Raw genomic sequence first — 72,089 nt, 5'->3', positions numbered from 1 at the left:
GTCTCCTGACACATGGGTTAGGACCTGGGTTTAGAGTTTATATCCTCAGGGGTTCCTCAGAGAGCACAGTGCTGTGAAAGCGATCGGAGCTGGCCGCTAACAACACCCAGAATGCTACAAGTTTATATGAAAATGAAGTAATCTTAGATTCAGCATGAATATCAAAATCCCCCCTTTGTGCCTTGAGTCTGAGTCACTTCAGCTAGGCTACAGCTACCATTGACATACAGGCTATGGACGCAATCCAGGAAAACAAGATATTTTGAGACTGGTGAAGGGCACCTCAAGTTTGTGTTGTACACTGGTAAAATTACCCATTTTTATTGAAACCTGCAATTCCTGGGTGAACCACGCTGTGATAAATAGGGGTAAAATGTGGCTTGCTCGAGTATTAATAGTAAGCTGCGTATGGCTTCGTGTGAATGAGAGTTCAGTGCTGCTTGTGGGGGTGTTGAGTCTAATCCCAGCCATAGACAAAATTGACAGCACATCTATATGATAGTCATGACAGATGAACTGCACAAATGCTTTATATTAGTAAATTCAAAGTGTAAATTGATAGCTGCAATTCTGTTGTAGATGAGGCTGAAGTTTCAGGGTGCTGTTGGCTATAAGTCGCAGAAACTCAATAAAAGTCTCCTTTGCTTCTTTACTTTTAAAACCTGGGAAATGAACTAACTTGCAGTTTGTTATTTGAAAAGCCAATGTTAGGTGTCACCTGCCAATGCAAATACTTTATTTTTCTCTATTTCATTTTATTCCTTGACTGGGTCCTGGGCACAGCCTACAACAAAGCCTGGCACCCTGACAGCATTTCATACAGTTCACCAAAGCACCAAAGAGCGAAATCCTTGTGAATGGCACCAGAAGTAACCATTCCTTGTGCTAGTTTTCCTCAGGTTTACCGATACATCTTAGTTCCCCTCTTTAAGTCTACAGTAAAGCATTGAAGCTTTCTATTCACCCTCTCAACTACTTCAGTGACTTTTTATTTTTGTGTGATACACCAACTCTTGAGGCACCTTGAGACCTGGACCAAAGGCAGTTCAATGGCCATGGCTACTTATGCTGAGAATGCAGTGATCCCCATTATTTTACCTCTAGGAGAAAAAATTGCATCACCTCTTATTTAGAACCAGTTTGCTGACTTAAATGCCCCATTTTACATACTTCAGTGATTTTTTTTCTATTTTTTTTTCTGTTCTTTGAAAACAAAGATTTTATCAGCCAAAACCAACTATTTCACAAACATTAATTGTTGTGGAAAGCACCTAGGCAACTCAGTCAGGTACTGCCTAAGAAAGTGCCTAAAAGCTTTGAAAGTGCTACATAAAGGAGGAGCTCCACACCTGCCTCTTGCAGTTTATCTGCATTTATCTTGAAATTAAAAGACACATTTAAAATTAATTGGGAGGCTTGAACCATTCTTGGCAGAGCTGAAAAAGAATGATACCGACACAATAAAATAAAAATACTAAAATTAATGGGAACGATACAGAGCAAAAGCTTTGCAGAGGAACAGTGCCACACTTGTGGGGCCAGGAGAAACTGCTAGCTATGTTACTTTAAACTTATTTCAGGATCATCTGAAGTAAATGTAAAGATTTGTACAAATACTCCATGATTTTGATCAAGAATTGGCAAATACGAGATTTATCAGTGAACAGAAGTTAGAATTGTACTTGAACAAGAAAATGGGAAGAAAACTATCCTGTTATCATACTGTATTTTGAAACACAAAGAGAAAGGCCAAAAGAAGTCAGAGATAGTAGTCCAGAAATTTACCTTCAAGGTAAATTAGGTGTCCAAGACAGTTCATATGTGGAATAGTCATATATATAAATGAATCATCACAAAGTAGCCCTTTACAGCTGAGCAAGCAGGTGTATCCTATATTTCCAAAAGGGAACAGATCCATAAACTGAGAATCAGTGCAAATCTTACCAAACAAATGAGATTTTATTCCTTTTTTTTTTTAAAAAAAAAAAAGAAAGAAAAAAACCCCACAACTTAGGAGCTATTTTTCAAAAGTTTATACAGCTGATAGTTTAGTTGGCTAAAAGGAGGTTTTGGCTTAAAGGTGTAAGGTAAATATTTGCAAGGATCAAAGAGGTGGCAGATGAGGGTAGTTAAGAGGTAGGTACTCAGCAGGTTTTAAATCTGCGAGTGGGCTATTATCCAGGCAGGTATTGTGTCAATGTTTTTGTCTACCACACAACTAATGCCCCACCAATAAACGAAAATACGCGTTCACTCATGCTTTGGACAAAATGAATAAAACACACAGAGAGACCAAAACTTAGAAGTTCATGTTTTCCTGAGCTCCTTTCCCCTCTAGACTTCAAGAAGTTCTAGCCTTCCGTCTTGCCACGTCTTTCTCCAATGACAGAAATGCTTTGAGCTTTGTTTGGAGGCATTCAGGTTAGCCACAAAACTAAAGGTTAAGAAATTCTTTGCTTATGCAAAGATGAGCTCTCAGTCAGATCATTCTCATTCAACTAACTGCTGCACCTGGAGGTTTGTCTTAAGAGCGAGTAGAAGGAACTGTACTAGAGGGCTTTTCTTAGCCTTGTTTGCGAAGAGGACTTTCAGACCTGAGTTGCCTCCCTGCAGCCCTGACAGCACTTGTCTCCCCAAAAGGGATGGGATTCCATCCTGTCCCATCCTGTGTCACCCACACTGCTGTTTTGGCAAGCTGCCTATCTCTCAGGTTGCCGTGTTGCCTTTTTTAAAAATGTATTTGAACTGCCTTTCTCTGTGAGTTGTATCAGGATAGGTTCCACTGTGGAAACAGTAAACTAGCTCTTAGGTATTGTAGTACCTCTGTTTTTGACATCCAAGTGCTTCAGAGTTTCTGGCCGCAGATGTTCTGCAGCATTGTTTTCTTCTCCATGCCCTTTCAGGGAACAGCAACAGTGGGCTGCTCCCTAAGAGCAGGCAGATTGGGAGCTGCCAGTGAAGGAAGTCAAGGCAGTAAGGCAAGATCATGACCAGTGAGATGCACTATTAGGCACAAATGTGCAAGAAACACAGACACCTCTTGGGCAACAACCAAGAACAAGGGCCAAGATCGAATGCTTCTCAAGGCAAGGAGTTAAGGTCTTCCCGGAGGCCTCGCAACTCTTTCCCCACAGCCTACCCCAAAGTGACACCACTGCACCATATGATAGCTGACCTTGAGTACAGGTAGCCAAGCTCCTAGCAATTGGGCCTGGATTGAGTTTGTAGAAAACCTAGGTACCTTCAGGACCTGACAGACTTCAGCCATCCTCTCTCCTTCCCTGAATATAGGAAAAAAACAAACAAACTGCAAGTAAGATTTTTATGCTGTTCCTCCATGTTTTCTTTATATGCAGCAAAGAGGAAGAATTGCAACTTGTCACTGGCACAGAAGAGGAAGAAAACATGACACTCTTGGTATGCCTAGAAAAGCCTCAGAGGACCTTCAGCCTGAAATCTTGACAGTTCACTCCCAATGGTGTTGCAACGACTACCTCAGCTTCCAGCCTGAACTAAATCCTTCATCTGGATCCCCATGTTTTATTGAGTCAATGTGCTGCTTTTTGTCCTATCTTTCAGGGTCTTTTAAGAGTTCCTAGGTCTTTTGTCTGTCATTGTAGCAGCTTTCTTCTCTTCACATACATTTTGCATTTGTCATCCTCTGATATAAATGTCTCGGTGCTTCGTTCTGTGCTGCTTTGTGTTTGTGGAGAGCCTCCCCTGAAATGGAGAGCTACTCATGCTCTCCTCCTTCAGATCTTCTGCCTAAAGATTCTTCCTAAGGAGGGTAGATTTAGATAATCAGTCAATTGAACTAATGATGGCTAACCTGAGGGTTAGGTAGGAAGTTAGGAAGAGGTTTTTTTTTTTTTTTTAATTGTAATATTTAAAATATAGTTTTGTAGTAACATGTCTTTTAAAAATGGTATAAGCTTTATGTTCCCCTTTTTTTTTTGCCACCCACTTGCTCTGTTTCTGAATTTCTATTGATATTTTAGGTACAGTCTTCATTTGATTTGGCCTTAAAAACATTTTTCTTAACTAAATGAAAGCGGTGCTTAAGAACATCTTAATTATGACTCTGATTTAGAAAAGCTAGCAATCATTTTTGTGTTTTTAAGTATGTGAGTACTCTACTAACATGCTTAAAATTAAGCATGTCCTGAAGAGCTTTGCTGAACTGAACCTAAAATTTCTGATGCACTTTCAATATAATTTTTGCCAGTATGATTTTGTTACCTTTTTCTTAATGTTAAAAAAAAAGGGAAAAGAAAGGCAAGGCAAGGCAAGGCAAGGCAAGGCAAGGAGGAGAAAAGGATTCCTTCTCTGCCCTTCTCTGCCAGAGATTTTAAAAATAAGAGCATTTGATTAATCAGATTAGGCTATGGGTCAGTTTTTTACCACTTTCATGGAAATTTTATTTCTCATTTGCCCTTATTTAAGCATTATCACTAAATTGTCATGAGGAAGAAGAAAGGTCTAAATCACTAACAAAGATGGCAATATTCAGCAAGTTCTGTAAAATGTTATCAGGTCCATTCAATGTGCTTCTGTTACTTAAGAACCCCCAGCAGCCTGGTGTTTCTCGAACTAGGCATGCCAGAGGAGTTGTATTTGGAACTGGACCAACTCAAATACTCCTAATGCATGGAAGAGAAGTCACTGAGAGTGTCATCAGTTAGTGTGCAGAATTGTTTTAAGCAGAGTTTTGAAAGAGCAGCCTTGGAAAATATGCTGCTTTCTGAGAATGCAGTTTTGTAACATTAATAATTGCTCTGAGTGGTAAATGACAGAAAATGAATTGGACTCAAATCCTTCACGTCTTCACAGGCCGCATAACTGAGACAGAGATTACATTTGGGTTTTGCAGAGATGATTAATCAATCATATAGTTAGCTGTAGCTGGTGCTTGTCCCAGGTGTTCAAAGCAGTACATAGTTTTTTTGACTGCTCAGAATATTAAAAAAAAATAAAAATATCGGAGTTAAATGGTTGTTTCTGGATTATCTGAATAAATTGTTTGATAACAGCCCACAATTGTTTTGAAGCAATTTCAAATGTATTCCATAAAGCACATTAGAACTGCTGCTTATCTCCCAGGATCAAATGGATAACCAGAAGGCTTTTGTACACACATTTGGACAGGTACTGGAGAAAATGAAATAGAACCTTATTTGTAAATACAAACCCTGTATCTGAGTCTACCATCCTGTTAAGTTTAAGTGAAGTATTTCTGAGCATTATGATTTATTATAGATGTGATTTATTTTGCACAGGAACTGGATGAGCACTGTAGAGGAAATAGAATCTATAATAAACGCCTCCTAGACATTCTGCATCCATCAGTAGGATATGCATGAAATTACAAGGGATGAAACAGTTAGGACAAAGGCATTGTCAAGAAGGTATACTGCTGGGAGCATGGCATTGCTGCTTTCAAAAGAAGGGGTGTAATGAAGAAATATATTGACCAGCTGTTACCAGACAGAAAGGTTCAGGAAGAGAAAAGTGTGCTGAAATTAAAGCTGATGGCTTTGCAGTTACTGGGGAGGAAAATGATTATGCTTTTTATTGGCCTGAAGGGGGTGTAAATGAAAATGTTACAGTAGAATGTGAATCTTTTAATATAGATGAAGAGCTGAGAATGAGCAAATGCCAAATCCCCTCCTAACAAGCTACCTTCAGCCATGGGGCAAATACAAAAACCTTCAAAACTGATTTATAAATATTCAGGGGGAACCACATTAGGCATATGTGGTTTTATTTTTCATGAATCTATTACAATGAGCAGTGGTTAAGTATGTATGTGGATATTTATAAATGCATGTGTATATAAAAATAACTCCGGATTTAGAAAGACTTTTAAATATGTGCTTAAACAAAGCCTGTATTTTAGTTCTGTTAAACTTAGACCCATGTTCAATTCCTTTCCTGATCTGGGACCCTAGGCAGTTACTTTCATTTTCTGAGCATCTTGACATTACTTGGAACTGGCTCTCCCAAAGACAGTTGCCATTTTGCAACACAAAGTCAATATGATATATTACGGAAGAGTATATTCTCATGAAGACTTTCCTATTGTTACCATTTTCTTTCTTTTATCTGAAATAGAAATAACTCATGTTGAAAATGCAGCCTATGTATACTGGCAATTAAAAACAAATCAGGAAATCACTGTGCTATATTAAATCATACGTGCCTAGTTATGATTTAACATGTTGGAGAATGAAAACAAATTCCACCCTATTTTGTGATAGTGATAACAGTGATTTATTTAGTGATTTATTTATTTCTTTATTAAGATTGATTGGTATACATACTTAATGTCTTCAGAGCTCCAGATTTTACTTCCTGTAAAGGATTATTTTAGCTGAAGTGTCAAACACTGCTTTTGTAAACACTAGGCATCTTATTCAGAATAACATTTTTTTTTTCCATGCTTATACCATTCATGTATGCATCCAAAGATTCCGGTGGTGAGTGAAATTATTGGGATCCCTTCTAACTAAATATATAGTTCCTGTTTACAGCAATGTTCTAGGTAAGTTAAAATGAGAAGTCTTCGAAACCAGCCAGCTTTGCTTTTTTCAGATGCAAGCATGGTGTCTTGCAATTGGCTGTGCTTCTTCAGTAAAAAGGCAGCAAGAGGAGACATTGAAAACAGAGAGAATTTGAGAGAAAGGGCATGTGGTGACCTAACAGCACACTGGGTGCAAATTCTGCTTTTGGTTTACACTGAAGCAACCATGCTGAAGTCACTACTGCTGGAATTAAGCCTTGCTTATCCAGATGATCAATAAACAAAAAGTAATTGATGCTACAGAACCTCAAAGTGGAGGAAATAACCAAAAAATGCTGATGTGGGCTATTCAGACCAGTTTCTTGGCTGTTCACATCAAAGCAAGTTAATTCACTTGTTTTTTTACAGAACTGTTTCAGCTGTTGCTTCTCTCTCTAAGCAGTGAGATTATGTAAAATATTTTCTATGAATAAGCACAGAGTCATGAGGCTTGGATCCAAAGAACCATTATACATGTAGTCTTGTTGATGAAGTCTGTCAGGGGGAATTAATACTGGAAAGGATGGTGCTTATTATTAATACTAGCCTCTGAGGGGATATTGAAAAGGGCCTAAGTGTAGATGGCAAATTCATATGACTGCAATACAATATGGCAGCAGAAAAAGGACATTGTAACTTGATGCTGCTCACAGAGAAGCTGTATCAGAGAGGAAGGAGAGAGCTGCGGAAAAGCGCCAATGCAAACAGTACCTGGAATTCCATTTTTAGCTTGCTGGCCAGGATGTATTGCTGGGTAGGGGTCATGCATAGAGCAGCAAAGTATCTGGGAAATATTTAAGAGAAGGCTGAAGTCTTAGAATGTGTTGTTTTGCTGAGAATGGCTGAAGAGAAACATACTTCAAAAGTAAAGATTTAAATGCAAAAGAAATGCAGGGATAACAATTGAACAACATATGAAGGGTCTCAATACAAGGGCAGCAATAAGAGCCTAGCCTCAGGGGCACCTCAGTGACTTTGGTGACTTAATATCCATTTTTCTCAGCTTTTAACATGTAGACTAGCTGCCAGGAATGAGTTGACTGCAGAAACTATCTCAGGTCAGTTGTGGTACCTGAAATTAGCCTGGTCAAACTATTAGGAATACAGACTGCCGAGGTTATGGCTTCAGGCATAGGCTGATTGTAGCAGGAACCATTGGAGCCTGTCTCAGTGAAGCTGGCGAGGCAGCCTGAGAGCTCGCGCACCAGTGAAGCCCCTCGTTCTTTGGGTGGTATCACTCAAGATGGACAGGGCCAACTTGCTGTGCAGGCAGAGCAGGCGGTAGCCAGCAGTAGCAGAGCCAGCAGCGTTGCCTATGCCAAAGGGCACAAGGGTTGTTTGTAAGAGGAGTGCATGCTGCATAAACAGCAAATTCCTGCCTCCTCCTCCTCCGCTCTGCTGCCAAAGAAGAGGGTGAGAGTTTGCCAAATGAAAGCAGTACTAATCCCTTTTACACAGATACCTGAAGAAAGCTCCACTGATTCATCTTGTCTTGACCCTCATATACCAGGACCTCTCCAGATTTGCCCAGCCCCACCATCCTGCCCCACTGTCCATTAACCGGTGTTAAGACTTTCAGTTGGCTGGTGTGCTGAGTTGCTTTGGTCTTCTCTGATGACCAGCTTCCTTACAACAACTTCCCCAACACCTTTTACTTCTCCCTGTACATTAAGTCGCTTCGTGGGATTTTATTTTACCACCCGAAAGGGAGATTAGTCACATGAGATTAATTTTTACTGCTCTGAAGGGACATCCTAGTTTGTTATAGCTGAATTTGTGTAGTAACTTTCACCTGGTAAAATTGGGCCCAGGCTAGGTCTGTGCAAGCCAACAGAACAGCTCAGGGGAAGTGAGTCTGTAGACCAAAATGATACTGAGTGCCTCATAGACATGCTTCATGCATTTGCAGGCTTTTGTACTCAAATCTCTTCTGATACACTCTGGAAGTTAAATACCCAGTAGCAATTGAAGTGCGACAGGCCTGCACCTTCTGGTTTAGTTCTGTCTGGAAGGAAATCTGTTCGTGCATTTTGAAGTGGCTCCACAACAGAACCCAAAGCCGAGAAAGTGGGGGTGATTTGAATTAAAACTCTGATGTGGATGCACCCTCAGGCATCTATGTTTTCAAAATATTCTTAAGAGCCTCTTCTAGGAGATTTGGTTTTAAAAATTCTTGGGAAAGAACAAATTGTATCTGTCAGTTTGCTTTTATCTACCATTGTATTAATTCTTTCAAAGAATTTTAATAGGATAAAGAGATGCATTTACTATTACAGCAGCTGAATTGTTTATTTCTTATCATTTTATATTAATCTGTGGTGGTTTGCAGCACTCTATTCAATTATTGTTCTCAGTTGTTTTTCTTTGCACTGAAATAAGAAGACCATAAACAGAGCCCACAAACACACTTATAATAATATTTACTGTGTAAAGCATCTCATTTCAATCTATCAAATGAAGAGTTTGTTTTATGATTGGAATTTGAAAGATCACTGCCAGCTTTTTTTGCCATCTGAATGTTTGTACCAGTTCGAACAGAGAGCACCTTGCAGAATAGATGGTGAATAAAATCTTCCCATTCAAAGAGACCAGGAGATTGGGTACAAGATCAGATTCCACATCTGGAAGATGTCTGTTTATCTTAGCATCTTTTCTGAGTCTAAGTGTAATTGCCGTGGTTCAGCAGGACAACAGGGAGTGTAAGCACAGAAAAGAGTGGGTTTCCTATGAAAATGTGTGAGGTGGTGGTGGGCATTGATAAAACTCAATAGACTTAGCAAGGATCTGCTACTGAGAAAGACAAAGTTTGAATGTCTCTTCTATGGGCCAAAACTGCGGAGAATGGAGAAGGGGCTCAGGAGCTGAGCTGCAAGAAAAGAGCCTAGAACTCTGAAGCAAGGACTTCTCTTCAATTTTGGGTTCATGCAATGGGACCATCTTTGCATCTTGTTATTCTTTCACCCTTTCTTTGACCTCTAGTGATCATATTAAACTAAACAAAGCTGACTCTCAGAAAGTTGAGATTTCCCAGCATATCCCTTTTCAGCAGCTAGAAGCTGACAGTGCAAGGGCCTTCTCTGTGTGCAACAAGACTCATTACAATGAAAGTCTATGAACTCTCGCTCTCCTACTGTGTGTTACCCTCATTGTAGATCACCTCAATGGCAACTGCAGAAACAGTAGTTCCTAAATAAAGGAAGCTATAATTGTGAACAGGAAAATAAGGGGAAATAAGTTGTTCTTTCGATGCAGGAGATGTCATAAAACGCAACAAGGGAACACTGGCAGTGGGTTAAATTTAAACTGCGGAGCTCTAGTAGATGCTGAGGAAGAGACAGCACAAAATAGGCTGGAGTAAAAAGCATAGTTAATCCAATAGTACCATCTTCCTCGTGCGTTTTACAAGGGGACAAATAATGAATTTTGATTTTTTTAGGTCTGACGAAGCCAAATTCTAGAAGAAGTCAAGGTTATTCCTAGTTTCTCTCCAGCAACAGGAATGTTCATCTGATACGATATGATCTCTCTTTCCCATCTACAATGCACAATGGAATCCTCTTTAGCCATATTTTAAAGGTATTAGTGAAAGCATGAAGACAACTGGAAAAATTGTGAAGAGAAAGTGCCAAACCAAATGAAGTAACTTCTTTAGAAACATTCTTAAGCAAAGCTTCAAGTGCAACTCAGGACATCATGTAGGGGAAATAAGATACTGGATAGAAGATAAGTTTTCTTCTGAAACATCAAATGAGATGGTGAATCAGCAAGATACAGAAATGTACAAATATTTGAGGCAGGAGGTGCTGCAGAGTAGTCTCTGTGAAAATTATATAGCTATTTACTTTTATACTTTCTGAATGAAACTGACTTTAGGTCTTTTAATACAGATGCACAAATAATCTTCTGGTAATTGTATTTACCTATGAATAGTAGGTTTAGAGCATGTTCCATTGTTAAAGACCGGGATCAATTGCTGCTTACCAAGCAAGTTATGATTTTTGAAATGTATATCTTATTTATTTATAAAATTCTGGCTTGATTAGGATGTAAAAAGATTTTCTTTTTTTCCCCCAGACAAAAATGTCAGAAAAGAAAAAAATAAAATACAGACTATTTATTTCAAAAGCGTAAGTATTTTATTTTCCTGAGAGGTATTGCTCTGTGAGGTTGCAGTCAGAGGCATGACTGAAGAGAGATGAAATTCTGGATTGACTGAAGGATGTTGATAAAATGCAACCAGTTCTATGACATGAGGTCCAAACAGCTTTGTATCACTAGATGCCTGAAACAAGTAATAAAGACAAACTAAGAAAAGGATAGGAAGTGCATACAAAATAAGATTGACCAAAACCAAAGCAAGCTCCCCCTGGGTTACTGGAGTTTGTGTTGGTGGTGTTTTTTTTTTTTTTTTTTTTTTTTTTTTTTTTCCTCCTTTTAAATTAATATTTATTTATTTATTTTATTTCTTGGCCTATGAAAAAATATATCAGTCTTCCGGCTATATTCCTTCCGAAGTATTCCATTGCCTTTCTGAGAAAAACAGCTCTAAACAACCTTGGACTGTATAAAACAATTTGAAATGAATCAGCTAACATTCATATTTTGGAACAGTTCACAGAAATGTTGACAAGCACTGAATTCTTTCAGCAGGTTTCTGATTTGACGGATTTGGGTCTCTACACAGAGTTGTGGGGTTACAGATAGAAGTCTCTTTCTCTTTTTGCAGCAATCCAAATTGGCTGTTGCCATTGTACCTGCAGCTCTTACATTTACAGAGAGAAGGATAGAAAATAGAAGCCTGTGAATTGAGGAAAAAACAGACAAGCTAACTTCACTAGGCTGCAAAGGAATCTGTAGCCTGATAGCCTAAGCAGGAATCTAGTGTAATAATTCAGGCATTACAAATGCTCAGTAAAAGAATAGTCAAAATAAGATACATAGTTGTGTGAAGGTTTTGGTAGAGAAAGTAGCAACAACAACAACAACAATAATAATAATAATAACAATAATAATATAAACTGGCTTGGAAGGTGTGGAGGTGCTCATATGGTCCACCTTTGGAAAATGGCCTGAATAAAAGCACCTGTAAGGTATGGTAGTGACAATAAACAGTGTGTATGCATATGGAGTATCCATGGCTTGTAGGGTATCTGCCCCAGCTATCTGCCCTAACCTAGTCACATTAAAGAGGAAGGTGATCATTATCTGGATCAAACAGGATGAAAATCTGTAATGAGGGGAGAGACCATTGAGTAGAAACCGTGGCTGAAACTACCTGATTTGATGGGGTGAGATTCATCCCGTTGACACCGTGACCTCTGTCCAGGCCAGGCAGTGAAGCCTGGCATCTAGGCTTTGGGCAGCCTGCACCCAGCTGGGGGCTGACGGCATGGGGTGCAACAAGCAGGGACTCACTCTCAGGGCTGTTTTTGCCCTCCTGGGTGCTTTCCCATCGGTATGTGCAATAGTGGGTTGTAGGCAGCAACCCATTATCGCACTGCAAGGGGGAGAACTGGGGTTCCCAGGAGAGGGGTGCTTGTAACGCAACCCCCAGAGTGTGCGTGTAACGGGGAATGGGACATCTTGTTATTAGTCAGAGAAGGGTGTTTGGAAGCTTGCAGGTCTTTATTAGCATTTTGTAACTATATAGTATTGCTTTATCTCTTTTATTACTGATCCCAATCCTGAATATATAGTTCACTAATTACGAGTTATTTATCACACTAATAAATCAATATAATTGGAAGGGAGGAGAAATCTCTTCCATTTCATCAGTAGGAGAGGATGTAGGTTTCCACAGAGGAGTGGATAGGCAGTAGTAATGCAAGTGGAGCAGCAGAGGTGGATTCACAGCCTACACAGAAGCAAAAATCTAACCAATAAAAGTCAGGTTCATGGTGATGCTCCCTGTTGGGAAAATGAAGTAGACAGGTAGGACCTGGCGAAATTGAGGACGAGCCCCACAGAAACACTTTTTCACACATTTTGGTGGGGATCTCAGCAAAGGGAGTAAAGATGAAACCAGAGATTTGTCTGGACTAGGTGGATAGCCAATATTAGGGAGCTGTCTTTGAAAGCATTGGGAAAGGGCTCATGAAAGGTAGTTTGTAAATGACAGGAAAGGGCAGAGATGGAAAGGCTCATTTAGACATTCACATGCAGAGATGAATATCCCAATGCTTCACATGGTTTGGGGGAGGGCAAATATCCCAGGTATGGATATAAGCAGTAACAGGTTTCTTCAAAAAACACAACCTGTGTGACCCTTTATATGCCACTGCTGCGTCCTTCAACATCTCTGAGTACAAATCTCTGGCAAGAAGGCTAGGAACTGAACCCTGAAAGAATTACAACAATGTGGTGATTTTCAAAAAAATTAAACAATTAATGGCATCATTGGGAATATACCAATAGAAGAACTTTATGGCCACAGGATTTATGGGATGCTTTAATATTTACATGGTGATATTGTTTATCATACTTATATTGTAGTTACTCCTGCTTCAAAATCTCTCACTTTTAATAACCTCTGTGGATTGCTGGCTACACTAAAATATTACATTCTTGGATATTTTGTAGCTTCACCCGACTCTACCAACCACAGAGGAAACCTTTTTCTTTAAATTGATGTTGATCAGAAAATAATGAAGGCGTTCATGATCGAAATAAATTAGAAAATATTAATTTTCTATTATAAAACTGTTTGAAATTTATTTTGTATGTGCTGATTTGGAAATATGAAATCGCTCACTGGGAATTTCAGTGCAATTTCTTAGTGTGACAGGATAAATATAATCGATAAATACTTTTTCTACCATTTTCAAGTCATCCAGTAACAAGCAATGCCCCTTTGGTGTCGTTTAACTTTGAGAAGGCTTATCTCTATGAAAACATGTGAGTGTGAACATTGAAAGTTATTTCCTTCACTAGAATGCTGGAGGACAGTGAGCTTTAAATTGTGGAGGAAATTTTTGAAGGAAAACATAGGATTCTAATACTTTAAAAAACTTTAATAGAAAGTTATGATTAGATAGGTAAAATAACAAACCTAATTAAAAAGATTGGTTCATAGTTTCACATATTCTCAAAAATCTAATGTCAAACTGGCAGTGACTTGAGTATTGTTAGAAGAAGTTGTTTCAGCATGACTTTTGGCACCTTTTGTTCTGTGTCTGATACTTATATGAGTTGAACACTTTTTTTCCCTTTACCAGTATTATAAAAAGTTTGTTAGTTTTTATAGCTCTTCCCTTCCTATCATAAATTAAAAGGCTTAGGGAGGAGTTGCTCCCTCGAGTTACTTCTGAAGTTCCGAAAGTTTTGGCACAGATGGCTTCTTAGCGTTCAATAACTTTCCAAAGAATACGAGCTTTCTGAGAGACCTGCAACAGCTTCATCCTGTAACTTCGGAACTGCATTTATTGTTCCAGGGAGGAGTTGCCTTTCAATTTGGCACAGGGCAGTGTGGTCTGATCAGTGTTGTCAAGTGTTTGCTGCTCGCAAGTTATTGTAATGGGTCAGTGGCCAAGAAAAGTTGCTATGGTAAAGAATTGTTTTGATGAAAAAAAAATAAATAGGGAGGAGGGCAGCACAGACCTACCACCAAGAATAACTCTGTTGTGATGATGTATTATGGATCAAAAAAAATATAAATACTAGGTTAGTAAACTGGCAGTTCTGATGGCAGTGGTGATGTAGAGGAAAAAACAAAAAAGGTTACAAGAAAAGGGAAAGGAGGAGGCTCAGGAATTTATAATGACGTGATGAAAAGTTTAATTTTTAGATGAGAACTTTAATTAATCTCCCATTGGTAGTGAGTGAACTGTAGCATATGAATGCTAGTATTTGAAAAGGTAGACCAAACTTTGCGAAAAGCCTAATGAAACTGCCACCAATTCTTACGTAGGTTTTGAGCCCTCAAAGCATTATTTTTCATGGGAATTTCAGGGCTTTATCCTGTGAATAATTTAGTATTTTTTCTCTACTAAAACAGATAAGCTCCATCCTAAAATTTCTAGGTTTCTCAAAAGTTAATGAGGTGGTCATCTTTGGGATTGCTGCACCCCTCTTCCCCCGCCTGAATCACACACACAGAATTTTAGCCAGATACACAAACCATCCTCTTTAATTCAGCTTTGGTAGTGAAATGTATATGACTGGAGAGTGCTCCTTCTTTGAAAATATTTTCTTATGGGATGGAGAGCCATGTCTGATACACTGACTGCTTGCTTGGATATCTGTGCAAACCAACATTCACTCAATTTGCTGTCAGTGGCTTGAAGTCATGCACAGCCTTATTGAATGTCATGAAAATGAGATGAAAATGCATTGATGCTTTGCTACTGTATTTTTTTCCAAGCCATGTCAACCTTCAATGGAGAATGTGAGGAAGTAGGAGGAAGATGTCCTTACCTCAGCTGGTAGGGTGCAAGTGGTGCCCTGGGGTTTGGCACTTACCAAGTGGCACTGCAGGGGAGCGCGTCTTCTCCTGACATGCTCAAGTCATGTAATGAACATCAGGAAGGGGAAAGGAGGCACCCAGGCCAGAGGGGGTGGGGGATTTGGTTGGCCAGGACTTACACAGGCAGGTTCCAGCTCTGGAGTTACGGCAGGAATCTGCAATGGATCTTCCACCTGTCAGCTGCAGGAGTTGGGGGACTTGGAACGAGAGGTTGGGCACTGAACGCAAGAGAAGTACTTTAGCTGCCAAGAGTGTAATGTTTATTATTATCACTGCTGTGGTGCAGCAGTAGATAAAGTGGACCAGTATCCACACAACTGAACAATAAATAAATAAATTACCAGTAAAACCCTGTTTTTACACAATGCTCACCACCCATAGATTTCAAAGTTCTTCCCAAAGCAGGCTGACATTATTATCCATATTTTTTCAGAAGGGGCAGCTGTGGTAGAAGACAAGGAAATGCCTTCTCCATGGTTATACAGCAAAGCAGGAATACACCTGGGACTAGGACACAACCCTCCAAAATGCCAGTTTGAAACCATGCACGTGAGAAACTCTGCCTTCCCACATATGCTGGTGGCCTGTTTTTACACAAGGAGAGATTTGCCGTTGTTGAGAATGTCTCTTAATGTTGCAAGATAAATTAAAATCCTTCTAATGTAAGAACTAGCATAGGCAGATTTCATGTTTGAGAGCACAATTCAACCAGTCATACTCACAGTTACTAAGAACTTAACCGATAAAGAGAAATCCATTTTGCTTTTCCATGTTTGATTCTGTGTATCCATGTGATTCTCTAATGTTTGTAGAGGATCATTGATAGCCTGTGATCTGTCATTTCACCAAAACTAGATCATTTACTGTTGTTTGTTGTTGTTGTTTGTTTTCCTAAAGCATTTGAGGAGCAATACAGTTCTCTTGCCTTCAATAAATTATTGCTGGTGTTCTTGCAGACTCAAAAGTTCATACCCATCCCATCTTTCTGTGGAAAAGCAAAGTTTGTGACTGACAAGTAGGCTTTAAGCTTTATTTTTCCAATTAGCTGAAACCACATCCACAAAGGCTAATCCTTCTGAAAAAGTGAGTCAAAGTGTCCCTGGCTATATCTCTTGGCCATAAAGAATTGTATAACCAGAATCATTATAGGCTAGTGCACCAAGGCAGCCAAAGATGAAAAACCTGAAGCTGAAAAGATGATAAAATTTGCAGGGAAATATTCCTATAGCCACCTTTCTGGTGAAAAAAAAAAAAAAAATCATGTACAAGAAAAGGACAACTGATGTTAATAGTTCACACATCTCTAGAAAGCAATTATATTTTCCTAGATTTAAAGCATAACTAAATGATGTCTGTCCAAGACTTTGTGTGTCCAGCGGGGAAGATGTAGCCTCGATCTCCATAGAACCTCTGGTAAATCCATGACTGCCTTAACACATCATTAACAGAACAGTTTAATACCTACAGTATTAAAATTATTGGATCCTTTGAAAACCAGCCAAAGAGCACAGAAATTCATTTCCAGAACTGACTTCTACATCATTATAGTAACCCTCCCAGCCCTCTCCAAAAGCTCTCATACATATTTGCTATTGGTGAGAGAGAGTCCAAAACTCTTCCTTTTTTTTTTTTTTTTTTTTTTTTTTTTTTTTTTTTTCCCATGAATTCAGGAGCAGATTTCCATTGCTGTGCTGTAGTGTGTGCTTTTTCTCAGGCCTAGGCTTTGTTTATGCACAAACATGGATCCTGGCAGAGGTGAGCAGCCACCAGAGACTGAGCCAGCATCTGAGCCAGCATGCATGGAACCATCTGGGAGCATCTATCAGGGATTGGGGCAGTGTTTGCCATCTGCACTGTGACTGTAGCCACACTAGGGATGGCCACTGGGGCAAGAGCGGCCAGTGCTGGGGCATGCAGCCTCCCCAGACCATGGCTATCATCTCACCTCATGTACTTTTACTTTCCAACTGCCCCACGCAGCTTCCCAAAACTGGGGGCTGATCTGATCCAAATGCCAGGTGAACTCTGGTGACCTGTTGTTTTATCACCTAGTTCCTTCCCTAGTGCCTCGTCCAATTTTAATGGAGCTACTTGCAATTCATTCCACCGCTAGTGAAACCTATAAAATCTGATGATCTGAAGCAGGAGTGAGAATGGTCTACTAGGGGGAAAAATAAATGTAGGAGTCATAGACTCATCCATTTTATTATCTTACTGAAAGCTAGAGGCAGGTGAATGTATAGTAATGAGAATGTATCTGAATTGATAACAACACAGCAACACAAGCTAATGATACTAGCACCCCCCCAGATATGCTGCAAGGTCTCAGGTCAGGGTCTCAGGTCAGGGAAACCAATAGGTTTCCCCTCAATCAGGTGTTCACTAAGGCTGATCATTTTCCCATGAAAACGATCCCACTTGCCTGCTTGCTCTCTGCCTCTCTCAAAAACATAAAACATTTTTCTTCTTTCATCATTTCCTTGACATACTATCATCAGTTTTCTATTTTACCATCCAGAGTTATTTATTATTAATGTAATTTGAAAAAAACACTATGTATTACAATGAGGCCCAAGCAAAGAAGTTTAGAGCAGGAGAAGTCTTCTCTTAGGCAAATGGCTATTTGAGGTACAGAAGCAGTGAGAACAATTGTAAAATTCCTGTATATCTTTGTACAGATTACTCAAAATACACACCACAGCAAGTATATAAAACTCTCTTTACTTCATCTTCATTCCTAAGTAGTGTTCTCCCTTTCTTCCTCTTCTAGTTTAACTGGCTGGGTTAAAAGCATGAGAAGCCTATATTCTTTCTCCCTCTCAGACACTCAGAGTTGGAATCTTCTTTTCTCTCTTTCTGCAGGCTAGAGAGGTCAAGTGCCTTTACTGAGCTTTATATATCATACGTAGGGAGAGAAGAATTTGGTGCCATCTGCGGCAGCTTGAGTGGGAATAAATTATACCTGTATTAGACGTCTGTGATTTGCTGTCAGATCAGTGCCTTTGTTTTCCTTGTCTATCTTTGTTCTGCAAAATGGTAGGTGAGGACCTGAATGGAAAAGCTATTGAGAATCAGGTTCTCTATGCTTTTTAGTTTTGGCCACACATTTTGAGAGAGAGAAAACAATTTACTGAGGAATTTAATCTGAAACCAGGAAAACTGCTTGCCAAAACACAAATGGGAAGAAAAACCTGAAATGAGCATTCTATATTACAATCTTTAGAAAATATTGGGTTTAGTTTGTTCTTAGAAACAGCTGTTTATTGCTGGGTGGTGACAAGACAGAGGGTGAGGGAGGAAGGGTCACCCTTCCACAAAGCCCTTCACGGATTTCTAATCTAAAAGCAATCTCTTGAAATAAATGAAAAGTGAATGCAATCTATATGAATTCAGAGATTCATGTAGACCTAGCCCACATCTTACAGCTGCTTAAAAGAGGAGGGTTCAGTGTGTGTGTTTGAGGGGGGTAGCAGGAGGGAATACTGGAGAATTGACCTCTATATGGATGTATAAAATAAATGTCTGTTTGCAAAAGAGCTGAGCACCTGGAACTTCTGGCATTAGTCTGCTAGCCAGAGAAGACAGATGAATGCTAATCTAATCAATCTATGAAATAATTATTTTTTCAATGAGAAAGAGAGTAAAGAATTTTTAGTAACAAAGCTTTCCAGTCAATATCTTTGCATAAGTAACGTATGAGTAGAGAACGCTAAATAGAGACTACACTGATATTTGTGTATATACACAATATACACACACATATGCCTTCTCCCACCCATATCTATACTAGAAAAGAAAATAGGATAGCTGATGCATGAGCCAAGAAAAACATTTATTTTGGATGATACCTTTTTAGAACTGACTTCTCTGCAGAATTCAAAAAATGTGTTTGAAATTAGAGAGGCCTGTTTGTGGAGGATACAAAAAATAGATGGAAGAAGAAATCACTTAGAGAAATGCTAATCCCCTCCTCCACAAACTGCCCTTTGCTATGACCCTGACCTTTAGTTCTGTCACTTGAAAAGATCCTTAAATATTTGTTGTGATATTTTGGGAATAGACAGGTACAGATAGAGCTATATACCAGCTCTCTGACTCATTCCCTCCCTACACATGAAGGTATAAAGAAAAATATATCTAAACATGCATACAGCCACATTATTTTTCATGTGGTAAGAAATTCATGCTTAAATTAAAACAGGCCCTCAAAGTTATTATTTTTTATTACTGCAACACCACGCTCTGATAGAAAGCAAAATAAACCAGCAGTGATTTTAGTAATCATTATACTTGTATATTTTCTGTCTACATAATTACTGAACTTCCAATGCTGTATTTCAGTCAAATGGATGCACGCTTAGCTGAACATATTTGTTTTATCATAATCTATCTCAGATCGTCCATACTGTAGATGTCCAGTTTGTCTATACTAAATGTGATCTGTTTCACACATGCGACTGTGAGACACTCAACTGTGAGAACAGTTTCTACTTTTATTAACGCTAACTGCTACCATGCCTGCAACTGCCAAATGCTATGCAGCAATTACAGCAAGCTACTTAATATAGTGGCCAGTGGGAAAGGAGGAGACTCTCTCTCGGTGGCATGGTCAAATGGAGCAGCTGTTTTAGAGATATAAACATGTACACAGCTGGCTTCTGGGTAGTTGCTTTTGTTCTCTGAAACACTCCTTTGCTGTAACTATACCTAAGCAAGGGATGGATTTCACATTCTTGGCATGATATTCGTACGACCTCTGTTTGATTTGTGGAGTCTGAGTTTCTGTCACGCACTCAAAGTTTTTATTAAATGACTATCAAACAATGTATATGTTCATTATGCTTCTTAAACTTGTGGTTTCTGAGAGCCTTTGGAATCAGTCCCTCTTTTCTTTTTGATAATCTCAAAATGTAACCAAAACTCTATTGAAACAGAAAATACATTGGAATGGATATATTGACCTAGTCCAAAGCATATTGGCTGCTAGCCCTTTGGGAATAAAGCCCCTGCAAGATGTATTGCTGTTTGTGCACCTGAAACTGCTGCTTGCCTGTGCCAACGTAAGCCACTGTGTGTAAAGGAGTGACACAAAATGTATCATTAATTGGATACTCTGTACAGAACACTATGCATTTTTATCATGTTTATGTTATATCAATACTTTGAAATTACTGAACCAATAGGACTTACAGTAGGAAGGAGGACAGTGCCATCTGGGATGATTTTTGATATGATTATTTGGTTTCCTGTAGGGACAGTACCAGACATATATACTTTATTTAACTGTTTCTTTCCTTGAGTTCAGGGTTGGACTGTAGTATTTCCTACGTTTTTTGCAGAAGCATAAGTGACCTGTCATGTAAGTCACATTTGACAAAATGATGACAATCCAAGCCAATACAGTGAAGCTACTACTTGAAATTGTATAAACTCTTGAGAAGGCATTGTGGTCTCTACTGTCTATTTGTCATATTTTGCAGTTAAAGTCTTGCTTATCATAACTAAAAGATAGCTTTGATAAGCTAAAGGACTCAAAGCTGGAATGTGACCTGTCTTCTGCATGTCATGTGAAGGAATGTGCTATCTTTTAAAAAATTAATTTATCTTGCTGCTTGGAATTGCTTTGCGGCTACGCTGCAGAGATAACATAACAATATCAAGCACGCTTTCTATCTCCAAGAGAAAACAAACAAACAGCAGGGTGTGATTCCCGAACCAGTCATCCATCATGACATGTGGAGGGTGTCATGAGCAGAGATGCTAACAGAGCTCTCACTCCCAGGGTAACTGTGTATAGGTTGGACAATTGTCCTCCTTACAATAGCAATTGGAAAACTAGAGCTTCTGCAGTTGTCACATGCTTATTTTTACCCATTTATTATTAATGCAGAATCTCAGAACAAATCCAATAACAAATAAATGCACAATAAATGTGAATTTGCGATGTATGTGTCCAGATTTTGTCTGTGACTTTACACACAGAAAAAATAAATAAATCATCTCTATATCCCTCCGAAAAAACCTGATGAACAAACATCCCGCTCTAATGTTTTTTAGGACACACCCCCCCACCCAGAATGATAAGATCGTGGTTGGAGAGATTGACTATTGATTAATATGTTCTCTGGAGACCTCCTCTTTAAAGGACAGATGTTGAGATTTTGAACATTTCTAGAATCATTTCTGCTGTTTTATAAACACAATCGTCAATTTAAAGAATAAGGTTCTGTAACATGAAATATACTGCACTGAAAAATCTACATGCTGTGATTTTACCAGGAGTGAAAACTGACTTTTACTCTAGAGTTCAGAGACTTTTTGCAGTTCAAATAATAGAAAAAGCAGAGTGCTTTACTGGCATTTTTAGGTCATGTTTCAATACATACTGAAATATTCTCTTTTATTCCAGAGTTGTTCCAGTTTGAATTATTTTCCTGTTTCTTCCAGCAAATTCTGTTACGGAGTTTTGAACTCTCATTAGAACTATGATTTATTTTCTCATTACAGCTGTGTAAAGCCATTGAAGCTGTGGGGCTATATTGGGAGCTGACTGGGTGGCAGATGTACACAAGTATAATTACCATAATACACACCTACTAATACACACCTACTACTAATTTCCAAATGCATACCAAATGCATACCTACTGTAAAAATTATATTTGCATTTAATTTAATAGGTATTCCTAGCAAGAGTGAGGGGATGACTTGAAGGATAACTTCTTTGTCTTTCACCCTCAGTGTTTAAAGTCAAAATTAACTACTAGGGAAAACACAACAGTGAAAAGAGAGCTCAGTAACCTAAATGGAGGAGAAATGGAGGAGAACAGGCTTTCATTTTTGCATGTAAAATGTTTGTTTTTCTTTCCTTTTTTTTTTTAAAAAGGAAAAAAAAAAAAAGGAAAAAGAAAAAGAAAAAGACGACTGCTATTACAAGTGCTGTTATGTGTGGCTGTAGCAGCTTTCCAAGTGAGTCATCAGCTGTGTTTGGATCCAGGCTTCCAGTTTTATTGCGCAGACACCTGCAACTCGAACTAAAGGATTTCTTACACTGGCTGGAAGAAACAGCAGGTTTTTATAGTTTAAGGATCATCTACTTGAGAAAAAGAAGTAACACCCTGAAACAGCAAGCTGCAAACAAGAATCGCTTCATGGCTACATTTGTTTGGCAGAGCCCTCCTGCGTGGCTGCAGGGTTGAAGGGAGGAATGGGTGGACTGGTGTCATATCCCACCTTGTGAAAAGGACACCCTGCACCTCCCCAGTGCTCCCTGAGGGGGACCTTACCCCAGGTCTTTCCTCAGTGCTGCAGAGCACCTGGGATGGGCACAAAAGGCAGAACACCACAAACAACTCAGCATCACTGTTTCAAGTCCAATATCAAAGGTTACTTGGACCTGATATACAGGTGGAATAGAAGGATCTTTCTCTTGTCATTGGAAATCCTGTAGCCTGATGCTTTTGAATTTCTCATTAGATGCCTACCTGCATTATCACCTTTAACACCTTTTATTTAAAAGAGATCTGTATTTCACCATCTGTTTTTGCTGTGAAGAGAACCTAAAATAAACTCACACCAAGTGTAACTGCTACAGAAGGATTTTGGAGATTTTGTACAGATTCTGAAGTAGAAGGGAATCTGTTTAAAAGTTTCTCATGACAACAATTTAAAAGGATTATTTCTCTCTAGTTAAAAAACAATATAAAATATTTTCAAAAAAAGAAACCTCTTTGGGTTTTCAGAAACCTCTTTTTTTTTTTTTTTTTATACTGATTTTTGTGGAAAGATTTTTCTTATGAAAAATATCAAAATGGGACAAAAGATTGACATAAGAGGAAAATGTCAATCGTTTCATATGAAGATGTCACACAGCAAAAAGCCCAACTTTCTGAACAGTTTTAATGAGGTTGGAACTGTTCTGTTCATCTCAGTGGAGTCTTAGTAATTTCATGTTAATTTTGTTCATTTTTTCCTGTAAGAAAGGGGAGGATTGAAGACCTGCACAATTTATTGTGATTGATGTCTCATTTTGGCTGTCAGTCAACGGCAGCCTTTTGTTCTCTGTACAGGTCAGCTGCTAGAAGGCACAGGGATCACAGGTCCACCCTTGTCTGGCTGGCACTCGAGTGTCTCCCGAAGTGACTGTAGTGAAACCTTGTCCCACATATTCAGTAGATAAAGTTCTCTGGAATGAACTATGGCAGTTGCTCATCTTTTCTTCATTGCTTCTAATTTTCCTCCTTGTTGATAGCCACAGTGTTGGTACCTGTACTTCTGCAACTTACTCTGAAAACTTACAATTACACAGTCAAAAGTCAGGATGTGTGAGTGTGGCTGTACCTTCCCTCACATACTGCTGCCCCAGAGTTTTAGTCATTTCTTCATGGCACTCAGCTCTGATTGATTAAGCCTTAGAGGTGCATTTCCCTTTGCATAGAAGTGTCATTGAGCTTTTGGTTTCATTCTGATTAATTTTGGGTTTAATTTTGGATTCATTCTGATTCATTCTGAAGGGTAGGTCCTGCCTAACTAACCTGATTTCCTTTTATGATAAGATCACCCGTATGGTGGACCAAGGGAAACCAGCTGATGTGATTTTTTTGGACTTCAGCAAGGCTTTTGACACAGTTTCCCATAGGATCCTACTGGACAAAATGTCCACCATACAGCTAAATAAAAACATCATACGATGGGTGAGCAATTGGCTAACGGGCAGGGCGCAAAGGGTTATGGTGAATGGGGCTGCATCAGGCTGGCGGGAGGTCACCAGTGGGGTCCCTCAAGGCTCCATTTTAGGGCCGGTACTTTTCAATATTTTTATAAACGATCTGGATGTAGGAATTGAAGGTATTTTGAGCAAGTTTGCTGATGACACCAAACTTGGAGGAGTTGTGTACTCTGTTGAGGGTGGAAAGGCCTTGCAGAGGGATCTGGATAGGTTGGAGAGCTGGGCGATCACCAACCGCATGAAGTTCAATAAGAGCAAGTGCCGGGTCCTGCACCTGGGACGGGGAAACCCCGGCTGCACATACAGACTGGGCGATGAGACGCTGGAGAGCAGCCTAGAAGAGAGGGATCTGGGGGTCATGGTAGACAGCAAGTTGAATATGAGCCAGCAGTGTGCCCTGGCAGCCAGGAGGGCCAACCGTGTCCTGGGGTGCATCAAGCACGGCATCGCTACTAGGTCGAGGGAGGTGATTGTCCCGCTCTACTCTGCGCTGGTGCGGCCTCACCTCGAGTACTGTGTGCAGTTCTGGGCACCACAGTATAAAAAGGACATGAAACTGTTGGAGAGTGTCCAGAGGAGGGCTACGAAGATGGTGAAAGGCCTGGAGGGGAAGACGTACGAGGAACGGCTGAAGGCACTGGGCCTGTTCAGCCTGGAGAAGAGGAGGCTGAGGGGAGACCTCATCGCAGTCTACAACTTCCTCGTAAGGGGGTGTCGAGAGGCAGGAGACCTTTTCTCCATTAACACCAGCGACAGGACCCGCGGGAACGGGGTTAAGCTGAGGCAGGGGAAGTTTAGGCTTGACATCAGGAGGGGGTTCTTCACAGAGAGAGTGGTTGCACACTGGAACAGGCTCCCCAGGGAAGTGGTCACTGCACCGAGCCTGACTGAATTTAAGAAGAGATTGGACTGTGCACTTAGTCACATGGTCTGAACTTTTGGGTAGACCTGTGCGGTGTCAAGAGTTGGACTTGATGATCCTTGAGGGTCCCTTTCAACTCAGGATATTCTATGATTCTATGATTCTAATCTTTTCCTATTTATGCCCATCACATTTTGGTTCACATATCGGTCTCTGGGAGAAGAGTCCACCTGTGACAATAGGGATTGATCGTTCGGGTGCAGTTAGTCTGCAACGGTTCTTAGCTTCTGATAAGTTCTGTATGAGCATCCTTTCCACAGCTGCCTCAGACTTGCTGGAGGGAATTCAGAGGCACTAGACGTATTACAAATTCCCTTGCAAAATATTATTTATTTTATTTTATTTTATTTTATTTTATTTTATTTATTTACTGCTGGACAGAAACAAATGTTATCGTCTCAGTTTCTGGGAGTTTTCCTTCTGAAAGGTTTGATACCATGAATGCACTTTCTCCCAACTCTAAGTGCAGTCCTTTTGTAAGTACAACACTTTTACTATCCTAGGCTAGGAAGAAAGTCATCAGAAAGCTAGATTTTTTTTTCAAGTCTTAGTTATTACCATCTTACCTACCATAACTATGTTTATTATACATTTCTTTTCAGAACTTGAAATAACAAAACACCCACTCTTCACTTAATGTTACCTGAATGTATAGATAGTTCAGAGTTGAACTGTGCTGTTATCATTACCTATTGCAGACAATTTTTATTCAAAGTAAAACTTTACTTACATAAGCAGGACTTTCCCACATTATCACAGGTTTCTATTGGCAGAAGATGGGTTTAGAGGGAGCTTTTATGAATGCTGAGGTTTAGACTAGTAAGCTAGATGAACTGTCTCACACAGTTCACTCATTTTGATTTCCATATTAGAATTTCCATATTAGTTATTAGATCTGTAATATCATACTGGACTGATTTATTTCATTACATCTTCCACTGTATGCTGTCAATATGTTATGTATCTGGGAAAATAGAGTGTACTAGTCCATATATTCTGTACAGTGCCCATTTATACCAGCAGCTGTGATCTCATGTCTTTACCTTCTTGAATTGCAATAAGGATATTCCGTGTAAACTTGTTTTTGAAGAAAATGAAGCCATATGTCATATGCTGATAAGACATTCCCACATATTTATAATGCAGGTGCTATTATGTTTCCTTGTCAGAGTTTAATTAATTTACATATCTCCATCCATAGCATCATGCTTTGGCCACTCAGTTGGTTAGTCACTAGTTTAAAACCTTCTCAAAGACTTGCATCCCAACATAGGCTCACCGTAAACCAGTATCTCTCACACACAGAGTGTCCAGGTTGTTTGAAGAGAAACTTTTTTTTTTTCCTTCCATCAAAAATGGCAGTTGATGAGCTGAAAACTCAAAGTTATACATACTGTGAGTGAATTTTATAGAAAAGAAGTTCTCAGATGAGCATCACGGGGTCTGTGTGTTCTTTCAGAGAAGTTAATGGAAAATATATTGGCAATATAAATGAAACACATGCAGACAAAATCAACTCACATTTTGCAACATTATGAAGAAAAAAGGCAGGGCATATCTGAAAAATTGCAGATGCCTATTGGTGTATCCTTGAAATAACAGTGGAGTAAACTTATTAAGAAAAAAACAGAAAGTTTTGGTTTTTAGTTGCTGTTATTGCTTATTCTTCCTTCATCAGCAGAGTTCACTAAACCAGCAAAGAAAAGATACCTTTATGCCAAATATTCAGCTGTAGCTCAGAGCTACCTGTGAGCTGCAGGAAAGCAAGGCAGGCACATGGATGTTAGCCACAGCGGGGAACAAGAGGAGTGGGATGGTTCCTCAGAGCCCCATTGTTCCTTCCTCAGAGCCCCATTGGAGTGCTGCAGGAGGGCATGAGGACATCTGCGCTTCTCCAGCTCACCAAGAGCATGGAAGTCATGGGGATGATTGGTCAAAGAAGTCCTCTCTTCCTCAATGCAAGTAATTATTATTTGACTTTTTTATGTAATGAATCAGATCTTTGGATCCCTGACCTCAACAGTCTGAACCACTGTATCAATAACAATTCCTTTAATTAGGTTTCCTGTTGTTGGTTTTCACTTGAACTGCTCTCTTTTTTTTTTTTTTTTTTTTTTTTTTTTAATTTTAATTTTTGTCTCTAGAAAGCCTGCATTGGGTGGCTGTTCATCCTGCAAATTCTGGCCGATATTGTTTTTTCTAATAAAATGTCACTCAAGCTACAATGTAAAAAGATGAGACAGGGATGGAGGCTGTAACAAAAGGCAGGAGCAGGAACAGCAGTGAAAATCACTTAAATTTTCCCCTGAGACTTTTTGAGGGCAGGGACCACAGGGACCACCTCGCTCCCAGCTTGGGGTAAGTTCCTGTACTGTGCTTCTAGCTGGAATAAGACCAGTTACTTCTGCCTGTTTATATCTCTGTGCACCAGCTAAAAGGCATATCAGGCCCAGGGTGTTTTTCAATTCTGAACAGAATATTTTACATGGCTGCGCTATGAGATTTTAATTCATCATATTATAGCTATACGCTTTGACCATGTAAAGGTGGTTTATGATTTTTGCAGTTTGACACATTTGTCACTGGGCTATGCGATTTTTAAAATGTATTCCTTCCACAATTCTACAAAGCAACAATTATCTAAAAGGGAAAAAGAAAATAGTTATTTCTGTTTGAGCATGAAGAGGAAAAGAAGAAAGCCGACGGAACTGAATATTTTAACTTTCAAGAAGTCTAATGGAAGCCAGGGATGTTCTGGTTTTGAGATTTAAAATATAAACTGTATAAAAACATAAATATATATAAATATATATTTTGACAAAATACTCTGCCTTTTCTACTTTCTCTCACCTATGTATTTTTACCTATTTTTTACTAAAATTCCAATTATTAAACTAATTCTCCCTAACAGTAGCTTTACCAAGTAGGTCATCACCTCAATCTTTTAGCAGGTCTGATTTCTTACTACCATTTTCTAGGCAACTGTGTAGATATTTTAGTATGTTGAACTAGAGATAAATTATCCTAGAGGACATTCATGGTTGTTTTGGGGTGTGCACTGGAGCCAAAGCAGTATTGCCATGGAAAATCATCGAAACAGTGATGCCTCAACGTAGTAAGTCTCCATAGCAACCTAAAAAAATAATGACAGCTGTACCAAGAAATTTACTAATAGAAGCCCTTAACACATTTGTCTAGACTCAGTCATACTTCATACTCATTATAACTGGTAGAATGATTGTAAGAAAATCAAGTGCAGAGGAAAAATATGGGATTTATTCTTTTTTTCACACTGCCTTCAGTTAAGTTACCTGGCCTGTCATCTGACCTTGTCTACAGCCAATTTAACCGTAGCAGTTAAATGTAAAATGGTTGGTAATGTAGCTTAATTGCAACTTCATTTATTCTAATTTGTATATTATTTCATTTGATATGTGCCTCATTCAGAGTGGAAATTTCTCATTTATATGCATAAAGCTAGGGCTTCTGAAAACAAGTAGGAGGATTCCCATGCTCATATTTTTAAAATTATTGGCTGCAACAGTCTCTTTTGAAAAGACTGAATGAAAAACGCAGTCATATGAGAGACACTATATTAAAATGGCCTTGCCCAAGTCCACATTACTGGCTATTGATGAAAACCAGAGGATTCTTTAGGATCAAATTTACATTGATAAAGCACAAGATAGATTGCTAGGTTTGGTCTGCTAGAAATGTTCCAACACACCAGAGAATAATGCCACAGGCTATACAACCATTGAGCTACAGTATGTAGAACCAATAATTTTTTGTGTTGACATCAGTTTGAAAGATATGTGACATTGGCTGATGAATTTTAGGCACCTATCACTTTATTAAAATGATGCATAACCATTGCCTATATAAACAGCAGTTGTATCTAGTAGGACAGAACTCTGTACGGGACCTTGTGAAGAGAAGAGTTAATTACAGAACTAAAAAAATAGTGGCTGCTTAGATGAGACTGATTTTATCTTGATTACATTTTTATTGTGAGTTCTGAAAATACATATTCTTGGGAGTTTTGAAAAGGACAATTTAGGAAGCTGAACATAATTTTGAGACAAGCAACTGGAGAAAATGTAAACAAAAATGAGAATAATAATGGTCTGTTGTTGAACAGCATTTTACTAGATGTCCAAATTACATCTTTCAGAATGATGTTGTTGCAGTGACTTGAGGAAAGAACAGTATGGGTCAAAGTAAAATAAAAGCATCTATAAATCATAATGAAAAGTGGGGAAAAAGCTGGAGAAGTCATAATATTAACTGTCTTGGAAATGCTATAAAGTAGTGGAAGCAAATTGTTGCAGACAAAATCTATGGTTAACAGATTTAAGAATGAAAAGTTAGCCAAAGGGCTTCTGTTGTACCAGGAATCCCAATAATATGATTGTTCTGTAGCTGTATGACGGCAGCGGAACTGGAAAGGATTCATGGAAAGCTGAATCTCAGTCACTTTGTGTCTGCATTTGGGGAAAGCCAGATGGTATAGTCATATGATATGATGATGTAATCTTTTAATTTTAACCAGTTACACAGCAGTTTATTGAAGTTAGACATTTTTAAATCTGCATGTCTAATTAATTTGCATCTGATAGTTTTAAAAGAACTAGAAAAGACCCCCATGGGCATTTAGTTAGTATTGATGACTAAAGTCCTGAAACTGAGGAAGTTTCAAGGAACTTGGAAAAATCTAATGTAGTGCCAATATTTTGAAATGATAGCAGACCTAACCCAGGAAATGAAGGACCTATCAGTTTAAGATTGATCAAACACAACTAATGTAAATCTTCTACACAGGCTTTTCAAAAACATGTTTTGTCAGACTAATTTGATACCATTCTTTGATGAAATTGCAAATTCTTTTGAAACTGGATAATATTGCTGATGTAATGAAATTAATTAAAAACTAATAGGTCTTGTAGTTGTAAATAATAAACAATCAAGTTGAAGGTTTGTTCCAGGTGAGCTTTCCCTCTTACATTATTTAGCAGTTTTATTAATGAGACAAGAAAGCAACATTTTGTCAATAAATGTTCTTATATCAGCAAGACTTGTAGAGAATTATATGATAAATGAGGCTGGGGAGTGACACAGAGCAATCTGAATTTCTTGACAAAAGGGAACAATTTTTTTTTTGGAAGTCCATGCAGTGAGGAACATGCTTTTAGGATAGAAGAGACTCCATGCTGAGAAATAGGGACTGAAAAGGATTTGATTTTATGATGGATAATCAGATACACATGGAGCTCCTGCTGTGCACCACAGCCAAAGTACTAAAAAGATCATTGGACTATAATTAGGAGAATAGGAATTAAAGTGGGAAGCTTGTATTATGCAGGTGCAGATATGCTGTGAGGCGAAAGGGAAGGTGCTAGAGGCTATAGTTCCTTGGCAAGGTCTGCCTTCCTTCCTCTGTGCTGGTTGCCAGTCTGCCATTGATGTTTCACCATTGCTACCAGTACTCTGTCCTAAAGTGATTTATTTTTCATTGAAAACAAACAAACAAAAGCAAAAACATCAAAAGCAATCAAAAGCAATCAAAACCAACCCCCCCCCCCCTTTTTTAAAAAAAAAAAAAAGTTCTGAATGGGACAATAGATGTGTGTAAAGAACTGGAAAATACACTGAAAATAATGAATTAAAGTTCAAAGATTTTAACTTAATAAAGAACAGAAAAATGGTATAAAGACATCTTTAATTTCCTTGACAAAGATTAGCAAAATCCATTGCCTGGAATTAGAGAAATGTAGGCTTGAAGTAACATACAACAGCCAAGGGAACTGACCACTGGAAAAACCCATGACTGCAGTGGACTTTCTCTGAACAGAAAATCTGAAATCAAGACCAGCTTCCAGTCTGGTCTAGTTGTGGTATTGGTCTTGATACAGAAATTAATACAGGCTCTTCCTGTAGATGTGGGATGGAAAGAGTCACATTAGACGATCAACATTTTTCAGTCAAAAATGTGAAGTGGGCATGTTACTCTGTTGAGATGATATGGAACAAGTACTTAATATCATTCTTAAAAAATGTGATTTGCAAGTAATATTAATGTATAAACTAATTATCAGACATGTAAGCTCTGAAATAAACTCATTATTTACAATGTAATAAAAGACTGATTTTTCTGATTGACATAACAGAAATTCATGTACATTATCAAAGCTGGACTTTGGTCTCTGAAGAAGCATATGCAGAGCTTCATATTTCTGTCCATTCATGAAGGGAAAAGAATAATTTAATACACCTCTAGATTTTAACTCTAGAAGGTGCCTTTACATGTTCAAAGTTTTTTATTTTTGTTCAACTCCAGTTATTGGTACTTATTAACTCAAGCCATTTTGCTTCTTCTTTGTCATTGCACCTGCTGGCACCTGTTTCACCTTGCTATACCTGCTGGCATAATTTTGTTTGCCGTTGAGTCACTGCTCTTATAGCTGATTCAGCTGTCCATTCCTCTTCCAGCCTCCCCTTACAGCTTGGAGTGATTCAGAGCCCCACCTCCTCAAGCAGCCTCCACGAAGAATTAAAAATAAAAAAGAAGCAAGATTTTTAAAGCACACTGACACACCCTACTGCTTTTACAGTTGCTCCTTCATTCTGTGCTTTTCCCACAGAGGTGAGCAGAGAAGGGCAGTGTCCCTTTGTCTTCTTCAGCTGTCTGGTACCATTGTTGGCAACTGGGAGAGCCAAGTCTTTTTAGAGGTTGCCTCAGAAAACATATCTTTGATTAATTCTCTCTCTCTCTCTCTCTCTCTTTTTTTTTTTTTTTTTTTTTTTTTTTTTTTTTTAATTAATCCCCACCGGCCCTCTGAAATGTCTGTAGTGTTCTTTTGGTTTGTATTCTGTCTCAGAGACATTTATATAAAGGTGCAGCCTCAGCATTATTTTGCTTATATGTATGCCTGAGTATGTGTATGTACTATCTACATCTGGAATGAGGGGCTGTATTAAAAATAAAATAATTATAAAAATAAAATGAAATGGCCTCACATGGAAAGCATTTAGAAAGGAAAATACCAGAGTAAAAATGGAAAAATAAGTACGTGTCAGGCCAGCTGCAGGTTAGGAGCAACTCTCAGAGAAGCCAGTGGGATTTGCTGGTGCCCTGCATGGGAAGATAGAAATGAAGCAAGTACAGCTGGTCCGTAGCACTCTGGTGACCAAGGCTGTAGTCATGCCTGCAGTAAATGCTTTTAACTTTAACCTCTCTGGCCTCAAGAGTATTTCTCAGAAGCTAAAGACATCCATTTCAGCAAGACTGTGCCCATAGATAGCAGTGACTGAGAGGGATATCCCTGGAGTAGGTGGCTCCTAGTGGTACAGTCACCAGCAGATGATAGGGACATGGGGGAGCATCCTTGCCTTCCTTGGTAATGCTGTTGTCAAAGTAAAATTCAAACATTAAAACCTTCTCTCTTTATTTCTGCACAAGGCTAAAAGGATCCCACACTGTGAACAAAGCCATCATGCATGGAATTATTTGTCAACCCCTAAGTTAAGAAAGAATTTTAATACCTCCCTTCATGGGATAACTCACATGATTAAAGTTAGGCATGATTTCAAGAACCACAGAAAATCAGCCACCTGATAAACTCTCCATTTACAGGTTGAAATAAATTACATTGAAAAAGCATGTTTCTTGACAACCAATATAAAGAAGAGAGTACAGCAACAAATATTTGTCTTAAAAATTCTTAAATTGTTTGGTTTTTCAATAATTGAAGAGGCTTTATTACCATGTAAACAAAAAACAGGTTGGCTATTCACCTTTTGGAAGATTGCATTTGCATTGCTATAATAGAAGAGAAGAACCTTAGAAAACTAATGAAGGAGCATAAAAATGCAAATTACTGCAGCTAATTGGCTGTGCCTTCTTACACCTCCTGAATTATTAATTTATGACCGAGTAAATCTGCCCCTTTTAAGTAATATAATAAAGAACAACACTGGGTTCTGCACTGTTGAATAGATAGTGTTTGTTCCCTTAATTTTATGGTGAGCTGCTCTTTTTGTTTGAACTAGCAAGATGCTTGCAGTGTTCTGTGAAACTGCAGGTCCAGCACTCTTCTCATGCAGAATGACATCATTACATTTCTAATTTCTAAGTCCTGACTGGCAAAAAAAGACGATGCCATTATTACAATAATGCTAATTACCTCTAGTGCCATTGGCACTAATGTTTAATCTGAGAGCAGACAAATAATCCCCCAAACACTTGCCAATATGTGAGTAATTCCACCACATTTCAACGTGGTAACCATCAGTGGTGGCTGTCCAGGGGCCTGAAGAAATGAAAATTAATAATAATAATAATAACAGGGTCAATGTATTTTATTTTATTTTATTTTTTTTCCTGGATGTTATTTCTTCTCTCATGTAGAAAGCTTGGGAAGGTTTGGAGGAGCTGCTCATCTTATCTGGAATTTCTAGACCTGTGATACCCTTTTTTGTACATGAGCACAACTGTGCAAGTTCTAGATATGATATCTGGCAGGACTGTAAATTCACTGTGTAAACACAGTCATAGTGAGTTCCTCGCATGGAATTGTGTATACTCACTGAGACTGTTCAGGGCATGAAAATTGTTTCTAACAATTTTTAAAAGGGCCAGACTTACTGAATTTGCTTTACATAGATGCTCTGTGGTTATCCTTCGAATCTTGGATTCATGCATTTAAGAAGGACTGAAAAATTAATCTCAATTGTATGCTTTACTTTTTCCCTGATACCTTCATATATATCCTGATAATGTGTCTAAAGTCACAATTTTTCAATTTAAAAAAGGTATATTCCAACCCACTGTACTGGGCACTGTTTCATAGGTAATGCATGTGTGATCAAAACTGGAAGACTTTGATCTGTGGGAAGGACTGGTGTTTTAGAAGACACAGGCCGCAGGTGGGAATGCCTGTCTGCTTCTCCCCCCTGGGAGGAGGAATGTTTATTTTACAAAAATCTGTCCTTTGAGATGAAATTTTTCATTCTCCATTTTAGCCCCCAAATGACTTCTGTTTGAAAATGTAGTCAAAACAGATTAAAAGATTTTATTGGCTTGCTCATATGTTGCTTACTCCAGAACACGATGCTATCGCCCTGTCAAGGAATCTAGTGTCCAGTCCCAGCTGTGCGGGCATGCACATTGGGTACCGCAGGGAGAAAGGTCCTGAAGAAATCTTTGCTCAGGTTTCAGTGATCTTGACAGACTGAAGCTTCAGTTGTGAAGACAACAGCAGGGAATAACAAGTCCAGGGAAGTTCTAGAGTGAGACAGATAAACAAAACATGAAGAATATACAACCTGTTTTTTTTTTTTTTTTTTATATATTTTGTTTCTTTTAGGAGTTTCATAATATAATTGCATAAAGATTTGGCCTAGCTCTCATTTCTTAGCACCCAAATACATCACTAGTATGCACCCATTTCCTTGGTGGAAGAGGAACCTATCTCCAATTTATAGAGGTGTAATCGAGACATGCAAGGTAGAGTAAAATAGCTGCCTAAGCCTGCCTATGAAATCTCAGGTTGGAATTTGGACTGCCATCCCAGGTCCTGCACAAGCCACTAAGATTGCCTGCAGTCTGGATTTCCATAGAGTATTTTCTAAATAAAAAGCATGAATAGAAGAAGCCTGGCTCCAGGATAGCAAAGACCCTTTGGCTTTTGTAGTACCAGAAATTCAGTGGACATAGCATACCAGTTTTTGATCTGCAGATTTCCCCGTGTGTTTCAGTGAGAAGTTCTCTGTAAAGGATCTCTGGAATATTATAGTTCAGGATCAGGCTCAAACTTACTATTATTGAAAGGGGTGTATTAGGCATGGGGCTTATAGAATGTATTATTTAAAATATTAATGAAATGTTATAGCTGCCAGAGTAAAGCCGAAGGGAGCAATGGAGAAGATACCTCATATATTACCAAGAAGAGCAAAGCCAAAAACACCTCTGGGATAAGTATTTCAGTAAGGTTCTATAGATGATAATTAAAGGCATTTAGGCACATAAGGATTTGGGCTAGAGAAATGTATGGGGAGTGTGGCATTTACCTAAAACTTGCTGATAGTGTCTGCCTCTGCCATCTCCAAACACCTGGAATTTGCTTCTCCCTTAACAGGGAAGGGAAGAGTAACAGATGTGTTTATGCTCTAGGAGTTATTCTAGGAGTTATTGAAGAAACAGAAAAAAGACCAAAGAGAGATAATAAGTATCTGCAGATCCACAGAGAGAAGGAAGAGGAGTACAGGGACTAGTCATTTTCGTTTGTCAACAGGCCAAAAACTAAAGGGCTTAGCCTGCAGCAAATTAGATTAAATATCAAGGAAAAATATGAATTAGTCATGAAGGGAATATTTTAGAATCCACATCATCGAGACTATTTAAGGCTAGACTTCCTAAAGCACAGCTGGAGATGGTTTAAGGTCAATTTAAGTCTCCCATCATGAAAAGGGCACAGTGGAGCTTGCTGGGAACGGGCTCCGCTCACGTTCCAGGCACGGGCGGCCTTTGAACCTCAGAGACGGCCTTCCTCTGCCTTTGGGGAAGTGACAGCCCAGTAGAGTAGCCCTCTCTGCTCCCTCAAGTGTAGCTCATTAGCTGTGTGCTTCTTCAACTGCCTTCTTGCTAGCTCCCGAGGAAAAGCAGCCTCCTGGAAATGATGCTTCTCCCTGCCTTGTTGGGAAGGAGACATCCACTCAGAAAGGCCTGGCATTTTCTGCCAAGACGTACAGAAAGTCACAAACTGAGCTTCTTGAAGCGTGGGCTTTTGGAAATGAAGACAGAATTTATTACCCCCCAAAGGAAAGAAAGCCAGCGTAGCTGACGGAGAAGCAGTGACATGCTGCCCGTTCTCCTGGGCGAGCCCCGTCATTTCTTCCCGAGCTCGCTGCCTCATGCCTAAGGTGATGGCCCTTCTCTATGCCACACCACCACCTCCTCAGGTGCTCGCCAGCCACCTGCAGCGGCGCGCTACGGGTTGAGCCCACAAAGCGCACGGCTTTCATCATCCCAGGGGCTGCTCCGTGCTGGGGAGCTCCACCTGACCCCTGGCCGGGCCGGGCCGGGCCGGGCCGAACCTTGCCGAGCCGTGCCGGGCCGGGCAGGCCGCTATCTGCTGGTCCAAGGCTGCCCTCTAGCGCCGGCAGCGGGAGGCGGCGAGGAGCAGGTCCCCAACATGGCTGCCCCTTGGAGGTGGCTTGGGGTCGGCTCGTCGCGGGAGAAGGGGAATAATCCTGAAATGTCGCCTGGGTGTCCAAAACTGCGTTGTTATTTGGCTTCTGTGGCACCCACCCCTCTGCCATTGAGCCCGGACTGGCCATGACTACTCCTGCTTTTTTGTCTGCTGTAGAGCATTCATGTTTGTGTTAATTTGCCGTAAAACGGTTGGCCACAGAAGATGCAAACTGGTGGACAACCCATACTTGCAATAATTGTGATTAGCTAACTGGAAAATAAAACCAAACACTTTTAATTTATGGACATCATTTTCTGTAAAACGATTGGTAGCTGTACAGCATGTTAACTACATTTGGACAGGGCAGCTTGCTCTTAGTAGTCTGTACTGTTGCTCAGCAACTTGTATACCTGGGACTGTGCAACCCAAAAGACAGTGATTTGGCCATGACTGATGCTAACAGGCTGAAGAGGAGCAAGGCAGCAAGGCAAAGATTTGCATTTCTTTTTTACCCTCACTTCCTTTCCGTTATCATTTAACCTTGCAGTTGATGTGAATTTTAATTTTAAAATTAAAAAACCCAGAAACCCCTATACTACTGGTCACTGACAGGTGGCTTCTAATGACAAAACTCATCTTCCCATCTCTTTTTAATCTCGAAGTCTCCTAAAAACCTAGTAGAATTAAAATGAGATTCTCCACTTCATGGTAAATTTAAGGTCTACTATAATAAATGGTCTACTGTAAACCCGTCGGGATCATCAGGGCAAAGAAGCCCATGTGATGTGCCATCTGTGGAATCTGCTAAATTTTCTGTTAGGAGATTGTCCTCTCTGTATTTGGGTTTTCTTTTCTTTTCAAAAAAAAAATAAAAATAAGATGCTACTACCAGTTATGAGCAGTACAGACATATATAGAATTGAATGGTAGGTGCAGATCCAGTCAGGACTTTATATATAGGAAGATAAGGCTATAAGTATGCTCAAGTGTCTCTAGCAAGTAAGTGACATAGGCCTGTCTGTCCATTGGTGATGAGCCTCGGGCTTTAAATTTCTTCTCAAAAGGTTGGCCAGCACTGAATTCATTGTTCTTTTAATGACTGAGGAAGTTATTGACAACATGTCTTTAACTGCTTCTCTGGTAGGAATTTCCATTTAGCCTTGTTATCTTCATAGTTAGTCCATCCACTTTATTCCAGTTGTCACTTTACTCACTTTTGTGATTAAGGACTTCTACTGCAGTAGCCATCAACTGCAACAGAAATGTTACTTAGAAAAACAGATCATTAGAGGGAGTAAATCATTTAGGAATATATGAAGGCGTGATATTTACCCTGACTGAGAACTTGCTCCTGTCTGTGTATCGGTACCGAAACCTACCTAAAATGTTTTTATGGATTTGTTAAGAAGCACCTTCTGGCATTTGAACTAACATAAAGAAGTATTGATTTTGAGATATCAAACATTTTCAAACATGACACTTCACCATGTATTTCTTATATTTAGAAGCAGAATTTAATTGTTTCAAGAAGGTAAGAGCATCTTGGAGTAAGGGACCATCAAAACTGGTAATAATGATGATGAACATATTACTGTTGAATTAAAGCACATATTTTTTTTTCCCAATGTTTGAAATAACTGAAACATTAGTTAACTATTTAATCTATTTGGAAGAATAGAGGGAAGCTACAGCGTTTGTAGAGAATCATGATGAGATTTATCTTTGTGTTGAATCATATCAGAGCCCTAATTAACCAAATGGGTTATTAACCAAATGACCTTAATAGGGGAAGAGACTTTAGCTGAATGACTTGGATTACATCAGGGGAAACACTGAGACAGCTTCGTAAGATATTATTCTTTGTCTTGCTCTAGCTTTTCCTGAAGTATTAGAAGTCAGTTTAAGTGTCAAGAATTCCTTTTGCATGTGAAATTTGTGGAAAAGTTACAGTTAGGGTAGAGTGACTCAGAACTGAGTTCAGAGCTTCTTATTGAACAAAATATTTAGTGTAATAATAAATAATATTTTCTTATACTTCTATTTTGGTTATTTTGATAAGAAAAAAACACAGTTGTTTTATTTTTTATTTATTTTATTTTATTTTATTTTATTTTATTTTATTTTATTTTATTTTATTTTATTTTATTTTATTTTATTTTATTTTATTTTATTTTATTTTATTTTATTTTATTATAATTCCTTGGCATAGTTACTGACATAAATCCAAAGGGGAAAGCTAGGGAGACTAACCAATTTCATGCAACAAAATGATGTTCCTTACAATTGCTTTGCAGATGCTCCATCTTGCAACCATGCGTTTTATGGGAGACTCTGGAAGAATAGCAATATAACAAAACAAGTATACAGATAATTTCTGCAAATTAATTCTTAACTGAATGTCTTTTCCTTGAAACTTCTCACTGCCAGGTGTCATTCAGAGCCCATGGTTCAGAAGAGTGCAACACCCACCCGACAAAAAGCTTTGTTCAAATATTGTTCTTTTACTGAGTGATAACTTCATTAACTGAAGGCAAGTGCTTCTCGGGAAATTATGTCAATCTGTACATATGTATAGGAAAGAAAGACTGAAGTTATTGACTTATTTATGGGGACTTAGAGTATATTATATAGATGAAGTGCTATAAAATTGTTGATAATGAATACTATTTCTGGGAGAAAATAATTGTTATCTTCAGCAATTAGTTACTGTCATCAAATTTCTGTTCTTGAAGGCATTGCTTATGAGTAGGCCCTAAGCCATATACTAGTCAGACCTAGTTTTTATAGGATGAGGTCTGTTGTTGCAGGCCTGGTATCTTGAATGTTATTTGCTTGTTTCGGACATTTGGTAAAAAAAAAAAAAATCCTACAGATTTAATCCTACAGTACTTAAAAATGTGAAAATGATTAGAATACAGAAGGCCACCTGGAAGCGTTTCTTAACAGAGATAGATAGGACAAAAAGCAAGACTGTAAGAGAAAACACCACAGATTCAGTGGCAGGGCTTTAGTGCTTTTTCCTAAGCAAACAGAAATTCTACGAAAAAATTGCCCAGTTGAAGAAATAAAGAGGAGAAAAATATGATAATTCAACAATGTAAGAAAAATGAAAAACAGATAACCAGAGATGCAAAAGGCCAGACAAAACTAAATCTTCAATAAAGTGAATTCAGAAAACCCACATGAAAACCCGTAATTTTGCTGGACTATTTAATGTTAGAAAGTAAGAGTATTGAAATATGGTAAAAGATTTGTCTGAATGTTCATCCAATGGATGATTGTAGAATATACTCTTCTGAAACCATTTCTTTTTAAGGAAGAAAAATAAAGGATTTTACAAGGTCAGGGTGATGATACCTGGATATATTGAAATAACATTCAGATATTTTTAAGTTGGAGTGTGTTTCATTAGATAAATCATATCTTCTTTATAAAGAATCCCTGAACAAGGTTATAAAAATCTTGTGAAGAATGGGATGACATTTTCATTGAATTTTCTTTTCAAAAAATGCTTCATGCCTCATGAGAAGAATGGCTGTGGAGAATAGGTATTTGTGGAATGAGAGCTAAAGTACTGCCATTGACCGAAAGACAGAAAACCTCCCTAAAGTGGGAATAAACAGTTAATTTTTACTATGGCCAAAGGTTAATGTTGAAGTGCCTCAGGCTCCCTCTCTGAATACATGCATGTGTTTGCATGCTTATTTCTCTTGAAGAGCAAGTGAGCAGTGAGATGAAAAATATGCAGTAGACAAAATGATCCAGGTTACTTTGGGTGAGAGATGACTGAAAAGCTCAGAAGAAAGCAAGCTAAAGTGTTATGCTAAAGCATAAACAGTAGAAGCTGAAAATGCTGCTGAGTAATGCAAAGCAAGACACACTGAAAGAATCACTTGAAAAAATACACTCAGCTTCTCAGGAAAGAGTAAAAACAAGGTGTTACTGTCATTTTAAGAGGAGATCAAAGTAAAAAGAATGACATTAGAAATCTTGAGGGAAAAACAAACAAACAAAAATCCTCTAGGATGAACCTATTCAACAAATTAACAACTGCTCTCACTCTTAATTAGGGGTGAAATTTTAGTGCAAGGGCAAGTAAGTGGAAGAGAATATCATTTTTGACAACAACGGTGTCAAGAATTCACTTGTTTTCATTTATAGTCATGCATTAATCGCAAGGATATTAAAGATGAAGGCCAAGTTCATCTTGCAGCTGCATTTATGCTGTGGTTGTTATAAATTTTACCCAGTGGACTACTGGTCCAGGCCAGAATTTATATTCTTCTGGGAAAGTAAGCATTTACTAAAACTCAACTGTTTAAAAATAAAATAATAATAAAAAAAGGTCTTACACAAACGTGTCACAGTTACAAATACTCAGTGAAGGTGTATGATAAATATATTGAAATGTGTGGAAAATTTTATTGGTCTGTCACTCAGTCTTCCTGACAGGATGACATCTCCATTCATTATTTATCTAGTTTTGAACTTTAATGCATGGTTTTAGTTGCATTTAATGTATTCCTATTGTTCTATAAAATTGTCATGTTTATAAATAATTGTATAGTTTGATATTTGTGAACTGTGAGTTTTCCAGAAGCACAGCACTGGTAGCTGTCACTACTATTACCTCACTTTTAAAGCAGATAATGTAGGGTACTTCAATTTAGTTTTACTGTAATAACAGAGAGGCTGTGGGTGTGAAGCTGAACGGAAAGCCAGTGAGTCATTTTGGTTCCCCAGTGAGATGTGATTTGCATCATATCTCTGCTCAATACTGATCCCCAGGCAGGTTGCTGCTTTAATTCTTGCTCTGTGGAGCAATGGGCACAACTCATAGCAGAGTTCTTAATGATTCTCTGAACTTGTACCCAGGAAAAAAACAGCACAGGATTGGCCTTGATCTGGCCAATGTCACTGCTCTTGCATGTAGACTTAAACATGATTGCTCCCTGGGTTTCCTCTAAAGTAGCTGTCTGAATAGAAAAAAAAGAACATAACTACCAGTCATGTTCAGAAATCAAAAGTGGCTAACACAGCTTAAGCAAGAGCTAGATAACACCACCCTATTTCTCTTCAGGGTTAAAAAAATAAAAAATAAAAATTAAAATAGTGATATGAGTTAAAAACAGAGAATGTGAACATATGCTGATGCTCAGACCCTGGCAAAGCTGTCAGTGGTCTCCAGGGAGGCAGATCCCCATGGTCCGCATGGGAGAGCAGCCTTCATTGCCAACTGCTTCTTCCTCAGGTGAAAGCAGTACTCTGGAGAGGGCAAAACTCAGGAAACAAGGAGCTTGATTATCTTAGCATGCATTTCAGATTGTGAGTTCACCAACCTAATGGCATCCACTGGTTTTTGTTACTGTAAAGTTTGTAAAAGCTCCCAGTGAGCATTTTCTGAACTTATTTCATTTAATGGGAAGCTCACTGCGTGGGAAACCCTACTCCTGGTGAAGCTGGACAATGCCAATTGCAGAAGTCATGCTTTGCAAGAGGTATTTTGCTTATAAAATTTTCAGTTTCCACATAATATAATATCGAGCACAGTACAAAGGTTTTTATTCTTTTCAGGACTTAGAGGATAGTCTGTGGGGTATAATGTACTCTTAGCTACCAAAACAAACCACTTCACTGGTTCTGAGGAGAGGCTTGTAATAGCACCATTTGTTCAAATACTGAAATAAAAGTAAAGCAGTTAATCTAAGGAATACTGACAGACAAAAAGCAGTAGCAATAAAAGCTAATTGTCTGTTAGCTCCAGGTATATTTTTATTGAGTGTTTCAATCCTAGTCTAAAAGCATATATTAAGAAAAGGCTCTACTATCTTTGCAGATCAGGCAGCAACAGGAGCAGACAGCAGTCTCATTTCTCTGTATACTTTCTTTCATATCCCACCTCTGATTCAAGTGACTGTCTCCATTCAGCAGAGCTTTTAATATCTTTATGTTGATTCTTCTGAAGTTCTGCTTGGTAGCAGTCAACTCACAGCAGCAAAGTAATTTCCTTATGACCCCACTTAATGTCCAAGCAATCATAAGGAGGAGGTTGCTAGAGTACATATGTAGGGGGTGGAAATTCATTTTCACACCATTTTTTTCAGTGACAGCAACCTTAACATATTCTTCACAAAGTCAGGAACATAATCAAAGCTTCCATTAATTATTTGGTATGGTTTATGTATGGCACACCTTAGACATTTTACTGGTAGCTTTTCTAAGGCATGCCTGTATCTGATTTTGTTCTATGCAGCTTTTCAGCCTGGGCACTGAGAAGCTTGTTGCCTTTTAAGATGAGATGCACCAAATTGTCTCCCAGCAGCTGGAACTCAAGCCCAGGAGCTGCAGTCTACTGCAGCTTTGTGTTATTGGAGCCCCCTGTGGTTTTCCAATAATTTGTTTATTTACCCAACAACAACAAAAGCCACAGGCTTCAATGATTTTATACTCTAACCCCTACCATGAAATAACACGACTTTTTTTTTCCTTGTATATTTATATTGAGTATTAGTAGCAAACACATTAATTGATATTGTTCTGCAGATCATGGCTAGCAAGTTTGTGCACAGTTTAAAAAAAAGTGTTGTTTGCTATTTCAAGTAAGGCTCATGAATCAGCTAACCCTTATCAGACCAAGGATGGGAAATCTTTTTTTCCTTTAAAAGTCTCTTTGTCATAACCCACATTGATCAACACAGTTGTGACTGTACTGTATTTAGTTATTTTTATCTAACACCTGGCTGCAACTTGTGCATCACTACTGAAACCATCAATTGAACTATTAAGAAGGCAGACACATTTAATAACCCCTGCAGTTCTCATCACAGCAGGCCTAAGTCTAACAGTGACGCTCTTCTTAACATCAGCACTGAATTTCAGTTCTTTTTATTATGTTGGCCTTGTTTCATTAGAATTCAATGTTCTTCAATCTACTTAGAAAATACATACGTTGTATTTTGCAAATTTTTTTTGGCTGTCATGAGTGTGCTGGTGTGGTCAGAAGTCCAAGTGACAGTGTTCACAGAACAGAGGGAAAAATCAATTTAACTTTAAAATATAAGCACTTACTGAGCCTACAAAGGAAATAATGGAGGCAAGCTCTTCTTCCTAGCATGACAGTGGGATTGAAAACAACATGAGAAACAGAAGAAAAAAAGTATAAGCAGCTGGAGTGAAATGCCATGTTTGTCAGGCAGGAAATCGATAATCTTTGATGGGCAAACATTATACAAACCTTTATTCTGGACTTGCTATATTTGGAAATTACAACAAAAGAAACAAAAACATGTTACTTGGAAAAATCCAACCTCAGGTTACCCATGTTTACCAAGCTTAAGGAGTGCCTGGAATCATTCTTTTGCAAGGGGAAAAACAAGTGAGAAGGATATTGCTGGTGAGAGCTGAATGCATACTCCTCGGGGAACAGAGAACACGTGGATTCGATCACATCTCTTCCTCCTACTTCCAGATACATGCGCTTGCCTGAGGAACGCCACTCTCGCTGGGATAGCTGAGAAACCCAACACAGTCATTAACTTTTCCAAAGATAGCAATGGAGAAGCAGCAGCTCAGGCAACACGGTGGCCCTTCATGTGACCTTCTGGAGTGAGCAGCAGTCCCCGGCGCGTCTCAGGAGAAGGGCATTTCAGGAGGCACAGTCTGGTGGGGCTGGTGGGAAGTGTACCCCAGGGAGAATCTGACCTGGCCAAGAGACTGTAGGCCAATGTTTTCCAACCTGCTTGGTCAGATTGCAGCACTGCCAATCCCAGATGTTCACAAATCACAAGGAAAGTCTGACAAAGGCCTGAGATTGGTTAAAAAACTAAAACTGAGATTTCAAAAAGAAAATACATTGAGGGTGTGGTTTATTGCCTTCAGGTTTCTTAGCCTTCAGGGTGCACTTGAGTCATGTTTTTAAGTTTCTCTTTGCTACCACGAGGTCTAGGAAACTTACTTAAAACTGTAAGCCAAGATTCTCACCTAATCATTTGACTGTGGGAGCTGAAAAATATAAAATTATGCGAGGTGCAGTGCTGACTCTGAGCGGGGCCAGGCATATGGCAAGTGCGTCGACAAGGCCTCTTGGAGAGGGAGGGAAGGCAGTCCTAGGGTGTAGAGAAAGGCATGTAGGGAGGGGCTTCTGGAAGCCATCAGGGGGAGAAGATGAAGCCTTGGGGAGGGCCAGGCAGACATGGTCAAAGCCTGGGACCATGCAGCGATGATGTGCGCACTGAGCCACTCTCTGGGGCCTATGCCTGTTTGGGGGTGCCAGGTCAAACTGCTAAAGAAAATGGGAAAAAATGTTTTTCTATTCTTTCTGACAATAACCCCTGTGAGTTAGCTCCATTAGGCTTTGGTCCAACAAAACAAGCTATCTTCCTTGGCCAGATCAATTTACTCTTCAGCAGAGGCTGAGACTATTTGGTTGATGTACGGGAAGAATTGTAAAAGAATTGCTACTTAGAGAAGTGGGTGTGTGGCCTGAGCGGTGTGAGCTGAGGATGGCAAGTGGCAAGTCCAGATCAAAACCAACTGATAGGAAAGTGGCCTGTGGCAGCCCCGGCATAGCTATTCAGTAGGGTAATAGAGTACAAAACTTTAGAGCCTGGAGAAAGCAAAGGAGCAACTGAGCTGAAAATATGAAACAGCCTTAAGGTCATGAACATTTACATTTTGCAATTTCCATCTTTTAAAATATCAGGTCAAGCCAGGAGTGGATTAGGGTGCTGAGAGCTGTGAAAGGCCCGAGCTTTGAATTAGCCTCGTGTTAGCTGTGGGTTACTTCAGCATTCGGTGAGAAAGCAGAGATGAGATTGCCTTGCAGTTCAAGCACAGGGCAAAGATTTAGGAAATTAGGGTCCTGTTGCTAACTCAGCCGGTGAATGTGTACACTCTGTGTCAATTGTTTTTAAGGTGATTGTACAGAGGTACGCGAGCAGACCTCTTTAGCGTCCTTCATTGTGGAAAAAAGAAATGGCAGCAAGCACCCAGTTGCATGTTTTTTTCAGTCGGTGTAGCCTGAACCTCCCTGCCTGAACACAGAAATCTCATTTCCATTTCTGCATGCTCTGTGGAGCATTTGCACTACCCATTGTTAGGCATATAATCTCATGGGCAAGTCACTTCCACAGTAAATAAATTCCTGAGGATGGCAAGCCCAACCATGGGCTTCTGTCCCTCTTACAATGCAGGTGGCACATGGGGACTAGCTGGCCACTTCGGATAGATGCATGTGTGTGTGCAAATACCCCTTTTTCTCTGTCCATCAGGTTCCTTAGATGACTTCAACTATATTCAAGGATGGAGGCTCTGTTCAGCCTTATAGAATAGGTAAAAAGGAAACAAAGCCATGTTGTTTTTTTTTTTTTAATTTTTATTTATTTATTTTTTTCCCACACATAAGCCTACTCCACCGGTTGATGTTTTTATGATGTTTTTATTGTGCTTACTGCTGTATTTAACAAACTCCTTAATCCTGTGACGGCTAGTTAGGGTTTTGGGTTGACTAGCTGATACTTACCCAATTCTTCAAAGACTTGCAGTTGTGCTGCATGTTGAAAAAAATTATGTAGATTAGGCACTTTTGAAAATCTGACTAAAAGTATCAGTTCAATACATTTTTTAAGAAACTTAACTACTTAAACTAAAATAGAACCGTGAAATCAAAGCCAATCTAGCATTAATATTCCACGAAAGTAAAAATGGAGCATTACAGACATCAAATCAAAATCAAGTCAACAAATTGACTGCAGCACTGGATCAAAATGAAACAAAATTACCAACTTGATGAAAACCCACAGTGTTTATGAACTCTGATGATCTATGAAAGTGCATGTCTGTTTAGCTAGGAATTTCATTTTTTCAAAGCTCAACACAAACTTAACACTGAGCTGGGTTATATAACGGTGGAAGCACCATTTCAGAGCCAATTATCCAGTTTCCTTCTTCGAATCCTGTTCCTAAGCAGTGACTAATTCCTCCCCTCACCCCCACAGGTGGCATCATACATAGCACAGACTTGGAAGAGGACACTCCTGATAAGCAGAAGTTTGACAACAATTATTTACCAGAAATTGAAGATGACAATTCCAGCTCTTTCAGGATTAAACACAGGCCCCAGCAAATACATTGGAGCACAGCTTTATGCAATAACATATATAACTTCTAAGCCTTGGGAACTTTTCTCTCTCTCTCTCTCTCTCTTTTTTTTTTTTTTTTTTTTTTTTTTTTGAGATATTTGTGCACATCTGGAGGTATAAAGCTACACTTTAACACTAGGAAACTGACGAGTATAAAAAGACCTGGGCGTCTCCTACCTAACAAAATAGCGAAGGAAAAAATAGATGACTAAGACAAAAGTTGTTTAACTATCTCTTGAACTCTCTCACTCCTACAGACTTATGGAAAGGATGCAAGAATTATAGCCGAGGAGTGAAATGGTAGTGGTCTGAGCAGTCTGAGATCAGGGCTTTCTTGGTTTAAGGAGAGACTAGTGAAAACCTGATGCTGCTGGCTGATGCTGTAATTTCTATTACCCAGAGATTTTAGAGGATCAGAAATTTCAGTCCTTTCCCAGCAGTATAGGCTGCTGTTGTGAAGTCAAAGCCTATTAGAATTTTCAGATGTCCCCCAGCCAGCCTTGCAGTGCTTTCCTCGAAGGATGAGCCATGGGTCTGTGCTGGCCTTGCAATTTGGTCCAAGAGGGCTCACATTCACTCTTACACAGTAAGGATCATTAAAAAAAAGAGCTGTTTCAATCACAAGCACATCCTGTTTTGCATGCCACAGAAATGGATACTTTAATGTGCTCAAATGCATCAGACGCATGTGTACAAAATAATGTGAGCACACCTGATTGCTTTTGATGAAGCTTCAGTATCTTCTGTGAGACAGAGGTCCCAAGATGACATCATGTCATTATTTTACTGAACGCTCAACATTTAAATGATTTTTTTTAAGTAGCTGTTTGGGAAAAATAAACAAGAGAACAACTTGGCAACAAGCAGTGTCGACACTGTCTGTCAGCAAAATTAAGAAATAAAAATGTACTATGCGTTTCATCACCTCAGCTACTTTTCAGAGGTACTTGCTTTTTGTAAATGAACTCTAAGTCAGACAGCTTCTCAGCAGGAATCTTTACCTTCATACGTGTTATACAGTAATGTTTATCAATGTGAATTTTTTTGTAAAATCTTACCTTTTATCTGCAGTCTGCATACCAGCTATTTTTTTTTTTCAAAAGTGCATTTTAATCTCATATTTTCTGAGTACATTTTTTGAAAGTTTTCAGTGTTAATCTTTTAGTTTCACCTAGCCAGCATCACAGCTAGATCTTAAAATGACAAAGGAACCAATGCATAATCTAAAGGGTAATATGATTCTTGCCTGAAAGATGGCAATTTAACATTTTTTGTGGCCAATTTTTAAAATATAAAATTCATTTTTTGCTTGTTTGTTTATTTGTTTCTTCTATTTCTTTTTCCTTTTGTTTGGTGTGGCAGACCATTGTGTCAACACCCTGTGGAAGAAAGTGTGCAACTCCAACTAATAGCCTCTTACACATAGCATATTTGCACCCAGAGTTGTTCCTCCCTTTGAACAAGATTTTGTAACATAGTGTTTAGATTTCAACTTTTTTTTTCTTCCCCCCTCCCCTCCCCAGTGGGCATATATATAATTTTATTCAAAATTTTGCAGAACACTAGAGAAGAGGAAAATGGGAGAATTGTGCAGAGATTATAAGTTAAAAATAAAAGAAGGAAAATAACCTCTGTGTCAAGAATTTTTATTCTGATAAAGCTCGTACAGGTTGTGAAGAGTGTGAGGTTTTCATTATTGGCTTTAATGCTTTAAGTGGAATCTTGGGATTAAAGCCAGTAGTAAGAGAGAAGCCTGCCTTGAAGAATCTTTTAATTAAGATCAATTTTATGAACATTTTCCCACATTGGCATATTGAAGCTCTTAAATTTTACAATTTTACAACTGAATTTTAGTTAGACTACACTGGAATGTTAGGATATCTTAAACATAAAAACATCCCTAACTATGAAATCCTACAGTCTGGAATTATTTTGAATGGGAAAGAACAAAAATCTGAGACTATTGTAAATCTAAGACTACTTCCAGCTCCAGAATAACAGTTTTATATTTTAATTAAACTTGAAAACTATAGTGCTGATCACTTGCTTTGTAGAGCTAAAAGACCAACCAACCAAAACCACAAAAACTGAGTCTGCAGGTTACAAACATGATGCTGTTATTTCTCATATACAAAGTTTTGCATAGAAAATTGTAGTTGTGTATAAAATGCTAGTTTAAAAATAGTTTTCCGTAAGGGTACATACCTAAGCATAAACACAGAGAAGAAAGTTAAATTGGAGCCTTTAGGTTAGCATTTTTGGACTGAATTTCCTCTGTGGCAGAAAGAGGCAGCTGAGAAGAATGATAAACGAACTGGGTATAAGCACTCCTCCCAGTTTATTATCCCAGTGATCATAAAATGCAAAACTATGATCATATTTGTAAGCCATTAAAGTATTTCCCTATAAATGCATTTATGTTGCATATTTTAATAAATGCAGCATCACCATAATAGCTGACTTTAATGAATTCAAAGGCAAACTTCAGTGGTTTCTTCCCATCAGAAAATATTTTCAGACATTTTAATAACAAAATTCAGCAGATATTTACATCAGTTAAAACTAATGACAAAATTCCCATTAGCTTCGTGAGGACTGGGACTGATTTTCCTTACTTTTAAGATTTTTTATTTATTTATTTTTTTAATCCTATTCAGTGCAAGGAATAATTAGAGACAACTTTTCTTTTTGATCAAAAACTTCTGAATCTGTCCCCAAATTAAAACTCAGCCTTGTTATCTCCTGCTTCCCTGTGCCCCAAACTGTAGCTGCTGCTCACGTTCTTCTGATCGTAGAAACAATATATGCAGTAGTTATTCATTTTTAAAAATATTTTCTTAAGAAAGTTCTCTACTAAGGATTCATGAATGTTTCTTTAGTTTGGATCACGGATGTCAGTCAGTGGCACTGCCAATTTATGAACAGCTCCTATTTCCAAAATCACTTCTATTGTTACAGTCTGACAAACTACCCAAAGAGTTCAAAAAATTACTGGCTGCAGGGGCTAATTCAGCTCCTTTTTGTGGCATTTCACACTTGTCCCCCACCAAGATTACTGTCCTATTTTTTCCGAGGGTTGTTAAATCACCAACTAATTATGTATTATCAAAGCTGCACGTAACAGCTGAGCTTGTCTTGCTGTTGATGTATATAAAAACAAGCTGGGTGAGTCAGACAGTCGGGGTATGGATGGCTGTGCCACTCACTACACCAGGTGCCTGTGGCAGTGCTTATTCACGCCTTCCCTTTGTTCTTCTGGCCTCCTTTTACTTTGTATTGCTGCACAGCTAGAGTAGGGACTGACTGCTGCATTATGTATGCTTTAATGTTTTTTTTATTATTACTATGGGAGAACAAAAGCGCTCATAAAGGTGTGTGTTCTTTCTGGGAAAATTTCTCAGTAATGCAGTAGCTTGTATGTTGGGGCACTTGAACGTTGAAAAATGTGACAAAGATTACTAGATGCCAACTCAGTTTTGCTGGTTGGTGCTCAGGCAGTTATTTGGAAGAAACGGAAAAACCCTGAGCCTCCTTCCATGCTGGAACGGGTTCAACAGTCTCTAAATTTACACACTTGTGCCTTGAGAAGACTGTGCACATATGGTATTCCTTTGCAAATTATTTAATTAAATCTCAAAAAGCACATGAAATCTGGATGCTCACTTCCGAGAACACCTAGTACATTAAATCAAACTCCCCAGGTTGAAACATGGAGGTGTTTTTAAAAATGCAATTTACTTTTCTGCTTTGTATTAGCTCTTAACTTGTTCCAATTCCCCCACCTTAAGCAACAATAAATGTTCTATATTCTCTCTGGTATCTATTCAATTTCACCTGGTGAACCTATGCAATTCTAAAATGTGGAGGTTGCTACCTTTACATATTAACTCTTTTTTTTTTTTTTTTTTTTTTTTTTTTTTTAATATAAAAGTATAAGGAAGGGTTTTCATTGTCTGTAGTCTTGTTCATGTTGGTTTATAGAAATTCTAAACTTTCAGGTCATGATGTGACTTGACAGCATTCCTTCTGTTTTATTTGTTTGGTATTTGGCAACAGAGGTAACACACAGTGAGGGAAGGTGGAGATTAGCCACATTTGGGTAGGAGGCTGGGAATTCTTTAGCTATATTGCCTACTATATTCAGCTGCCACTATCTGGAAAAAGATACTGCACTTGCCAAAGCATACTACCTATAACTATCAAACCTGTCAGTTTGTTTTCTGCATGGAATAAACAGGGGAAAAAATGGGAAAGGAAAGGGAAAAGGGAGAAGAGGAGAGGAGAGGAACAAATAACCAAAACCCAAGTGTTGGAATTATCTGTTTTTCATACTATGCCATTTCATTTGACAAGGTGTTTACCTGGCTCCCTATGAGCATTGACAAAATGCTCCTGGATTTTTCCTGTTCTTGATGGAGCATGCTGTGGCACATGGGTCCATTGCTGGCTTTGAAATGAACACCCTCATCCATGCAAGGAAGGTCAGACAAGCAGAACCCTGTCTCTGCAGCGTGGACGTGGCTATGGGGTTGCCACATGCCTGCACCACTGCCTCTGCAGCGTGACCTGCAGGATGGGTGCTGCATAGCTAATGATGCTGGCTGCAGCTCTTTCTAATCCCACCAATGCAGCAATGGCAGAAGTAACTGGTGCCTCAGGCAGGAGAGGTTTACTTGAAGCACCATTAAGAAGAAACTCCAGACTCTTTTTTTCTTTACTATTGCCCCTATGCTTAGAGACACAAAGAGTTATCGGGAAGACTTTTCCCCTAATGTGTCACCTAATTTTGTGGACACCACTTTTTCTGCTCTGTGTGGTTGAGATAATTTAGTTCAAAGGGAACTTTAAACATATATGTATATATATATATATATATACATATATATATACATACATACATATATATATATATATATATATATATATTTGCTTTCAGTGTTAGCATAGCATAAATTTCATCTGTTGTGTCTCAGGGGGTCCTTTGAAACTTGCCCTGAAGTGACTTTTCCAAGGTGTTAGGGAAGTTGAAGGCTGCAGTGGGTTTTGAACTTGGTGCCCTTGCATCATCTAGAAACAGCAACCCTCCCTTTGTTTAATCTTTCAATCATCGAGGACATTAAGGTAACACTAGTTCACAAAGAAATGGGATCAAGCCATACTTCTTCCATTTAATGCGTGGTTTCAACAGATTCTGATTTTTGATTTTCATCTATTTCACAGGTGATCAGGTACAATCAATGTTTTTCACACACAGCACTTGTAGCTCAAAAAATTTTATTAGGAAAAAACAAACAAACAAACAACAACAACAACAAAACTGGCTTCACATAGCCACTTCTGTTCTTTCACCAACACTGGGCCTGATGTTCACATGGACATAACCAGCCTGGCTGCAGATGGCTAATGTTGTGGTAGCTCACAGCCAAGACCTTGCTAACTACTGGGCTTCTTGGGTGGTTGCAGAGCTCACTGCCTGCTTGGCAGTGGCTGAGATAAATGTTTTGTGACTACCTCTGGTATGGTATTTGTAAGCTTTTGTCACAGTAGTGACAAAATACCTACATACCTATACAGCCTATAGCATATGGCTATGTCCATAAGCACAAGAAAATGCACCCCATGGGCATCTCCCAGTTCCATAGGACTGTCCCCCTCTCTTTCCCTCCCAAAGCATCTGTTTGGAGAACATGCAGCTAATTACAGCTCCTCAAATTACAGAGGAATCTCAGATAGCTTAGGCAATTAAGAGAAGTTTCATTTTGATTACTTTTGTGCAGGGTTTGTGCAGAAATGATACTCTGAAGACTCTTTAGTTAGGGAGTACACTATTACATCAAGGTTGATGGCAATTTCTGTCTGATATAATATCTTTCGTTGTTTCAGTGCGGACAACACCAAGACTGCCTCTTGGAGCAATGAGATCTGACGACCCTTAAAATTAGAATGGGAATGTGAGAACGTAATGATCACTTTTGGCTATAAACACTGATAGATGTAAACAAATCTTTCAAGGCTGGGAAAAAAGGGGGTTCTGCTTCTTCTGACTATACGTGCTGGGGTTCTTCTGACTATACGTGCTGTAAAAAAGGGGGTTCTTCTGACTATACGTGCTGTAGTCAGATGGCCCCATTTGGTTCTGGGGACAGTTGAAAGTGCTGCGCTACAAGATTCATCTGGAGGCAACAGCCCAGGGATAAATAGGCTCGAACTTGCATGGACAGTCTTCGGATAATTTTCACGTGAGTGGCAGAATGATATAATTTGTGATTGCAGATAATACATGAAGCAATTACCAGAAATATGGTATTTTGGCCCAGGGAAATTCATGTTCAGGCAACAATTTCAAATGTTTTAAATTCTACACTTCTGTTGTAGGTGACACAAAATCCTTTTTTGGTAATGATTATATCACCAAGTCTGTCCTTGCATGCCCTTCCTTGTTAGCTATTTGAGCACTAAAAAAGATTTATGAACCTCGTCTTAGTTTCAGTAGCCGCTTTTCTTCTACTTTTTTTTTTTTTTTTTTTTTTTTTTAAAGAAGGGCTCAAAGTAATAATCTACCATATTTAAGATTAAGCACAACTTTATCTCTGCTCATTTGGGCCTGAGAAAAGCTGTACAGTTACAGAAACCCACAAATTTACATCCCTGTTCAGACTAGCCCAGCTAGTGACTTAATAGTGAAGATGATAATATTAAATGTTTGAGAGATATAGAGATATAAGCAAGATGCTTCAGGATGAACAGTATAAAACAATAAGTTGTGGAAAAAAATGCATTAAGTAAAATGTGTGAATTATTATTCTGAATTGCTTTTAAACCCTTGAATAAATCTGTGAAAATTTTATAATCCAAATTAATAACCAAACTTTCACCATGGTAGTTATCTTCTTTCTTTTACATTATAGAAAAGTAAGTACTGAATTACTTTCTCTCAAAGTCCATTATTTGATGTACGTATTGCATGTCATTTCTTACTCATTTCCCTCTCTGAATTGTTAGTCTTTCTTTTTTATAGATATTCTTTCAGTTTTGTCATGCTTTTCAAAGTACGATTTTGGACCCTTTCAACATCTGCATTATTTATTTATTTATTTATTTTGAAACGACATGAGAAACACTAGGTTCCATTTATAACATTGGAGTGAAATATAATCAAAATGTCAATATTTCTTTCTCATACTCTGTGCTCTCTACATTTTGCATCCTTTCCTGGCTGCTGGGTTATGCAGGTGACTCCCAGATCTCTGTTTTCAGAGTAGTGCTACTTAATTTATGTGCATAATATTTGAGGGAGCTGGAATCAAAATGAATCCTAGAGCAGAAATTAAAATCAGAGGGAGAAATAAATGGAAGCAGAATAAATAACCAGAGACAATAAATAAAAATAAGCCAACAAAAAAACAGGCTTTTCTATTATTTATACTTTGTGGAATGAAAATAAAGTGACTTTGAGGAGACATGCATCAAAATTTTCATCTGATGTAAATCTTTGCTTCATTACCTCATTGGAGAACTGGGGAACAGGAAGTGATGTGCTTTTCAAGTGACCACCTTGGCAGCCTTTTAACCTGGTTGTGGTCTGAAGAACGACAGCTCTGCGGTGGAGGAGACAGACATTTTATATAAGTTCACAGCAAGAGAAAACCCGAAGGTGGCATTTACTTCAGCTGATTTCTTACATGGCTTGTGGTTGCAGTTGTCTCTAGCAGGTGGTGGAGGAATGCCAATATGAGGTGGGAAATGTGGCTGGAGTGGGCTCCCCTCATATACTGCATGCAGGCAGCTTTGGCACACGCCTTGTCCCAGCAGCGATGCCCAGGGTGTGTGTTAGCAGCACATTGCTGGGCTGTGGGTGCCTGTGTGTTAACACAAGCATTCTCTGGGCGCTCTTCATCTTCAGAGAGAGCCTGCAAGTATGACTGCTCAGCACGGGCTGTAGCACTTCCCTGCCTGGGGGGTGGTGGTAGGGGGGCGACGTGGGCCAAACCTGGCAGCCCCCCACTGTGGGTACACAGGCAGTGACCTCAGAGGGGGTTCCTGCAAAGCCACCTTTGGCAGAGAGAGCTTAGAAAGCTCTGTATGTTCAGTGACACTTTGGGGCAGTGGGGGTCTCTGGCAGTACCAGGCAGTCCCCTGTGCCCTCTCAGGCAAAGCCGTCCTTGTGGGATGGAAGAGACACCCTGATCCCCAAGGCAGATAGGAGCTGGCTTCCAGCAGTGTGAGCTGCCTTCAGATGGGGAGATGCAACACGCTTGTGCTGTCCCTGCAGCACAGAGAAAATGTTGTTTGGGAACTGCACATTGAGCACACTCCTCCCACTCTAAATGGGATGCAAGGAAGCTCTATAACAAGTGCTGTAATACAGCTGTCGGCCCCCAGTATATGCTGCATGCCCGAGTAGAAACCATTTTGTACTGACCTGATACATTTTCTTCAGATAACAGGCGTCAAGGAACCGCTCTCCCAGATGTAGGTGAAGAAAGAGCAGAAAAAATATGCACATGTTGCTTGTGTGCTATGGCTCTGTTAGCGTGCTTCTTCCCTCCCAGGAGCGATGTAGCATGGAAGGGTGGGGATGGGATCTGTCACCGGTGTTACTGTTAGCTTTACAATAATGATCTTTTGATATTTACTATTAAACTCTGTCACATATTTTTATTCCATCTTCAACAGGTGTTAATCTCTTTGCAGAAACAGCTGAACATTTGGCTTTGCTCAGCTGTTTCTAATCAGAGCCAAAGGCAGTCCTGAAGCAATCGTAGTATTTCCCTTTTTAAATTGGCTATGAATATTTAAAAGGAAACACGGCTTTTCTGTGCAGCCTTGGCTAAGTGTGTTTCTCCCTCTGCCTCAGTAATGCCTGCTTATAATAATGCAGAGCCAGCAGGAGGCCAAATGTCCAATTTTGCTCTTTCAATACATTCTGAAACATTGAGGGGACAAGAAGGAGGGGGAGAGCTGGTCCAAATTGCTGCAGAGACAGAGAAGCAAAGTCCCTGAAGATGAGGTCCTCCATGCAGTGGTGGTGGTGGTGGTGAAGCACACAGCATCCCTGGCTATCACAGCTGCAGGTTAACATACAGCAAAACACCTAATGTCCTTGAAAACTAATCATTGGGACAGAAAACAATATATCTGCATTCTAAGGAATGAAGGTCATGGACATCTGTGCCTTGCTGGGCTTGTGACTGCTGCCAGCATGGCTCTCCATGTCTGGTGGGCTCATCAGACAGAAGATCCCTTTGGGGCCCTGTTGGGGGGACCTTTTGGGATTTGGCCACACAAAGAGGATTCCTCAGTGTACAGTTTGTGTTTTCTGACACTACATTAAGTGAGTTTGGGCCCTCTGCATAGCTAGCAACTGTTAGATTTTCTAAGTCCCATCAGGTGTTCATGTCCACTGTGGTAAAGGTTAGCTGGCTTGCTGTGTGAGGTGACATTGTGTGACTGAGCACCATGTTGTAACCACAACAATAACACTGCCCGGCTCTACGAGAGGGATGTTTGTCTATCTGCAAATCTCAAATTGCTTTACAAAGGAAATTCCAGAAACATAAATCCAGGAAATTCACAGTAAATGTCAAACCTGGAAGAAATCCAAACACGTACTGGTATTAAAATGCGCATACCAAAGAGATGTTATTAATTTGGTTTGCAAAACAGGGCATGCTGGTAAGCGATCAGTTAGGCATTCCTCCCCATTGATCAGCAAACATCCCTGTGGAAAAGCCCTGGAGCTAGGCTACCTTGCCCTAACATTCTGCAGTCCTGTGGCAAACAAAATGCTTTTCTTCTCTCTTTCTCACTGCAAGCCGTTCTGCCTCTGCCACCTGAAGCATCTCCCTCTCTTTCATTGATGCTGAAACCCTGAGCCAGCCCCAGTGGCTGCAGAGCCCTGGAGCTCCCTGCCAGGAGCTGGAGAGGAGGTGGTGGCAACCAGGGTGAAGGACCAGGGTGAAGGACACCTTCTGGTGCTGCCTACTCACTGCCTGCCCAGGGGGCCCAGCAATTTCCTTGTTATCACTGTTATCGCTGTTCTACCAGGTGCCCTGTGTGGAAGATGTGGGAGCCAGGAAATCAAGGAAAATCTGCTCTTGCCTCTCAGTGTAGCAGCAGTCCCTTGGGGCTGTTGCAGGCAGAGTGATTTACAGCAGCCCTGAAGATGTCTTAATGTGTATAAAGATTTCTCCATGACCTTTTTTTTTTTTTTTTTTTTTTTCAAATACCAAACATATATGGGTGCAGTCAAAACCCCTATATTTTTAATTTGGCCCCTTCTAGCTGTGTCTCTGTGATCTTTGTGTTCAACATTGTATTGATAGTTTAAAGTATTATAATTATTATTGAAGAAGTTTATATGAATTTTTGATACATTCTGTCACTCTGGGAAAACCACACTGTTGGACTGTCTTCTGTTTTTTCATGTGCAGTACCAGGTATGTGTAAGGTAGGTTAGTCTTGGGTGTCATGACAAAAACCTTAATAATCTTACTGTTAGAGCAGCAGAAGTAATTTTCTGCAATGTGTTCCACAAAATTAGCCACATCTCTGCTGTATTTCTATATCAGCAGGTAGGTGGCCTGCTCCTCCAGCTTTCCCTTGTCCCCTTCCTGGGGGCCAGAGCTGGGATGGGACCCCAGGAGCATCCTCACTGTTGCTGAGAAGAGCAGAGTGGTAACTTCTCTTCACCTGCTTTTCTTTTTCTACCTTCTTAGCTCCCTGTATGTTTCACATTGTAGAGGGAGATGATTTACGTGGCACCAGAGTGAACTCTTCCAGTTCTCAGACCTGATCCTGGTGCCCATGGAGAAGGCTGCATTGTTCTGGAAGCAAGAACTGAAAACAGATCATTGTCGGTTTATCCCAATCCTACTGCCTCTCCAGGGAAAGGTGTATTATATAAAGCAATGTGGAAGGCTGTGCCAGAAGAGTTTTTCAGGATTTAGTGCATACAAGTTGATGTTACACATCTGAGCTAATGCAGAACAAATGGGCAGTTTGCTGCAGAATGGTGGGTACAGCATGGCATCTTACCATCATCCTTACTATCACTAGAAGGGTTCTGAAGGGGCAGGGAAAATTAAAATTATAACTTTTCCATGGTGACAAAAGCTGACCAGGAAATATAGAAACACAGCTGGGAAAGCTATAAGGAATTAAACAGTATTTCCTGTTTTTCTTCTTCTATAATTATTAAACCAGTCATTGGAATTATTTCTCTTTATCACTTTGTAGATATTGAACAAATAGGTAAGAATGCAAATATGAATGCTCTCCAATTGAGACCAAGTGGTATTAAAGCAAAGGGTACTTCTGACCAAGTAATGAGCATCATGTTAGTCAGTGTATATTGTCTTATTCTCTTATTGTTAATTATCTTATTGAAAGAGAGTTTTTCCATTCTTATTTCTGCTCAGAAGTTGCACTTGCATGTACTCCACAAGGTAAGAAATGAACACTGTAGTGAACACATAGAGTAGCTATTTGTACAATAGGCAGTCTACTGGAAAAATCAATATCTGAGCTTCTATTTGCTTCTTCCTCCTCCCCAGATCAAATAAAGCTATTAATTAGTGTTGTTTGTAGTGCTGCTGCCCTTTGCAAAATATGCTCATTAAAAATGCTTCTTGGTTCAAACGGTGTTTCATAAATTGTTCTCAACCACAGCTTACAAATGAGATCAAGTTTGGAGAAAAAGTACATAATTTCCAAGAGGTAATCAGATAACAGTAAATAGAAAGAGATTTATTTGTAGAACGCATGTAACACAGTAACATTATTATACTTCAAGCCTAAAGAATAAAATGAAGAAAATCATTAAGTAGGTATTTGGATTGCCTAGAATAGTTCTAAAGAGTTGGATACCTCATTAAAAAAGAACTGTTACAAACCTCCACCAATTCCACAACTCATCCTGAAGTGCAACCTAGAATTACTGCATGCACCCATGAGTGGGTTAAAAAGAGGTCCTATTGCACAGTCCCTTGTGCTGGAGAATGCTGGAGAACGCCTCAAAATGGGGTATTGGCACATTCCCTGAAGCCTGTTTCTTTACCACTTGAGCAGCTGTCTCAGGATGGCCAGACACAACCTATACATGATTTTACCCAGGGCTGAACTATGGCCAACTTTGCTCCAAAGCCAACAGCTGTTTAAGAGTGTGTAGCCACAGGCTACACCACTTTATGGAGTGAAGGGATAAATAATCCAGCTGATGTTTTAGGTCACAGTTTAGTCAACCAGGGGCTGGGCAGGGCTGTCTGCTGCCCCACGGCTGCCTGGGCTGCAGGGCTGGCCCCTTCTGGTCCTCTGGGAAGGGGGCAGTAGTGAGCACAGCCACTTGCATGCCCTGTGACACAGCCACATGGCGGTCAGGACTGTGGCTGCCTCTCTGTGGCATTGTCCTAATTACACTATTTTTTTGCCTTTCTTACCTCCAGTTCTGCCTGCCTTCATATACCATATCCTGATCTTAAATGAAGTCACATAAATCAGGTAGAGTTACAGCCTCAGGCCTGTCTCCTCAAGAACTTGAACATTTTATGTTAGTCCATGTTTTGTGTTAGTCCATGCCAAATGCTGCCATCCTCCTCCTTTCCCTTCTGATATTGGGGTTGGTCATCAAAGCAAAGCAGAGGAAGGCCAGCCAGGTTTCAAACACTTTTAACAATGTGATGAATCCTACTTCTAATAAACTTTAACTATCTCTGTAGAACCTAAAGAAATAATAAAACCCTTCTTCTGCCCCTTCTCTTTTACTGCTACCCATTAGGTCTTGCATTTCCTTCCCAATGCCAAGTGGTTTGGATCATACTCCTGTCCTTCCGGCTCAGAAGTTATTGGCTTCAATGAAGGAAACTGGCTTGCTAGAAGATGTATACTTATTTCATTTACAAGGTGCAATGGACTGCCCAACTATCAGTTGATGAGTCATGTTATCAGATATGGTAAAATCATTAGCCTGACAGATGAGTAGGGCAAAAGTAGGCTCTCCAAATGCTGCTTGAAATTGCTCTCTTCTCTGTCAAAAGTAAAAGTAAAGTAACCTTCAGCAAATGAATCTTTAAGATTCCAAAAAACTATTCATAGAGTAAGAACTGTATGCCCAGAAAGTAATGAGAAGTCACCTTTCAGAACTGTGTAATACCTTATAATAAATACTCAAAGAGACTGTGTTTCTCATCAATGGTTTTCTAAACTGGAACCATGGAAAATGTTATAGTAAAGCAACTTTAATGGTAGTCTAAAATCTAGACTCATTTATTCTCAGAATCTTTGAAAAATAATGGCATCTTGATAAATCCCTGTTACGTTTACCATCAGCTAGTACTATCATATCAGACTGTTATCACTATGGACAAAATGTTTTTCCTTTAAAAAAAGAATTTCAAAGCCGTTATTAGGGGCCCAGCATGACGAACAGTGGAAAAAGACAATCTTTAATACTGTCATTTAAGAAAAAAAAATAATAATCGCAGCATTAAAAGGAAATGCTTCAAGGAAAATATTAGAACAAATGGGACAAATAGCCCTTATTTTACAAAAGAAGCATTTGATTTTTTTTTAGTGTTTTAAACTATTTTAACTGATAATAATAATAATAATTCAGAAAAATGTAAGCTCTTTCATTCATTCTTTAGCATATAGCAGTTTCTAACCCTGCACTCCTGGTCCAGGATCCTGCTGGAGAGGTGATGGGAAAATACAGGATTGGGTTTATCAACAAACAGAACTAAAAGGTGTCAGCTGAACAATGAATTAACTAAAAATAATTGATTAAGGTGGCCTGGGATGCCACAAATGTGCATGCTGCTGTAAAGCTTTATGTCAATAGAGGTATCAGGCTACTTTTAATTGGAGGCTGCATTTCTATAAGGATCTCTTGCAGGCAGATCTTGTGCTGAGATTGTACTCCTTTCCATTAACATCAAAATGGATGACTTTCAGTCTCTTTAGTGCAGTGTACAGGAACATTTTCACAAAAAACAGGCTCTAGTCACTGAATCACAATAGCAAATAATTAGAAACGGAAATGCCCTGCTGAGTTATTCAGTTCTCTCCTCTTATAATGCAAATATATTTCCTGTGATACATTTTTTTTTTTTTTGTGAAGTTCAATCTCGAATGATACATCATGACCATTTCATCATTTTCCTATGTGTATCATCCCACAGATTCGACTACTAAGTACCATACTTATGTCTCATTAATCCTGGTTTTATCTCTTGGCTGTATCCTTGTTATCATATTCTTTAAGAATTAAGGAGAGCTGTGGGAAAATCTGTTTGTATGAAATGACATTTAGATTTCTCCAGAACCATAAATGTAACATTTTTGAGGAGCAAATATGTTTGGCTAACCTTTCATGTTTGCTCACCCTTTGAATTTTGCATTTCTGATCAGGTCAAGAATCAGAAATAGTAAAATACATCAAGAAAATCTATTCTTATGGTGTTTGGGGAAAGAAAGAAAATTAGCATTAAAAAAAAATATAAATCCCTTTCTGTAACAGTTTCTAGGCACGTTTTGAAAAGCTGAAAGAAAATTAATGGATTTTGCCTCCTTTTGAATACCTATGGAATTATCCCAAGTAGTTTTTCTTTTATTAACCATATGGTAGACATTAAATATGATCTGTTCTTCAGAGAAAGGCTGAAAAATGGAAATAAGATATATATATCTTCAACCACAGACACAATTATTCAAAATAAACTTTATCCTCCTGGTTTGGAGATTCTCACTTGACAGAAGATTCTGAGAGGATGATGATCTACTAATACGGTTAAGAGAATAAGCTAGGAAATTAGTGGTGTACTTCCTAGACAAATTAGTGAACTGTTTTGATGATCTTTTTATGAAAGGTAGCTGTAGACTTTCAGATTTATAACTTATTAAAATTTAGTGAAGCAATTTATTTTACAATACTTATACAAAGGATTAATGGAATAGTTAATATATATATATATATACACAGTTTAAGACCATCATCACTGATGTTATTTGAGTCATGCTGTGCCATCCGGCTGTTCTCATCCAGACCAGATGTACAAAACATAGCCGATATTAAGGGTCTGATCGGGTCTGATCACAAGGTTAGAAGTCAATGTCTTTTAAAATGAGGCTTTGAAGTTGATATTCAGGCACTGGTCTACTGTAATGGATGGTACTGGTTTTATTTTCTGTTTGCATGTCTTATTTCCTGAGATGCAGGGCTGGGTAGGCACCACCTGGAGCTGCAAGGAGGTTCAGAAAGACTTTGCCAAGGATCAGAAGGTACTTTTATGTCCACTCAGTAAGCCACCATGCAGAAACAAACACATGCCCTGCAAGAATATGGCCTGCGCAAAGTACAAAATACTGTCGTTGGTTGTTTCATACACATTTTGAAAAATATGGATTTATTTAGAAATCCCACACCTCTTTTGTTGGCAAAACAGCTATTCATTTCAGGTCTGAATACAGACTCCAAATTCAGGGCCTGGCTCTGAATTATTCATCAATGCTAGCTTTATTTCTCCATCTCTCTGTGAACGTCTTGTGATCCTGGAGGCAAGGGATTTGATACTCCAAAGCCTCACCTAACCCTCAGTGCAGAGGTCTGTTTTTCATCTCCTCTTGTCCTGAATGCAGCAGCTTGCTGTGGAACTATTAGGACACCAGTTCTTGTCCTCCTGTCCAGCCACACTTGATAGTAAATCGGATAAAATTTAATGGAGGTGATAATTACTTTTTCCACTCACTGTGTTCTTATTTTTAATTTCATTGTTGGCTAATGATCTGTCTATTCTTTCATCTTGCATGTCTACAGGGCTGAAGAACTGCTCCTCAAATTGCTCCCAGATGAATAGATCGGCAAGTGGCTACTTCCTAGGCATTTTGTGATACTCCACAACTAATTAAATCTATTTCAGGAGATGTAAATCAAGGAAGGATTTTTTCTTATCAAGCACTTCACAGCTACATATCTGAAAAGTCTCTACAAAAAGAAGGAAATACTTTTATCCCTTTATGACCACCGAGGCTTCTGTTTTGTAGGTTTCATTTGTACCTCAGGTGTATGCCTTGTAGGATGGATTGACACCCCTATTTTTGGCCACACTCACAGGGACCATCTTGATCCATGTTCTGGACATTTTTGGGTTGTGGAAAGGCTTTGTAATCAACACAGATTGTCACTATTATGTATAATTTATAGTTGGAGATATAGAGTTATTGCATACAGAAAACCTGTTGGACAGTCAGGAATCCTGATTCTCAGGCTATGCTTGATCATGGCAGCTTCACTTTTGGTCTGAGCCACTGTACATATGTAGAAAACATAGAAAACCATAATAATTCATAGATGAGGAACAGTTCTTTAGAAATTAGACAAAATGGACTTCTACTTATAGGTTTGAAAAGGAGTTTGAAGTGCTCTCTAGTGCAATAATAGTTTCGCCTGCTTTTCATGGAGAAAAGCAGTTGTTACAGGTTATTTCTTTCTCTTTTTTAGGGTTCTGCAGCCTGAGAGCAGGAAAGTGACGAACTGAAAGTAATAGATGACAGGAAAATGTGTGGTATCTTCTAAACAAGCAGCATAACTCCTGTGAAATCAAAAGAGGGGCTTCAGAGGACTTTTAAGAACAGATGCTTTGGTGGTCCTTCATCATTTAAGAAGAAGGAGGAGTTCACATCCTGACAAAACTATGTCCACCTTTCCCATTGTCTGATTTCCTCATCTTCTTGTAAACAAGATGCCATTTCACTCATTCACCATTTAGGGGACCTCAGCAGTGTAGTATAGCCCCATGTAGCTATTGCAAAATCTGAAAACTTTAAGTAAACATTAATACGTCAAACTTCTCCACAATGCTGTTATTCCCCTGTCCCAGCACACATTCATGTGAAGAACCACCCCCTTTTTCATAACTGGTCACCTTAAGTCTAGATACTTAAGTGAGATAGGTGTCCTTGGTTGATGATGGATGCTTTCCTATGTTTGCAGAACCACAGCGGAGTCTTGCTTTCTTTTCCTGGTCAACCGCCTGAAGAAGGGGAAAGGGGAATGCAAGGTATTATTAGAATCTGCTCTGTGTTTGCATGTCCAGAAAACTATTTGTAGGAGAATTTCCTTTGATAATGAACTCTGAAAAAAAACCTCTTTTGGGCATCAAAACATAAGGAAAACAAAGGGGTAGAGAGACCAGTTTATGACAGGCTGAGTAGGGAGTAGAAATGTCTGATATTAAAACATGGAAAATTTCCTTTGCCCTCTAACTTGGCCAAGGGGGATCTCTTTCATTGGGGTTTGCAGAGTACCAAGTACATTACGCAAATATTTTATATTGGTTTACTGCTGTTTTCTTCTAATTTGTTCTGTTCTGAGAAAAGCTTCTGGTATATAAGCACAAGGTTGAAAGTCCTGCAGTCATCTAAAATGCAATTTGTTTTGTACCTTTTTCTGTGAGTCAGAGTCATTTTCTTACTTCTTAGATGAATTGTGCAGTGTAGGATCCCTTTGGTTCTGCCAGTGCCAATGTTACTGAAGCCATATTGAAGAGTGGATCAATTAAATCAACTAGGGCAATGCCATGTCAGGGGCACCTAAGGGATCCCCAAACCAGGAAGATTAGTTTCTGCAGGGTCACCCCCAAAATTGATTAGTGGTAATGGGAAAGAATGTTTTTAACTACAAAACCATTCAGGAATGCTGTAGGGCAAATGATTAGAAGGGTCAGCTGAGAAGAGTTGGTGACTGTTTATAGGTGATACCGAAAGCAGCGGTGTAGGTGCTTTTGGATTAAATCCTCTTGAGCAGGGTAGAGTGGACTGAATACCAGGGAGGTAGGGAAGGATGGAGTTCCTGGTTCTTGTGGTAAGAGGGAGAAAGTGCAGCAAATGAGATACCATAGGCAGGCAGAAAGCCGGATTCAGCCACGCTGGAGGCCACTTGCTGAGGTCCCTCAGGAAGCAAATCTGGGGAAAAGGAATTGAGGCTGTTGGCAGTTGCTTGCAGGAACAGCACGAAGAGCACAGCTGCAAACCATCCCTGTGCGAGGAAGGGTAGCAATAGACCCACTGGCTGAATCACGACCTCTTTGCTGACTCCAGTGCAAGAAGGATGTGTACAGAAAGTGGAAACTAGGTCGAATTACTAAAGCTGAGTATAAAAAGCTAACAGAGGCAAAGAAGAAGTCTCCTTTACAAGGTTACAAGGTTACAAAGACCACTCTGGAAATGAGCAAAAATAGGATGTGTATGAGCCACACCAGAAGGAAAAAAGATTGTACTTGCCTCACCCTGTCCCTTGATTATTTTTTCTGTTGTTCTGGAATATTTACTGAACTTATTTTTTTTACCTCCTCATATCCCTGCCCTTTTTAAAAAAAGGAATATTTCCTGTCATATTACTATGCTTATTTGGAAGCAATGGGACAGACCTGCAGAACAATGAAAGGGAAAAAAAAGAACTCAGAAATGGCAAAAAGAGTGAGAAAACCAGGATTTTTGATTGAAAATCACATAGTTATTTGGGTTATTTAAATTAAGAAGTGTTTGCCAAAACAGAGCTTAAAGGAGCTCTAATCGACATGCTGAAGGGGTAAAAAAGTAAGTGCTGGCCCCAATAACATTTCCAAATTCCCCAGAATGAAACAAGTACCTGAAATGCAGACATATTTCAGCAGCTTAAAATTCTCAGCTGTAACAAAAGCCTGGAGCAGATGAAGCCCCATCTCAAGCGTGCTCCCAAGGTAAGCAAGTAAGTGAAGAAGGAATGGGAAAATCTGTACTCCCAGGGATTTGTGTCTCAGCTGAAGTGTGACCCTTTCCGAGGGAGCAAGCATCTTACTTTTTTTTTTTTTTTTTCCCTTTTCTTTCCTTCTTTCCTTCTTAACCAGTGCTCAGCAGATAAAGTAAAGTTCAGCAGTGGTAAAAGTTCCAATCCAATGAAGAGAGAATTCGTTCTTCCCAAGTATGCCTATGCAATAAACTTATAAGTCTCAGTTCAGGAAAAACTTCAGCTCATGCCTTATATGTGTCTTGCTCAGCAATAGGCAGCTTGTGAACCTCAAGCACATATTTGAAATAAAAAAAAAAACTACCACTTAAACATTAATGAGGTTATTTATTTTTTCTTGTTATCTCCATCACCAGGCTTTTTTTTTTTTTTTTTTTAAGTATTCTCTATGGAAAGTGAATTTTACAGGATTTTTTGTCATTTCTAGGTGTCTGTAGAATAATCTGTTCACGCCAGTTATTTGAAGAATTTGAGGACTGAGAAAATATTTTAAACTGTTTTTCCATCAATGGCAATGAAACTGAAGGAGTAACAGTGATCAGGAGTCCTTGACCTGTTTATGCTGCTTTTTATTTTAACAAGAATATAAAAAATGCTTGCAGGTGCAAGCTGAGTGTTACAATGGAAGCTTCCTTTCTTCAAGTCTCCAGGGCTTCCAATTATGCCTCTATAGTTGCTCATGTTAAAAACCTGTCATATATTTCTTGATCACTGTTCTACCTATTGTGGGGAGAGCAAGAGAAATGTCGTCAGGCAAGTTACATGCCCTGAAAATGTAACAGTGATTTGAGTTAGGGCACGTGCATCTTTTAAATGCAACCTAGCCTACTTCTTCAAGCACCTTGTTGCTTGCACATCATTAGATCCTTGCATGTACTTGAGTGGATGTACATTTAAATAAATGTACATGGATGGTTTGTGGAAACCTGTATTCAGTTGTACATTCATTTACACAGGCATCATGATGTTATTCATGTCATTCTTGGCTGCAATAACATAGCTGTCTAAAATAGAAAAAAAAGAAAGTTGGGAAGAAAAAAGTAAACAAAAAAAGAGCTACCTGATGACCCACTGGTATTCTGGCTTATGCTTTTGGCTAAAATTGGAAGATGAATGAAAAAGCATGAAGCTGTTTTTTCACTTGTCAGGGGCTACAGACTACAGACTACAGGCTACAGGCTACAGGAGGTTGAAGCAAAATGGAAGCTAAACTGGCCCCAAGCACAAAAAGCTGGTTAGGAACTAGATGGAAAACATTAATAATGAAAAAAAAAATATATGCAAACTCCAGGTTCTTAAGAGTCTGTCTTGCAACCTTTTTACATCATCATAAGTTTGAGGAAGAAAAACAACTCACACTTAAAAGAAATTCAAAATAATAAATATTTTCCTGCGTGACTTCAGTTCATTGTTAATATAATGACATAACATGCTAATTATCTGTTGCTTGATTAACCCTTGTCACGTGGTTTCTTATAACTTCCTCATTTATATATTCCTCTGGAATCCTCCTTTAATTGTGTTATGAATCCCATATAAAATCTCTTTAAATGGTACAATGTTGAAAATCAGTACAAAACATGAAAAAACAAAACAACAAAACAAACAAAAAAACATAAAACAAGCTGTCATCTTGGATTTTCAATTCCTTTTTTTTTTTTTTTTTTTTCTTACATACATTGCCATTCTTATTTCCTTTATATAAAAGTGTATGGATTCTGATCACAGTGTATTTTCCTGTTTTGGCTAAGCTTTGATTAATATTAGAGAAACAAATGAATCTAAAAATTGCTGTTATAATTATAAGAGAAAATTTCTTCAAGTCAGGGTCCCAGTTGTCTTACTGGTGTTCTCCATCAGATGAAACAACTTCATCTTATTGCATTCATTAAAGTAAGGCTAAGGCTGAGTTTAAGTTCAATATTAAGCAATACACAAATGTATTTTAAAAAGTAGTCCTCATCTCTGGAGAGCAAGAAGGTATAAAATGCAGGCAGCGTGGGCTGGTGAAATGGCAGTCAGTTTGCAGCACAACTAATACTCTCACCTCAAAGCCTTCTGGCTCAGTACTGGGCTTTTTAACCTCTCAGGATAGCAGAAACCTGCCAAAATCTCTGTAGTTTTGATGGCAAAACTACAGCCTGCTTTCCACCAGTGAGTTACCTTACTTTTCTTCCTTACCTTGTCCTGCCCTAATAATTGTTGCTCTTCCTTAAACCTGTCTCCAGCATATCTTCCTTCTCATCAGCACTCAGTTGTATTTTTGGCATACCTTACTGGGTCTAATGTATTCTTCTGTATTTGTGCTTGTCTCCCTTGTCTCCCCTCTTACCTGTTAGCTGGTTCTTGCTTCTCGCTGCCCTGCTGTTTCTTGGATGGTGGGCTTTCAGCAGCATCTCCATGCCATCTCCTCACATAACCCCCTGCTCCCCTACACTCCCTATCTACAGGGCCTCTATTAACGTTTTTGACAAGATCAGAAGGTAGAGTAGGGTAAGGGCAAAAATCTTCTTTATTCTCCCTGCTGTCAATTCTGTGGCTACCTCTGTGAGCCCTGGGAGGCTGGAGACACAGTATCATCTCCTGGGCTACTTGTTCTTTTTCTTTTCCCCTCAGTTTATACATGATCCTTATTCCTCAGATCCTCCAAACATTAAAGCAACTTGCAATTTCTTGGGAGATTCCAGGATATCATCCTAAGATTGGAAATATTAAAGGTTTTACACAAAATTTATTGAAGAGCCTGTGGGATTCCTTTTGCTCTTCAAACACACTCAAGACCTAGCCTTGCATTTTCCAAATTTTTGGGATTAAGTTGTTTGCAGAGCTATGCTGTATACTCTGGAAGGCATTTATTCAAAAATGTGGTTCATATTGTTTATGATAGATGAGAAAGTAAAATGAAAGGAGGCTCAAGCAGGTCTGTGTCTGATGGGAAATTTGGAAATCAGCCTGGAGTAAGGATAATTTCCATATTTTTGTTAATTGTCTTTGCCTTTTCTACATGCTTTGCTAATTTCTTAGGCATACTTTTGATAAATAACATTGTATGCATACATAACATCGATAATTTGCTCAAACCTTGGACAAATGACAATAATTGCATGGACAATTTAACCATATTATTTTAAATGAAACAGAATTTGGGGCTAGTCTAATACCATGGTAAGAGAAAAGAAGAAATATTTGTGCATCCTGTTAGTAATGGGTAAATTAATGTCATCTCAGCTGCAGAAACATTTTGAAGGTTTTATTTCATGGGATTTACAGCATGGAAAATCAGGATCCAGATTCTCTTTCCTAAAAATGAGTCTAGTGGATTAATCCAGAAACTATTGGTGCAGCTGAGAGAGGAATCCAGCCCTTGCATTTCAGCTAGATTGTGCACTGGCAGAGAAGAATGGGAATAAAAGAGAAAAACAGACTCAATTTACTAACAATCTGCATGACACGATTTCCATAAATTGTGCTAATAGACCAATTTATAAAAATTGTGGTAGTATATTAAGAAGAGCAATTTACAAAATCCATTTAGAATAATAAGCTGAGCATTGTTAGTAATTCAGCTATATTTTCCAATAGTATTTATGTATAAAACAAATTGACTGTCTCTTCCCATTCACTCTACATTATGCTAATATGAAGCATGGACAAGTGCAAATAATGAAATACTTATATATATATATATATATATATATATATATATATATATATATATATATGTATTTGTTTATCTACATTAATGTCTATCTGCATTAATGGTCACTACATATTTTAGAGGTATTAAGCTTTGTTAGGTGAAAAAGTTTTCATATCTGGACCACTGCTGAATTTTATTTCATTTTATTTTTTGCTTGTAAGAATTTGAGAATTACTGAAAAATGATTTTTCTGTAACTGTTTAGTTTGTCAGTCAGACATACAGCTCAGCATATGAGATGAATACATTATAACCACACTAAACCACTCTCAGATAAATGAAATGCTTTAAAATCCATTTGGAGTTTAGTTGTCCCTCCCCACATATCAAGGAAGATTTAATAGCAGATGCTACAGTGAAGTTCTACACCGCTGACGCTACATAAGGATTTAATACAAATCCTTAACAGACAAAATAATAAATGAAAAGGCTGCAAGATGTGCTGCTTTATCCCTGTTCATGGTGGGATAAATCTTGCCCTGGAGTTCCTTGGCTCCTTGGGATGGACTCCCTTGAAGAGCGACTGTAGTATCCCAGATAGGAGCACCTCAAGGTAAAGAATTCCCAAAGGCAGGTGGGTTTGCACCCCAAAGGATGTTCTTTTGGCCAAGCAGAGCCAGCTGAAGGGCTGGCTCCACACTTTGTGCTCTTGGTGCCCACTCTGCAAGGCTCTCAGCTGTTTCCACTTCACTTGCCTTTATCAACTATAGTGCCTTTTTTGTAGTTCACTTTGTGGTGCCCCTTGGCTGAGCAGAACAGGCTGAAATGTCTAGCTAAAATTACCCATATGGTGCTGCAAAGTGAAAATCCAACCACAGCTGTCAATTTAGATCTGAAAAAGACAAGAAGTGATGAAGGGGACTACTTTACTTCCTACTTTCAAGGCAACTGTGTGCCTTGAGTTTAGGGCTACCCTCTCGCAGAGCTCCAGGGTGCCCAAAACTCAACCCCAATCAAGGACTGCCCTGTAGTTTGGGTGCTGAATGAGTTAGGGGTTGAAGGTGAACATGGACTTATTTAAAAGAAAAACGTAGAGGTAGTCAAGGGGTTTTCTTTCATGTTGGTTTAGTAGGGGATGATAAGCAGAAGGGCGGATTATAAACAAAAATAGTAATAGAGGTGGGTGACCATGTACATAAGTGAATACTTGAAGTATGATGCCCACTTGTGTTATTGCTCTGGTGTGTTCTGGTTTGCTGCTTTACACATTGATGCATCAGGAAAGCAGGAAAAAGTCTGGAACTAGGCAATGTCTTGTCTGTCCCTGCAGGGAAACATTATGAGAGTAGTCTTAATTCTCACTCTGTTCTAAAGAGCTCTTTGTGCCACTTCACCAATATCAAATACCTCATTTTTCAGCAGAAAATTTAATTTAATTTTTTTTAGAAGCCATTGTTCAGTTCACTTTAACCAACTGGCAGAATAGAGGGCCAGCCCCTCACAATTCAGGATAATGCAGATAAGTATATTTGCATATTCTTTTAAAGCATGGCTGAGAGTGGAATTTTCAAGATAACATTTTTAATATGAATTAGAATAATTTGTGAATCACTACATATACATGAAAAAAGTCATACTACACAGTGATACAAAGAAATAGATAAAGGCGGTATTTTCCAATACATAATAATAGTTGATTTTATGAGTGTGTAAAACTTCGGAATTCTGTTTTTGAACACTGAATAGAGCCAATTTATCAGTAAATCATTTCTATATTTACAAACACATAGCCCTCCTGAAACATTTTAATGTTGGTAGAACTAAAGTATCTGTATACCTTTAAAAGCAGTCTTTGCTCTTCCACTGCCTGCAAGTTCTTTTTATTTTGATTCCTTTCTTTTCTTGCAGTTTGGCGTTTAGGAGCTTTCTGGGCTGTTAGGTTTTCTGTCATTGCCACTGTCAGCTCCTGCCAATGCCTGATAAGTGGATGTCCCTCCAGTCACTGCTTTCTTCACACAGAGTTATGCATGAAAGGGGAGCAGAAGTCAGACCACATGCACACTGTGCACGCTGTGAATCAGTCTCCAGCAAGAAGGTGTACTCCAGCCACAAAGCCTGACAAAGAATGTGAAGATAAGGAGGAGATGGAGTGGGATTTTCTTATTAAATAAATGCAAGAAGATGTTATCTGAATATAGCTTTGAAGAGAACATAAATATAATGCTGAAAACTATACTTTTCAAATAAAAAACCCTAGGACTTACCCAGTCTTTGACTATCAAACCCTCTACAGAAAAAATCAAGGTCATGTACATATTTTAGGTCAGTATATTCATTTGAGAAAACATATTATACTGACACAGTTAAGTGCCATATTTTTTCTGTGGTGAGAATTACAGAATAGTCTCACTATTATAGAAACATCTGATAAAGAAAAGCATATTCTTCCTAATCATTGTGCTTTTTCAGGCAGTTAATGGGCAAGGGTATCCGAAACAACTAAAAAAGACTGTGCTTTAAAACATAAGGTAATTGTAATTCATAATCTCTGTGTAAGATTACTGTTAATGCTGAAGTTGTCTTAAAGTTCATACCCAAGTACCCATATGAAACAGACAGTGACCACTGGTGGTAGTCTTAGGATGCCCCACGTTACCAAATAAATACATGTAAAATGAAGATAATGCATCCTTTATCTATAATTGTTTCAGGGAAAAGACTACTACAAGCATCTGAGTTATTTGCTTTGTGTGTAAGTGAGCATGGGCAGATTAAGTTCAAGACAGGTTGTGTTAACCAGAACTAAAGTATTAGATTTCAGATCCACTGGTTTGGACCATAATGTTTGTACCAGGTTGTGTTCTCTGTGACAAAGATCCCTCTTTTTGCTTCATGTTTTTTAATAGAAGCTTTAAAAATAAAGTTCTTGTACCTTGAAACTGAATTGAAAATAAATCTACACCTTTTTACATATCCTAGAAAACTAAGCAGACAGTACTGGAAGAGCTATTTTGGTAATGCCGTTTGGGTGGATAATACTGTATGGAGCATAGGGGACTCAGTCAGAAGGCAAGATGTTTGTTTCCTGTAGATAGTCTACACTAGAAGAAATGCTTTTTTTTGCCACCTTTAGGTTCAATACAGCCTGTTCTTTCAGCTGGGGCTAATTTTTGGCCTCAAAATATCCTCAAAGAACTAGATAAAGAGGCAGATTCGTTCACTGGCATAGCACTGCAGTAGCCAGGGCAGTCACATTTTATGGCTAGGTAGCAGGACATCTGTGTCAGCTCAGGATCTCATAGGTACTGTAGAAATATCCCAAGAATTTGTTGGCTCTTGGTTATATGAACTATTTAATCTTGAGAAAAGATTAGAAGTCAGGCGACCACAATATATTAACTGTACCAAAAGTTAATAATTATTTCATGTAGTTGAGATTGGATTTCCCTCTTTCAGTGGGGCGATTGACATTTTTTATAACCTTTTTTAAGAAAAAGGATTGATTTAACTTAATTAATTTCAGTGGGTGAAATGGACAGAACTGGTAGGTGGTGTGATAGGGAATAGTTTTAGGAAGAGTGACTTGGCTTGTGGAAGCATCACCAGATGCCAGACACACAGCCTTCAGCCTGTTTTCAGAGGGCAAGACAAGTGTTACAGAGAGACAAA

At 38.9% G+C, this 72,089-nt stretch overlaps 3 long non-coding RNA genes across 4 annotated transcripts in view; 1 reads left to right on the top strand and 2 right to left on the bottom strand.

Annotated features, from left to right (window-relative positions):
* LOC113843146 (uncharacterized) overlaps positions 1–10,645 on the top strand; it is a 25,812-nt gene extending 15,167 nt beyond the window's left edge. The window contains exon 4 of one of the 2 annotated variants that reach the window (XR_005264927.2): positions 3,357–10,645. This is a non-coding gene — a long non-coding RNA (uncharacterized lncRNA). The other variant, XR_005264928.2, reaches the window with a different exon arrangement.
* A 22,736-nt stretch (positions 10,646–33,381) lies between these two features.
* Positions 33,382–35,741, bottom strand: LOC140001997 (uncharacterized). Its single transcript, XR_011807837.1, has 2 exons — positions 34,738–35,741; positions 33,382–33,952 (listed from the first exon to the last, which is right to left on the bottom strand). It is a non-coding gene; the product is annotated as an uncharacterized lncRNA (long non-coding RNA).
* Positions 35,742–51,287: 15,546 nt separating this feature from the next.
* On the bottom strand, positions 51,288–55,874 carry LOC140001996 (uncharacterized). The gene is made up of 3 exons (XR_011807836.1): positions 54,423–55,874; positions 53,505–53,598; positions 51,288–51,931 (listed from the first exon to the last, which is right to left on the bottom strand). It is a non-coding gene; the product is annotated as an uncharacterized lncRNA (long non-coding RNA).
* Positions 55,875–72,089: the final 16,215 nt, after the last annotated feature.

This window comes from Anas platyrhynchos, chromosome 3 (genome assembly GCF_047663525.1).
Source record: "Anas platyrhynchos isolate ZD024472 breed Pekin duck chromosome 3, IASCAAS_PekinDuck_T2T, whole genome shotgun sequence".
NCBI classification, from domain to species: Eukaryota; Metazoa; Chordata; class Aves; order Anseriformes; family Anatidae; genus Anas; species Anas platyrhynchos.
This window is presented reverse-complemented; position numbering and strand designations above follow the sequence as displayed.